General features: G+C 40.1%; 3 protein-coding genes and 1 long non-coding RNA gene across 10 annotated transcripts in view; 2 read left to right on the top strand and 2 right to left on the bottom strand.

The window, feature by feature from the left end:
- kdm2bb (lysine (K)-specific demethylase 2Bb) overlaps nt 1-4,750 on the top strand; it is a 24,742-nt gene extending 19,992 nt beyond the window's left edge. For 4 of the 5 annotated variants that reach the window (XM_027282008.1, XM_027282007.1, XM_027282006.1 and 1 more), the window contains 3 exons: nt 283-444; nt 1,313-1,531; nt 2,527-4,750. In XM_027282008.1, coding sequence (XP_027137809.1) covers nt 283-444; nt 1,313-1,531; nt 2,527-2,708 — 563 coding nt within the window. In that variant the 3' untranslated portion in view covers nt 2,709-4,750. Of the gene's footprint in view, nt 1-282; nt 445-1,312; nt 1,555-2,526 lie in introns of all 5 variants that reach the window. The other variant, XM_027282009.1, reaches the window with a different exon arrangement.
- Nucleotides 4,751-5,525: 775 nt separating this feature from the next.
- On the bottom strand, nt 5,526-25,074 carry rnf34b (ring finger protein 34b). Of its 3 annotated transcripts, XM_019278832.2 has the most exons (8): nt 24,821-25,074; nt 17,193-17,411; nt 13,605-14,105; nt 10,799-10,861; nt 10,460-10,661; nt 10,325-10,348; nt 9,370-9,411; nt 5,526-7,751 (listed from the first exon to the last, which is right to left on the bottom strand). In XM_019278832.2, the coding sequence occupies exons 1-8, from the start codon at nt 24,824-24,826 to the stop codon at nt 7,567-7,569; spliced, it is 1,242 nt and encodes a 413-aa protein (XP_019134377.2). In that variant the 5' UTR covers nt 24,827-25,074; the 3' UTR covers nt 5,526-7,566. The 3 variants fall into 3 exon arrangements, with proteins under 3 accessions (XP_019134377.2, XP_010744412.3, XP_019134378.2); XM_010746110.3 differs by lacking the exon at nt 9,370-9,411 and having other exon boundaries at nt 24,821-25,073; XM_019278833.2 differs by lacking the exons at nt 9,370-9,411; nt 10,325-10,348 and having other exon boundaries at nt 24,821-25,071.
- Nucleotides 25,075-34,213: 9,139 nt separating this feature from the next.
- On the top strand, nt 34,214-69,458 carry LOC113746423 (uncharacterized). Its single transcript, XR_003462849.1, has 4 exons — nt 34,214-34,443; nt 65,639-65,786; nt 68,451-68,552; nt 69,035-69,458. It is a non-coding gene; the product is annotated as an uncharacterized LOC113746423 (long non-coding RNA).
- lrrc75bb (leucine rich repeat containing 75Bb) lies at nt 34,716-66,240 on the bottom strand. The gene is made up of 4 exons (XM_019278791.2): nt 65,630-66,240; nt 60,017-60,145; nt 56,169-56,281; nt 34,716-37,189 (listed from the first exon to the last, which is right to left on the bottom strand). Exons 1-4 carry the CDS (start codon nt 65,909-65,911, stop codon nt 36,586-36,588), a joined length of 1,128 nt encoding a protein of 375 aa, XP_019134336.1. The 5' UTR covers nt 65,912-66,240; the 3' UTR covers nt 34,716-36,585.
- Nucleotides 69,459-72,089: the final 2,631 nt, after the last annotated feature.

Here is a 72,089-nt window from a genome sequence, read left to right as displayed (position 1 = left end):
TCTTCTTATAAATGTCTTTGCTGGATCATTCGGCTAATTAGATAAGAATACTGATTGCTTCTGTGTTGGTTTATTTTGTGACCTCAGATTAACTAAAACTCTGGAGACAGAACAACTGAAAAAATAGGGCACATTTCCTCAACAGACCGAATGTGAGTCTGCAGTATATTTAGCTCGCCGCGTTGCTGATCGTGGCGGCGCAGAGGAGATTTACAGAAGATGAATAGTTTTGTAGCTTCATTTAAAACACGAGGTTCTCGATGTCCTTGCTCTCTCCTGCAGGTCTGCGTGTGCTCCTGCTGTCAGGATGCTCCTGGGTGGCTGTCTCCGCTCTTTGCACCTCCAGCTGTCCTCTTCTGCGAACTCTGGACGTTCAGTGGGTTGAGGGACTAAAAGATGCACAGATGAGGGACCTGCTGTCGCCTCCTACAGATAACAGGCCAGGTACCAACCTGCCATTCACACATGCACACACACTGGGTGCGTGGGTACTCCATGCTCACAATAAGTGAGCATGGAGTAATAGGAAATGAATGAGTGGAGTATGCATTAATGCTTTGTGGTTCTTCACCTTAATTGTTTTCAAATCTTAAAGTTAATGGATTGTTCGACAGCGAAAAGATATCGATCCTCAGCTGTCGGTTTGTCAGCTGATGAGAACATAAACTTAAAGAATAAAGCTGGTGATATGTGATGTTCTTATTAGTAATAAATCCAATTCAAAGACCAAAACAGTTTCTGTGTAGTCAGACCCATGTGTAGCCAGGACTTCTCTCTAATAAGTATATACTCACACCTGGTTACGCATTAGTCTCTTAATACTTAACAACTCAGTCCCAAACCCAGTGCTTTCATAAAAGGACATGGGGTTAGGGTTAAAAATGGGTCTCAAATATAGTTTTATTTATTTAAACAGCTGGAAATTGTTATTTTTTTTTTAGCAAAAGTTACTTAAACAGGAGTACATTTGTCAGATTAAAGCACACAGTTTTTTTCTCAAGTAATTATTTTCAGCAGCAGAACAGTGTATGTGAGATTATAAACATAAACAACAGTGCTCATGTTTATCATAATAAACAGTGCAGCAGGTAATGTGTTTTTGAATAAGGAATAAGCTGTATCAGGCTTTAGATGCACAGAAAAACTTAATGCTCCTTAAAATTCACATGTAGTGAAATAAACTGCAAGACAACACCTTTACTATGATTTTCTCTCTGTATTCTTGCACAAGGCTAATTCACACATTTACTCTATATGTTCTCAAGGTTTTTCTCCATGCCTCTGTTAATCTCCTTCACCCTTTTTTTTATAGGTCAGTTAGACAACAGGAGTAAGCTGCGTAACGTGGAGGACCTGCGTCTGGCAGGCTTGGATATCACCGACACGTCTCTGCGCCTCATCATACGCTACATGCCTTCGCTGTCCAAGCTGGACCTCAGCTACTGCAACCACGTCACCGACCAGTCTGTCAACATCCTGACTGCTGCAGGGACGACCACCAGAGACTCGCTCACTGACATCAACCTGTCAGGTAGGAGCCTGTCTTTGTTGGCTGTAAGTCTGCCTGCATTTGACTTGCTCCCCCTAAAGGCTGAATTTATCAGATGTATCGAATTGTTATATCTGTCCACAGTGGGTTATACATCCAATGAGTTTATGTATGAATATAAATACGTGGTTAAAGACATGAAGTGAAGTGACTGGTTTAAGTTTACAGATGTGCAGCACAGTCTTGATTTTGAATCCAAAGTGTTGTTGTCTTGAAGGCAGTGTAAGAAATAAATCTAAACACCTGCAGTTTCTGTGGCATACTTATCCTCATCAGGGTCTCGGGCGGCTGGAGCCTATCCCAGCCTACTTAGGGCGACAGGCGGGGTACACCCTGGACAAGTTCATCACAAAGCTGACACACAGAGACAAACAATCATTCACACTCGCACCTACGGGCAATTTTAAAGTCTTGTTTGTTTGTGGGAGGAAGTCAGAGAGAACCACACAGACACGGGGAGAACATGCAAACTCTACACAGAAAAGCTCCAGCCGAGGTTCAAACTTTCTTGCTGTGAGTCGGTCCTAACCACTGAACGACCATGTAAAATTATTGCAGTCTAATACAACAATGTGCACTTTGGGTTAAAGAGGCTGAGAGAGGCTATTGGCTATTGTGATGCTATTTTCCTCTTCTATCAAGAGGCGTGAAATGATTTTAAAAATTGTAAAATCAATGTTTATAGAATTTCTATCATTCCATGCCATTTATTGCAAAGTGCACAAATGCTTATCCTATCGTAATCTTGTACTCGGTGTCTCTCTGGAATACCATTAAATGTTAGAAGCAGTGAATCAATGAGCCATTATGAGAAAACAGCTGAATGCATTTTGGCTCCCTGTTGGGAAAACTCTGCTCATCATAATGAGGCCTTTTAGAATCTCCTAAAGTGTTGATCAAACCATGTGTGGCACAATTTATGTCAGCACAGGTGACCTGTTAGGCATCATTTGTTCTAACCCCGTTTCTCCCTGCAGTCTGTAACAGGGTCACGGACCAGTCGCTGACCTATTTCAAGCGCTGTGGAAGCATATGTCACATCGACCTGCGATACTGCAAACAGGTGACCAAGGAAGGGTGCGACCAGTTCATTGCAGAGATGTCCGTCAGCGTACAGTTTGAACTGATAGAAGAGAAACTGCTGCAAAAGATCAGTTAGGCCAGAGGGGGGGTGGGGGAAAAAGAAAAGACTGTGTGACATGCACAAGTGGTGAAACTACTGTCCACACGGAGGCAGCAGACGACTGTGTGCAGACGACTAAACAGACACGAGGATGGCGTCTGTTTCTGTAAAGCTGATGTAAAGGGAAGCTGTGCTGCTAAGCCAGAATGTATAAAAAAAATGGAAATCTTGTCCTGTGAAGGCAATATTGCAAAAATGTTTTTGTTGTTGTTTGCACCTGTTTATAAGTTATTTATTTCTTTATATTGATTGTTTGTGTATTGTACCATGATTATCTTTTTGGTGTTTATAGATTATTTTTTGTTCCAATGCAAAGTTTATTGCATTATAGAGTAATATTTTTGTATCAGAAAGTGTTTCATACATTTATGTGCAGTATTGCACCACTGTACGGTATCATACCATATTGAAATTGATAATCAATCGAGCTCTTTATTGTTGAGAGGCAAAGGTCTGTTGATTTGTTGCCAAACTGTAGGATGGTAGCTTGTGTTTGTGTGGGTATTTCTTTTATATTTTATTATATGTGTCAGTGCCCTGTTTCTGATCAAAGGTACTGAACGTTTTGTTTTCCATATAATGATACCATGAGGAAATGTGTAGAGGAAAAGTTTAAAAAGTTATTTGCACTGATACAGTAAATACGAATACATGAATGTATTCACACATACACTATACAGTGTACAGTGTATAAAGCTTATTTTTTCAACACTAAAATGTTCTGCTAATTCTACTAACAGCTTCTAGTTAAGTGGGTTATATTAAGACACGTTTGTCTCTCATCACTCTTTAGTATTATTGGTGCTTTGTGAAAGGAAGCGTTTTAGCTCTGCATGCAGCAAAGAAATATGTTTACACCACAGTCAATTTAGTCGATTTAGTAACTGTTAAACAATATAACCATCTGTCATTAGCTGAACTCCATACGATTAAAAAACGAGATTCAGTGATGAATCACGCGAGAAATAAAGAACAAACAAAGTCCAGGAAATTTAAATTTGCATAAATATCTAAGGATAGAGGTGTCAAGAGACTTAATTAAAATGATTTTTCTGTAACCCTATCAGGGTCGATAGGTCCTATCCCAGCTGACTTAGGGCGAGAGGCAGGGTACACCATTGTACACAGTCGCCAATTCACAGGACACAGAGACAAATAACCAATCACGGGCAATTTAGAGTCACTAGTTAATCTATTAAGCATGTCTTTGGACTGTGGGAGAAAGTCGAAATACCCGGAGAGAACCCACACAGACACGTGGCGACAAAAAGGCCCCAGCTGAGGTTTGAACCAGGAACCTTAAGTACAGTACTGTACCGTAAATTTCAAAATTCCCATGAAGCCAGTGTCAGTAAATCTTCAGACATGAGCTTCGGACCACAAGATTGAGACTAAATACAGTACATACAGTGTTTTGTACGAGAGCATCAAAGCTCTATATGTACATGTCATTCAGCCTGTGCCTTTAGAAGAAGCTCAAACATGTTTCCAAAAAGATTTGTGCAAATGTTTGAAAATTGATTTTGTTTGTTCTTTCATTCTTTGTCAAAGATTCCACTGAAGCAGACACTCATTAACACTGGTTGTTTTCTTTTAATAATTTCCGTAATATTTTATTTTTCATGACTTTTTAGTTAAAAGTTTGCAACCTACGGCGTCCGTCAGTAGTATTTTCATAAGCATATACCTTTTTCACAGCAGCCATTTTGACATGAACTAGTAGGTAAACACAGGCGTTACCAATGATCCTAACTAATACCGACCCTACTGTGTCATGTCAAAATGTCTGCTGTGAAAAAGGTCTTTTGTTCTTATCTCGTAAAGTTATATAAAAAATTTTGCTATCAGAACTTGTCTTAAAACTTTCAGACTCGACAGGTTAACGGTTTGATAGGTTTCTGTTTTTCTCAAGAACTAAACTTTTTTAGAAAATAAAGTCTTTAAAAAGGATTTTGTGTAACTTTTGAATAGCACTTGACACGATTCAGTGGATGGGTTTACATTTAAATTTGTTTTTTTGTTCTGTTTTTTTATTATTAAACAACCATGTCTCCATGAAATATTTTAGTACATCACTGTAAATGTTCAAATCTGTACATAATGTACATGTAAAGTCTCTAGGAAAAGTTAAGTCAACCTTTGAGATATTAAATTCATTTTAAATACTGAGCTGTGTGCGTTTGATCCAATGGATTTTTGAAGCATAAATAAGAAACATGGTTATACGTTCATACCACTGACTGTATGAAGAATGGACATCCAATGAGTGATGTCATCCACAGGTTTCTGAAGAGCTGCCATGTTGGCTCTCCTGACTCTTCCACCTTCCGGCTAATCTAAAAATGAGCAAAGACGTGGATCATCAGTGGTCCTGAGGCAGGCTGAATGAAGGTCAGCTGCTCAAACAAGCCATCTGTAATAGCACCTACCTGTCAATCAAGTGAACAGGTGAGTTAGATAGAAATTTAGACTCAGTACAGTTATCATGAACAGGGAAATTAGCCATAGAGACCAAAACTGTTTTTTGTACCAGGCTGTAAACATGTTTATTTCTGCTGTGAAGTTGGACATTTTAACATGTGGGCTTATGGAGATTGACTTATTCTGTAGCCAGCCTCAAGTGGCCGTTTGAGGAACTGCAGTTGTTTGATACTTTTGCATTGGCTTCATTTCACAGCCAAGGAGGTTGCTGCTTGGTTCATGCTGAAATATTACTGTTGTTATCAGTGAAAATTCACCCCAAGTGAAGAAAACCAGGTTTACGGATTACAAAATAAAGAGCAGGGTTTAACGTTCTGGTTTGTAGTACTGCATTTTATTGAATCTAATAAATCATTTTTCTCTTGTTTACCAAAATAAAAAGGTTCAACATTCCAAAATATAAAGATCCAGGATTATGAGTGCTCATGATAACCTCCTACTCTGATAATACTGTAGCTGCCCATGAATGACATCTTTGAGAAACAGCAGCATCAACAAACAGACTTTTACAGAGTTACAGTGTTCGTTACAGTGCATGGTGTCAGTGTCGATTTTAGTTTTTTTTTTCTTTTTGGATCTGAAGCAGACGACGACAAAAAGTGCTAGAAAGCGAAAGACCATGACTGACGCAACTTTAATGGTGAGAGATGTGACACGATCAGAGGACCGAGGAACTCGTCTGACCAGCGAAACCAGCAGAAGAAATACATTCTGAAAAAACGGTAGATTTTTTTTATTTTTAAACCTCCAGAATAAGTAGAATTTTAAATCATGTCGTCTCCCAAGTAAATGGAAAAATATACATTTAATGACTTATCAGTAAACAACAATATAAGCTATGCGATTCACTTAACAGCAATTCTTTTTTTTTCTTTTTTTAAACATACCACAGGCATACTGTACACAGATATTTTAGTGACATCTGAGTTAAACTGGGTCTCATGACAAGAAAAACAAAGTTTGTTTTCATTTGCATAACAGGTTAAAGTAAACCAGGACTCCTCTACCTCTTGCTGTGTGATGGATATTTGGAAGGACGCCTCGATAACTTGACTCCCCAAAAAAAAGAAAAGAAAAAGTATGTTGATGTTACAGTCAAAATAGAGGAAGTAGCACCTGTTACCTACCTAAGATTCGACACATTAACGGACAACACAATCAAAGAAAGACACTTGGTAGACTTGGAAACTAAATGGTATTGCTTGGTGGAAGTCTTTAAAAAAACAAAAACAAAAAAAACACTCAAGGTCCACTTATTAGCTTTCTCTGAAGCTTTCAGCTGCATCTCGTGGTCTTCCTCAGGAGAAGGACGACACCATTCACATGATCTCCCCGTCATATACGACCACTCTAGGTCCTGTAATGTAAAGATGACCCACGACAAATTAATGAGCGTCTGCATGATGAAGCTTGTGAAATATGGTTGAAAGTCCAGGAAAAATCTAGCAAGTGGGCCTTGAGTTCTTTTATTTATTCATTTTGTGTGAAACTGCTGTTTCAAAAGTGACGATTTAACTTTTCAGATGTAACAGGAATGTAGTGCGACCACGCGGCCGTTTTACTCTTCGTGTCTTCAGCGGAAATCACTTAACTTTAGATGAGCAGATCTTTCACACTGCAAGTGTTTAACTTTATTTCTTAAAAGTTCATTTGAGAAAAAAAAATAAAAAGAGAGTAAACTATCACACCAAGCTTGCTGGTTATGAGATGCATATACTGTGAAATCTTAACCGATCAAAAGGCATGACGTTTGGCACCTTTGCACCTTCCTGTGTGTGACGAGATGACTCGGTGCATGTGGTGTTCGGATTAACGAATAGACCGTTTCTAAAAACACACGTAAGTCTCTTTTTTTTTTTCTGATATTGCACATCCTAAAGAAGACTGAGGGAGATAACACTATGTCATGTGGCATGACTGTGTAAACCATATTGACTCTAACCCTGGGATCTTATATTTTTTCATCTCTTCACCACACAGAACAACTCAATCCACTTCAAGTATCCACGGGGCCGCCTCCTCCCCTCTCCTGTGAGTAAAATCTAAACAGAGAATAGAGAGTAGAAAGTGATGGCAGGGGTTTCTGCTATGTGTTTAACAGACCAAAGAGAGAAAGAGTGAGTGTCCCAGTGCAGCTGATGACAGTCCACCAGGTAGGAGAAGTGGGACTGGAGTATGAGTTAGTAAAAGGAGGGGGAAGGAAACAAACCGTGGTAGGCAAGAGCAAACAGTCTGGTTTTCAAAGACCCGGGAAGTTGCTCGCGCCTGCTGCAGCATTAGGCCCTGCGAGACGTCATGCACAGCAGTTCATACTCGGTGATAAATTCAGGGCTTGGGGAGAACCACGCAAGTTTTAAGACTTGAAGACGTGCACGGCCCGCACCACGTACTGCCTGCAGATGGGGCACTCGCTCATCCTCTTTCCACATTTGGTGCAGGTTACCATGTGACCACATTCCAGCAGCACACAGTCGATGATGGCGTCCATGCAGATGCGACACAAGTTTTCATCAGCCGCCAGCTGAGTTTTGACACCATCTGCAGATGGAAATATGAACATTTTTTCAGTCACAGTGATTCTCCGCAGGCTCATTAAACTCTAGAGTTCAGTGATGTTGTACAGATGCACTCTGGGAATAACCAACATGTTAAGTCATGAGCAGTACATCCTCTCTTCTACATCCCTACAATCCATCAGGTTTTTACCAGTTATTTACACCTTTACAGTGAAATAAAAACTAAAATACTGTCTATATTTTCAGCTGGTGAACAGTTAGTGGAAACACCATTAATTAATCTGATTCCTACTGACAAGGTAAGTGCAGTTGTGGGACTGGAGGCTTAACACAAATAATCAATATTTTCAGATATGTTTTTTTCTGTGGAGCTTTTATGCCTTTATTGGGTAAGACAACTGTAGAGAGACAGGAAAGGACCACAGAGTGAAACTGAACCTGGCCACTGCGGTAACAATTCAGCGATTTGTATATGAGCTTAACAGGTGAGCTACCACGGCGCCCATCCAGATATGTTTTTAGATTTTTTTCCAACTCAAACATGGAGAAAGATTTAATGTTAAACTAACTGTAAACTTCATTGTACAAGTAGAAGACACGTGTGGCAAAGGGGTGGAGATAAACTGAACTAAAATAAATATCTAAAATAAATAACACCTATTTGAATTCTCTTTGGATAATATTGTTAACCACCACCTATGGATATCTGCCCCGCTGCCGGTTATTATTATCAATACTATTTTATTTATTTTATTTTTTACTTATTTATTTATTTTTATTTATTTACTTACTTTTTTTTATGTATATTTTCTTTTTTCTTTTAAATTCTTATTAATTAACTCTTTGAAGTTAATAAGTGACTATTGCTCGTCTTTTTGTCTTTATTATTGAAGCGTATTACATTTAAATTATTCAATTATTTATTATTCAGTCAATTATTTTTTAGGATTAGATCAAAAACAAACGATGACTGCAATAAAGACTAAAAATATGTCTTCCAAAAAGGTGCAAAAACATTTGCAGATACGTTAAATGTTCACAATAACCGACCTGTTACTTAGAAACAAAAAGCACACATAACACGATGATGTCAGTGCTTTTAAATGTCTGATTGCTGGCTGATAGCTCGCTGGCATAAATCTGACTCCTGCTGCTCACATCTTGTACAAAGGAGAAAAAGCCAATCCGTCTGCAGCCTGTCTGCCGTCGCTACACGTCTGACTATTAAGTGGGCTAATATGATCCTCAAGCCCTTTATGTCAACAAGAGAGCCTTTAGAAAGCTTGACAATGTAATTACACCTGATGGAGACATGCTGCCACTAAGGTAATGTGATGGCTCATCAAGAGGTAAAAGCTCTTAGAGAGTGCATTAATGACAGGATGAGAGGCTGTCCTTCAGAATAAAACAACGTGATGCACACTGTAAAAAGAAACCGGAGTGACAGAATGAGGAGGCACTGAATCAGGCGGAGGATAATGACTCGAGTGACCATAATATGATAAATATGAAGGATGATATGAAGAGTCAAGTGGGTAAAAATGCTGCAGCATGCCTTTACTGTTTACTGCTACCGGATGATCAGTGCGATGTACACGATGAAGAGATGGAAAGAGTGGCTTTTTATAAAAACATCTTACCTCCAACTCCACTGTTGCAGAGAGGTGGAGGATATGCAACCACTTGTATAGATAAGAATAGGCAGTAATAAAGATTAGTTTAGGAAAAAAATGTCGAAGCAAGCAAATTAAAACTAAAATAACATTACAGGAGAGAGATAACTGGATCTGTGTGTCGATTTTATATGTGAATGTTAGTGTTCACGTCAGTGTTGTAGTCAAGACCAGCTAAACCGAGACAGAGGACCAGAGTGTATCAAGACCAAGACAAGACCAAGACTTTGAGGGGTCAAGACGAGACGGATAAGATTTGCCTTATCTCTTTGGGTAAGACATGCACCTCGCAGCCTTCTCAGTAAGCGTATTGCAGAATTTACAGCTGTGTGTTTTCTTTTGGACGCTGTTTCACGGATGAACTTTGATGTTAAGGAAGTCACATTTTGTTACAGGAGGTTTGGCTGATGATCACTTTCTTGCAGTGCGTGTGAACTGCCCTCAACAGTGACAAAAATGTATTGGTGCCATTTGATGCAAAGGTTTACCTAGTTCATGTTCATTTCTTTCTTTTTTTTAATGACCTGCTTGATAAGATACCAAGGAACTTTGCAGCTGTTGGCTCGTGGTCGGTTAAACTTCAACCTGTCCCCTCTTTAGTTTTCTGTGCCACGCCGGTGTTTTCTCTATAACTACAGACTGTGGAACAACTTTTTAAAGTGTAAAAAGTATTTTAAGTTAATTATGAAACTGTGAATAATATGGAAACACTGGTGATATCCCCGCAGCTGTGGTCTTGACCAGTCTTGAAATAAATTCCCAAGTCCTCTTTGTCCGAGAGCGAGACAAGACAGTAAAAACGCAGTCGATTCTGAGACGTTGAAAAAGTGGTCTTGAAGGACTACTACAACACTGGTTCACATTAAGAGTCAATGTCATATTTTAAACCTGTGAAATATGATAATCAAAAAGAAATAATTACCTGCAGTTATGCTCACATTTTCCACTAAAAGAAAAGGAGATTTTTTTTCATATTTTATAATGCAGAATAAATGTAAAAAATATTAAAATGCAAACGATAAAGCATCAAATTAAAAGCGGATTGATCGAAGCTTACTAGACTTCCTGTTCTGCTGATTCTCTCTGTAGAGTCGATGCACTCGCTCCAGCAGCTCCCACTTCTCGCAGCAGCCGGAGTAATTGACAAAGTTCCTGGCGAGAATCTCTTTCAGCTGGCGGACGGAGAGGTTCTCTATCGCCTCTTCATTGTCCAGATCAGACAGCGAGGCCCTGATCCGCCTCTGCGTCGCCGGACTGACCTACAATCCACAAGGGGAGACGGAGCTGTGCTCACTAACACTGTCTGCATTATCTGAATGCCTCATCAGTCCACACAATCCTCCAGTATAAGACACATTTTTATCCTGTAAATGTGCATTAAAAATAAGTTTTGTACCTCCATCATATTTTCAGTGGGCTCCAGGTTCAGGAGAGACGCTGTTGGCGTGTCCTCATGCTCCTGTTTGAGTAAGAAAAACAACAAATCACTCCATGTGCAGCACACAGCACAAAAGTCAAATTATGTTTAAAAGATTTGACCTTGAATTTCAGACTTTAAAAAAGGACAACAAGCCTCCTAACTGCAGATTTAAACTAAACTGATCCGAGTTTGTTTTCTTTTACATTCCTCAACACGATCGTAAAGCAGTACAAGTACCTTGGCACCATCATTGATGACAAGCTGACCTTTGGGCCACAAGTTCAGATCTCATCAGCGCATGTTCTTTTACCAGAAGCTACGCAACTTTAATGTTGACATTCGCCTTTGTGAGCTGGTATGGCTCCCAGACTGCAGACTGAACGACTTACACAGTTTACACGAGACTAGGACGCTGAAGAAGAGGCAGTCAGTCCTGGCCCGACACAAACTCCTGTTTTACAATACTTCCGTCAGACTGCAGATTTGGCCTATCAACATGCAGGACAAATAGACATAAAAACTCCTTTGTTCCTGCTGCCATCTGCCTTTTTAACAGCGAAATGTGACTCATGTATTTATTGTATCATTTTCCGGTTGTTTGTTACTTGCATTTTGGGGATAACCTTGACTTGACTTGATCACAAGATGTACTGTGTCTGATTACAATTCATAAATTTCCTCCACCTCCATATGAGTATCGACATCAAATGACTTCACAGCTCTCTGTTTTCTAATTCTTTCTATTGCAGCTATTCGGATATCTAATCAAAGAACAGAGATGTAAAAAACACTGCTCTTAACACAGCGGTTAATTATTCTCTTTGAAGGTGGAGGTCAGGATTAAAAAGAGAATAAATGGAGATACAGACGGTGTTTTGTAGGAGTGTAAAGCTCCGTTTTATCTAATGCTTTGAAGAGAACACATCGTCTCTTTATTCTTTTATCTGCTTGACAAAAGACAGCACGCAAAATGCTGAAAAAAGCTCAAACTGTGTGATACCACGCTGCCTCTGTTTCTGCACTGTAAAAAGTAAAACCCTCTGCCTGTCTCTGCTTCATCACATTCCAGCAGACGATCATCTTCCCCACCCGAACGAAGATGTGTTAATAATCTATCAGTCAGTGTGGTGGTGCTAGATGCCTGCTCTCAATCCTCAGAGACAAAAACAGAAGCAGCAGCTCTGACAAAGTGCCAAACCTCTCTGGAAGTTACTTTGACTTTGTGTGTTTCATTCAAGCATTTCAAACACGTGGAAGTACTAGAAAGGACTCAGAGAGTGAGGACAAGGCTGCATGATAGCAGAAAATGTTTCTCTTCAATCGTGGGTTACATGCGGCAGATTTCAGTGGTAGTTCAGGAGAAATACTTTGAGACATCCTGACGACAAAAACAAGCAGGACCATGACCAGATATCTTATCTAATCATCGTTTGACCTGCTGAATGTCTGCATTAACATGTTTCCTGCACACTGCAAAAATAGCCCTTCAGTGAAGTAATAACGTCTTATTTCAGGAGGATTAGAGGTTATTTTTACTAGCGACTTGTTCAGGGTGTACCTAATGTCAGCTGGGATCGGCTTCAGCCCCCCCGTGACCCTGATAAAGACGAGCGGTTACTTTTCCTTACCCAGTAATCTTTTTAATCACCATTTGCATATTAAAAAGTTAAATATTAAACCTGTTAACTGATTTAAATCCAAGATCTCCAATACAAACCTTATTAGTTATGTATTAGTTTTCAGCTGGAGCTGACAAGAGACGAAAGGAAATGTGAATTGGGTGGCTGCCACACTGATAACATAATATAGACTGGCATCAGACTTCAAACAACTATGTCCAACAAAAACTATATGAAAATATATACTGTATATAAATAATCTTATATCTATTTATAGATTTCAGATATAAAAACTAGATTTGTGCCCTAATTTTGACAGATTTATCAGGTTTAATACTATAAAATCAATTGTCTCTTTTACATAATATTTTGCTTGTTTGTTAGGTGTTTCGCAGCGTGTATCCACAGATTCCCCTCACGTTGTAAACATAAATAACCTCCATGGCTCCATGAAGCTAAGTGCAAAAGAGAGAGGAAAAAGAGAGATAATCTCTGGTGGGGGGTGAGAGAGGAGGGATGTACTGTAGTGTTTCTGTTGTTCGGTTGCAGCTGTGACGCTGTGGAGGGTTCTCAACCTGTGTGCCTGTTACGTAACAGACTCAGTGTATGTAACCGGGGTTAAGCTGTATCCCTGGCTGGTCTGAGAGCTCTGTGCACACACACATACACACACACAGCCAACACAGCTGTTTTCAGCTGTCACGTGCACATCCAGCTGAACACTGGACCAGCGCTGCAAATCTGAGCGTTTTCAGTATCAATGGAGGGAAAACAATAGTAGATAGTAGATAATAATAGATTTTCAGGGAACAAACAAAGCACCACAGGGACGTCCAAACACAGAGGACAGCACAAAGGGAAGAATCAAGCATGAAACACACTGAATGGATAACTGACATCTAAATATATGCATGAGAGGGCGTTTGTTTGTCTGGAAGTTGAAAGACTTCCCCTGACTTAACGCGGACTCGCTGACACTTGTAAATAAGCTGATTTCACCTTTGAAATTAATTACCCTGGATAGATTGAGGACAGATGTGAAAGAAGTACGGCGTATGTAAATTAGAGAGCATATGTGTGGCTGCACAGTACACAGTGTTAGCTCTGCATGCAGACACGCACTCGACATCAGCTGTGTGTTTTTTTTATGTGTGCACACAAACCTGGCTGGTGGTCCCTGAGCTGTCACTTGGGCTGAGCACGTCTCCCTGAGAGGCGGAGAGGACCGACTGTTCAGAGGTGGAGCGCGTGGCGGAGGGAGGCGAGGCGGCGTGCGAGTGGGGGAGCGAGTGCAGACTGTCTGTGTCATCTCCCCCTTCATCTTCCTCCTCCTCCTCCTCCTCTTCTTCATGCGTGTCCTCTTCTTCCTCCTCTTCTTCTTCTTCCTCCTCCTCCTCGTCCTCTTCCATCACCGGTCTCGGGGTTTCTCTCGTCCCCTGATGACAGAGCACCAGGTCCACCAGGTCCTCTTTCTCCCTGCATGTGTCGGTGGGGATGTTGCGCAGCAGCAGGTACTGGCGAAGGTCCTTCACTCGGAGCTGCATGAGCCGAGGCCTCTGGAAGGCAGTGCCGCGTAGCAGGTGGCAGGTCATGCAGCAGCGCAGGTTCTCCTGCAGCACCGAGCACAGGGCGCAGAAACTCTTCTTACAATCACAGCAGATGTGCTGTCGGAGGGAGGAGAGATTCAAAGACAGACGTGATGTGATGAGCTACATTATAAACACATTTTATTTAAGAAAGTCCATTTTTCGTCAGGTCTAAATAGGCCCTGATGTCTGACTTTTGTTAGCATATAATCCTTCATATCACTTTTGACGAATAAATCAACCATCTACTGAAAAGATTTCACAGATTTGAGCTCTGAAAATGGGCCAATTGATGGAAATAATGCTGTTTGTACTCATTTAAGTCATTGAAAACCATTGAATAATTGAAAGTCATTGAATATTTTGGGTTTTTTGGAATGCCAGTTAAACAAAACAAACAGTCTGAAGATGCATCATGGGAGATTATGATTGGCATTTTTCATTATTTTCCAAAGTTTTATGTAGATTATTTGATTCACTGAAATAAATAGTCGATATCAGAAAAAAAAATCATATTGTGATGGAGATTTTAAACAGATCCCACACAACTACATATTTATTTACCATAATTATGGTAAATAAATGATTTTCCTCTCTTTGATTGTGACAAAGAGAAACCAGCAGCACAACCTAGCAGCCTTATGTCCCAGCTTAGATGAAGAGAAAGAAGTACATCTGAGACCGCTGATCGCTCATATCCTGTGTGCTCAGTCATTTCTTTAGGGAAAAAGTAAAGAGAAATAAACTGTCTGGTGCTGTTTGACATTTTACTCCTGATACACAGCAGCCGAGCAGATTGACACTTCAAATGGGCAGGAAAACCGGTCGGCAACGGCTGTAAACATTTTCTTATCACTTGTGCACAAATGTGCTCTGGTCCACCAGAAGCACATTTCAACTGCAACAGATACTTTTCTTCAATCATTTGTTGTTAATCCCACAGCGTCTATTTTTTTTCCCCACACTATAAAAATATCACGCTAACACACAATGTGTGTGTGTGTGCAGTGTGCGTGGATGACGATAGAGCGATCTGAAGCAGCGAGGAAGCAGCATTTTCATCAGTGTCTCAGTGCGTCTGACTGCCTGACACTCTGCCGCCATTAAACTCTGACACGTTCAGCTGTGCAGAGACCCTGGAAATGCCAGCATGAATACATATGGTGCATGCTCTTAAAGGTCCATGCCAGTGATTTTGCTTTTTTTCCTTTAAAAAAAAAGAAAAAAAGCTGCTGATAATTTTCCAAAACAAAACCACAAGTTTACTTAACAACCTTTAAGCAGCGGTAGTAAAAGTGCTTAGATGTTTTACTGAATGTAAAAAAATACTTCATTACAAGTATGTCCTTTATCCAAAATTACACCTAAATAAAAGGAACAGAAGTATTATCCACAAAATATACTTAGAAATTATTTATTATTATATATGACATTATTGGATTGTTAAAGCAACAATGTGTAACTTTTCTACCATAAATTGACAGATTTAAATTTAATATAAATTCAGATTTGACTTGTTATCAGGTGAAGTACGTAGCACTTTACGGCACTAAGTCACACACCACCAATTATTTTATTGATTTTGGTAAATCTGGATCATACTTTATGGAGAAAATGTTTTCTGATGTCCTCCAGCTGCTCTGACTCAACTCTCTGTGATTTACAGTTTCCTGATGGACAGTAAAGTACACTGCTGTGATCTATAGCTGCTGTTAGCTGCTGTTAGCTCAGTTTGTCAGCTGTGATGCCCGTACTGTGAGCTCAGAGCCACAGGGGAGTTCTAGTTTTTCTACCACACATATTTTGAAGCACCGGTAACAGAAGGGTGTCAGGTGAATGCTGATGGGGAGCAGAGCTGGTGTTGCGCCAGAACCAGAGCCAGGCAAGCGGACAATGTAACTGGGTTAGCAGCCTCTGTGGATATAGTGATAGAGGCAAATAGGACTTTGACAGAGGAGGCTAAGAAGAGAATAAGAGAGAATGACCAAGCAAGAGGCTGTTGGACAAGAGTAAATCTGGGACTGACTTTTAGTTGTTGGCGAGAGCTCGGTGAAATAAAAGGCTCAAACACAGACTGGGCTTCTTGCTGTTGGACTAGTTAGTAATATCAGCTGGCTGCTATGTTTTGTGTTGTTGACCTTGCTTGATGTTGACCTTGCCGAGTTGCTAGTTGTTGATCAGAAGTAATAAAATCATAACAAATACTCATTTACTGTGTAATACGGGGCACTAAAGCACAAAAATTCTAACAACTAATTTTACCACTCTAGGCTAGACAATAAATTCAGATTATTTATGTTTTTATGTGAAAACTACTACCTATCTGAAAGGTAGTAACTCTCAAATGTGGTGAAGTATAAAGTAGCATAAATGGTAAATAAGGTGCTCTGTCACCCCTGAGAGAAACCCCGAGACCAGAGAAAGAATAGAAGAGGAGGACGAGGAGGAGGAGGAAGATGACACAGCACTCTGAAGTAAAATACCTCAAAATTGTACTTCTGAGTAAAGTAAATTTACTTTCCATCACTGACCTTAAGACAGACGTCAGTTTCCTTTTATATATTGAAGCTATCTTTATATTTATTACATTATACAGACGTTATCATCCTCCATGTGCCCGTGGTGGCCTTAATTGAGCCTCCGCCTCGTTTGCTGGCTGTTATTCTGTTCTATTAATGCCTGTCTGTTCCTGTTATTTTATTTCTGTTAACGGTTGACAGGTCGTTGCTGTAAAATAGCGTAATGAATGTTCAGCCAATCATCTAAATAAATAAAGATGAAATAAATGAGCCGTACCTTGTCAGTGATACAACCCTGAAAGACAAGCTAAATGATGTGCTAACCAAATCAATATGTTTTCAGAGGTTTTTGTTCAGCGAGTGAATTATGGATGTCATTTTTTCTTGAATGCACCGTGGAGTCCCGGCTCACAACAGCACGCAATGATTACATAATTCAGACATTAAAAAAAAAAAGCTGGGTGAACGTTGACTGTGAAAGATTACTCAAGCAAGTCTCTGCAAGGTGATTTTCATATCGTACTGACACGGAGTGAAACCAGGCAGCTTCTCCTGTAACGCACAGTGAATAAGATTTGCATTTAAGAGGCTAAAAAATGCTTGTGTGCTCTTTTGATAGACCCTCCTCCATGAACCTTATGTTCACCTTGCGTCTGAAGACAGAGAAGGCCAGTCCGCAGGCCTTGCACAGCTGTCCGGCGCTCCCTGAGCTGGTGGGGGGGTAGGTGGAGTACCCAGCGCTGGGGGCAAAGCGGAAGGGCCCCGCCCCTGCTCCGAACCCCGGCTGCTGCGCCCGCACCGTGCCCGTGCCCATCACCTCGTTCAGCAGCCCACAGCATGACGCCCACATGGACGATGCCCCTGCCTACAGAGTACACACAGAAAAACACACACAGAAGTTAATTTAAAGATCTCAAATATCTTTATGAATATCAGGAGGATTGTTATCGCTGTACTGTTACTATCCTTGATGTCCAGTTCATAATTTTATACACATTTCCCCAAAATTCAGGGACTCCTTGTGTGGCGTGTGGAAGCATTTTATTCAAGTTTAATTGGTCCTCTGTCTGTATATCAACAAAACATTTGAAAAAACTATTCCTATTAATATCATATCATGTGATATTTGAACCATATCACACAGTCCGTTGCTCAGTAATACCAAAAACGACTTAAGGAGATAATCTCCTTTGAGAAAAAACAAGGATGAGAAGAGAGAGAGAGGACGGGGAGAGATACATTATTGAGTGTGCTCTGTCAGAGTCTGAGGTTAGAGATAATTAGACAGAAGTAGAGTCTAAAAGCTCCTATTAATGACAATCTCCAAAGAGAGCTGTGGGTTACATTTCACAGTCACTGCATTATTTTGTACAACTTGATAAACAAATGAGCCTCAGAGAAGCAGAGGGTGTGTTAAGAGCCTCAGCCACGCAACAAATATCTTGTGAGAGTCAAAAGGGAGGAAGGTGGTGGACGTTATGCAGCCTCTGCATGTCCTGAGGAAACTAGCTTTAAGAGTACTCAGCCTGTTAAAGTTAAAGAGAACGTCCTTCCGCAAAAGAGTCAGTCGGATGTGTTTTCCGACCACGAGATGGGCCGGAGACAGGGAGCAAAGATGGCGTGATGGGAGCCACGGCTCCTTGGAGCATACTGATGAGACGAGGAGGGAGGAGGGGAGGACAGCGAGGAGAGAATATGTCTTCTGTTGTTCCCCCAGCCTGCAGAATCAATAGCTGACATGAGCATAATGTAAGCCCTCTGTGGTTGTTGGCTCTATGTGGAAAACAATGGAATTCACAGGGTCCCGCCACATCTCTTCTTAAGGCGGCGCTCTGCTCCGACTTGTCACAAACACCGTGTGATCCGACCTCACCCATCTGCTTAGGGATTCGTTATGTAATCCGAGGAACGAGGCACTATATGTGGAGTCATGGCGAGGGGGAGGAAGGTCTGACCCTGCTGAACTGAGACAGTCAGAGTGGTATTATCATTAAAACTGGACATTTATGAATGGTTTGTTTGACTGTCACGCCCACAGCCAAAGATAACATCTTTAAATAGCTTGTTTTGTCTGAGCAATGGCTTAAAAGCTGATAAAAAGAATCAGCAAATGCTCAGATATGAGAAGCCAGAAGCAGTGGATGTTTGGTGTTATCGTTTCATAAATGACTTAAAGGTTTAATCAGTTCATTTCCTGCCATCGTGATGTGTTTCTGCACGAATATTTTGTGTATTTCTGGCGTTAAGTCTTCCACAAGCAGCTCACTTTATCTTTATTCTGATATAGTCCTCTAGCTTTATGTGCACAATAAAACCATGATGCAGAACAACTTGGAAGTATTTGCCTGTGGCATAAACTTGACCCGATGTTCAGCTGCTAAAAAGTCTCCCAGGTTAGATTCAGACTGCTACAAATGGTAGTGAAACCGCTAAAAGGAATATTTACTGCATTCTCCAGGATGAGGAGCCGCTGCAGTCTGGCCATGAAATCAGTCTCATCTGGATTTGAGCCAGAAGCACGAGTTCCCTCTGTCACTTCAATTAGCACACTGTAAGATCTGCGGGCAGGGAGTCCCAAACAAACAAGTGACAAGAGCAAACATCACATGAAGTCATTTAGTTTTTTACCTTATCTTTGAGATTTTCTCTATCACTTCACCTTAACATCCAGGGTCATGCATTCTCATAATTCCAGTCACCTTTCAGTCAAATATTTAAGATATTTCTCACACTGATGCTGCATATTCAAAATACCAAATAGGGTCAGCAAACAATCCAGCACCAGTGTGCACGCAAACAAACACAAACACTGAGGGAGGGCAAAGCTGCAAAAAGTAACTAAGATGCAGATTTAAATAGAAAAACCCCAAAAGGAGGGGAAAACAACCCAGCAACGCTCAGTGCCTCGTGCGGACTGACGGTGGTCTGACCTCATAAAACTCAGTTTTTTTAGGATCAAATCTCAAAACTTGCAACGACACAGACAAGTGTAACCATATGGGAGTCTAAATGGGTCATGTGAAGACTGGAGCGATTAACTAGAACTGAAATAACACCAAGTAAGAAGACTTCACTTCATCAAGTGACTTTTCATACAGTTCTGGGCCTCTACTGAATTATCTGCTGCTGTAAAGTTTACCATGAAGTTTACCAAGTGACAACAGTAAGGACGACTGTAAACACTGATGTGATTAATTCATTCATGTTGTTGTTATTTTAAATTTCAGTTTGATCGACATGAATGTTAGATTAGGTAGGACATTTATATGAAATATAGTATTTAGTTGCATTATGGGAAATGTAGTATCCAGTGTTCACAGTATCTACAACAGGACCTAAAATATTTCAGCCTCTGCTGCTTTGATTTTTATCGTTCTTTTAAAAAAGGTCCACTGTGTCGAATTTAGTTGCATCTAGTTGCAATCTCTTAGCCTTCCTAGTGTAAAGGAGAAATAACACTTGAAAGGACTTCAAAGTTTGTCTGTTCTGGGCTACTGTAGAAACAGTGTTTCAACATGGCCGTCTCTGTGAAAGAGGACCCGCTCCCAGTGTTTGTTTGTTTTTTTCTTATTTTCAGGTGATGAAAACAAAAAATATTCCATGTCTGCCTTATTCTAAAAATAAAGGCCCCAAATCTTACACACTGGACCTTTAACACTCTGTCTCTCTCTTGTTCTCCAGCTTAATCAAAGTTCAGTGCTACATTTCTGGAGTACTACCTTTAGTATTAGTCTATGATAGGTGTAGATGATATGGATATACAGTATAGGAGTCTTGAACCATCCCTTAGTGATGCTGCTATAGGCCTAGACTGTCTGGGGATTTCCCATGATGCACTGAGCTCTTCTTCTCTCCCTCTGTACACATTCATGTCCTATTAATGCATGTTACTAACTTAGCTTCTTCCCTGGAGTTTTTCTGCTTTCTCGTCTCACAGGTTCTCATGGATCGTAGCTACGACAACATCTCCAATTGGTCGAGTCTTCTGCTGTGATCCTGCTTGGCATTCACTACATATACCTGTCATACATATACATATACCCATCCCCCCTCTCCTTCTCTGGAGTCAACCAGTCGCGGCAGATGAGCTCAGTTCTGCTCGAGGTTTCTGCCTCTTAAAGGAAGTTTTTCCTCGCCGCCATTAGGAAGTGCTTGCACATGGTGGGAATCGTTGGTCTCTGTTTATGATTTTAGGAATCTGGTCTAGACCTGCTCTATATGGAAAGTGTCATAAGACAATTTTTGTTATGATTTGGCACTATATAAATAAAATTGGACTGGATTTTTTCTGGAATTTCAACTGAGAAACATGTTTTTGGTTAATTTACCACCTGAACTAATGGTAAATACTGTAAATACATAAAGCAGTCCTGCTCAGTGATTTGTAAAAATCTCCACTATAATCTATTAGAAATAAGATGATATCTACATCTGTATGAACAGTAACAAAACCTCTGATCATCTTCAGGTGTAGATCGTCCCTAGTCTATGCATGTGCAAGCATGCTATAGTCATCAATAATATAGAGAGTATTATGATGATTTTCAGTGTACACAGCTGTGCCCTATCTTATAGTCATCATTCACTATCTTTCCATCAGCCGCTGTCTCTCTCTCTCACACACATTTCATTTCCTCTTTCTCTCTCTGCTCAATCTTTCCCCTTTTTTTCCTGTGAATAAACTGGAAATGTCACTCACGCTGTGAGAAGTTAATTTGTGCCTCACTGTTGAGACAGCGGAGAAATGTTGCCACAGAAAATAAAACTAATTCATTGCTGCCTTTAATTTATTTGTCTAAAAAAAATATATATGATGAGAATAGATGTAATAGTGCATCTAAAATCAGGCATTTTAATCTCAGAGATGCTGTGACGTCTGCTGTGGAGCCTGCAGATGTCAAATCCAGTCAAGTCTGGAAAGATATATTCAAATAAAACTCAAGCTGCTACCAGCTAAGTTTGGATTTGTGTCTGCAAAATAACAGATTTAAACAGTTTACTCCAAAGGCGGAGGATGACTCGGGGAGGATTTATCCTGGAGAATACTTTTGATGCAGTAATACAAAGAGATATAGACTGCTGCAGAATTTGTCCTGCAATATGAAAACATGACTGGACTATTTTACAAGCACCACCACAAATCTGCTGTGCCCTCTGGACTCTCTTTATAGCTCCTTCGTCTGCTTAAAAAGTCAGCCCTAACTGAGTTTAACCTCATTTGGGATAATCACGATCCACTATGCAACATCATAATACATCTTATAATTTCATCAGAGAATTGGGAGTCCGTGATGTACAGTACGTGCCAGGATTGTAAGTGTATAAAAAAAAATCGAACTTGCATTTTAAAATGCAGAGTCACAGGTCTATCCCTGATTAAAAATAGCATCAATAACAAACCGTGCAGCAGTCTTCCCTGTTTTGTGACGTGTGCTTACACAATTCAGCTAACGGCGTCTGTTCCACAGGGGCAGAAAAGCTGCTTTTCAGTATAAACCCGATTATTCAATCACATCCATTTTGTATTCCTGGGACACCGTGAGTGATGATGTGCCTTAGGAAAATGAACTACGCTGTCCAACAAGAGTTAAGCACCTCTATACATTGTCCGCTTATCCTTATCAGGGTCTCGAAGGGCTGGAGCCAATCCCAGCTGACAGTGGATGAGAGGCAGGGTACACCCTGGACAGGTCGCCAGTTCATTACAAGCCTGACACAAAGACAAACAGCCATTCACACTCAGGCAATTTAGAGAATCCACAACAACACTGAAACATGCCAACTTCACACAGAAAGGCACAAGCCGGGGTTCGAGCAGAGACCTTCTTGCTGTGAGACAGTGTTAACCACTGCACCACCGTGTCGCCCTCCACAACATTTGAAAGACAGCGTTCAAATGCTTGACCTGCAGAAAATATACTTTCATATCAACTGTGAAGAATTATTGTTATTGTTATACTGTGTGTGATCAAAGCTATTTTCTGTTGAGCAGCAGAAAATCAACCACGTGATCGCGACCTACAAACCATTGTAGTGACTCTAAATAACTAGTACTCAAACTGTAGTACAGGTACCTTCCCTTTCCTTAAATAGAACGCAAAGGAATCCTTGAATATATATTTTAAATTAAATAAATTAATCTAGAAACATTTCACACCAACAACACTACAAGATTTAGAATGAAAACTATGAAAGCCTGTCCACAATCACATTACGTTCATGCAGGCAGCGGGTAAACGAAAGGTAAATGGTGAATGGACTGTACCTATAGAACGCCTTTCTGGTCTTCTGACCTCTTAAAGCGCTTTTACACTACGTGTCTCATTCACCCATTCAACCACATTCATACATTCAGTATGCTCATCAGTTTTTGGGGGCGAATCATTCATACACAGTCACACACCGATGGCTCTCAGGAGCAATTTGGGGTTCAGTATCTTGCACTACGACATGCAGACTGGAGGAGCCAAGAATCGAATCACCGATCATCTTAGATTAATGGACGACCCACTCTACCTCCTGTACCTCCTGTGAAGCAAGCATACGTCCATGATTAATTATGAGCTAAAATGTGATGGGGAGATAGTGAGTGAAGGTAAAACTAATGGGTCAAAAACAGTGTAATCGTGACTCCAAATGGGAGAGAGAGATGTGGATTAGGAGTACACCTTTTCCACCCAAGTAGCTCCGAGGCTTGAACTGGTTCAGGATTCAACAACAGGCAATAATAACCTTCCTCCTGCTGTCTATCGGTGAATAGGGTCGGCCTTATACTGAACCGAATATATTCTGAGGTGGTACGTTTGAGAGGTTTGAGAAACGCTGCTCTAAACGCTTCATATACTGTCGCCATGTTTATTCCACCACAACGCATCATGTCTCATGAGCTCCTTGTATGTTTTACGTCAATAAAATTAACCAGTAGCTGCATATTTGAATTTTATGGAGGGCAAATATTTTGAGTAGCCAGGCAGATGAGATGAAGTAATCAGCTCAGTGCTGAACATTATATAACAGGCTGAATGCTGAAATAAAACCTACACAGACGGGCGGCTTTACTCCAAAACATACAGTGTACATTTAAAAAACAGGATGTGGTGATCACTTTCATGTGTCTTCATAATCTTTCTCCTCTTTTACCTCCAGAGATGATATTTAGATATAAAACATACCTGAGCAGCCAGAGCTGTGCAGCCAGTCACCTATTTAGCTTGCAGCTCTTGCTTTGGGGAAACCCTTCGTCCTGGCACACAAATCACAGTATTTCACTGTGAAATATAGTCCAAAACGGTGCTAGGAAATCAATGTACTTAGTTAATTCGAGGTTTGACACTGGTGCATTCAAATAGGAAGAAGCATCAGCGTAACTGCAATAACAAGTCATTAACTGCCCCAAACATTCTTCATAATGTGTGTGCACAGTGCCAATGATGATGATGATGATGATGATGATGATGATGATGATGATGGTTGTAGTGGCAGCCCTGCCTGCCTCCACCCCCTCACCTTTCACCGTGACTCCTGCCGCCACCAGAGCACCAATGACATCATCGCCATCATCATCTTCATCATTATCAATCCTGAGCTGCCAGACAGCATCCTTCTCTGTGCTGCAGCACACACATACACAACAAACACACACACACACACACACACACACACACACACACACACACACACACACTCCACGGAGCGGAAGGAGACTCCTGGCACAGCTTGGACCTGAGAGGTGAATCTCTTTTTGTGTGTGTGTGTGTGTGTGTGTGTGTGTATGCACCGAGACGTCCCCCAAACATCCCCGCACTCACTCACTCGCTGACCGCAGTCTCTATCTCATTAAAGCGGATTAGAGCCTGACGATGAATGGACGTCGCTCCAGCGGCTTTAGTCTACTGAACTATCACACTGGGGTCAAAGCAGGCTCATTAAAAGGGCTACACATTGTACCCACTGTTTATTGGGACGACTGGAGATGCAGGAGAAGCATTTCCAAGCTTGCAACCTCGCCAGGGAGAAAAAAAAAAAAAAAAAAAAACCCAGACTGACAGAGCTGGAAGGGCAGCGGCGAGGAAATATGTGACGACAAGTTAAAAATCAAGCTGTGAATCCCGCATTTAAACGCAAGCCTGTTGATATAATTGCATCTAAGTGCACGCAAACACATTTAATTGCCATTAGGAAGGAGGTATTCCCTGCCTGTCGGTGCAGCATCGTGCGTAAATCACAAGAAATCTGCATCGTAACCACAAACCGACCTGCAACTCGATCACATACCTTCATTGCACCTCCCGTTTGAGGAATATGCCGAGTAATGTCAGGACGACGACCATTGCAAGTGCACAGGGAATCAAACCATTACGTCTTCCCTCTCTACAGCTGCCTGTGTGTGTGGAGTAAGCATAACGTAATGGCCAAAGAGTGCCGCAGCCAACCACAGAGCGCACACAGCCGCTGGTATCTTTAGCAGCCAATCCGCCTGAACACATCGCACGGAGTGGGCGTTCAGTGCCGTGCGTAAAGACGCATGTGTGAGCCTGTCCGACGGCGACGCATCGCATCATGCTATTTTCACCGCCCCACAATGAACTTATTTTGTCTTATAATAAGTGTGGCAGGTGTCTGATCAGCTTAACTGCATCACACCTGGGTTATTTGTTTCGGTTTATTTCACATCACTAAAATATTCTGCACCCTTGATTTAAGCTGAAAAGACAAATCAACTTGAAGAATCTTTTTTTCTTACACGCTCTTTCTTCAATCACAGGAGGTAAAACCAAGATTATCATCAGCTCCAACACATGCAGAGCTATTTCTGTACGCTTGGTACCAAAACTAAATGCGTCTACAATCTTATTTCCCGCCATATTTAGCCTGTGTGTGTGTGTGTGTGTGTGTGTGTGTGTGTGTGTGTGTGTGTGTGTGTGTGTGTGTGTGTGTGTGTGTGACTGTGCGGCTGCAGTAAAGAGATTAGAGAGGGGTTTTCTTACATTTACATCACCAGTACTGCTGTGGGCCCGCAGGGGGCAGCAAACAGCGCTGCAACAACTTTATTATCATTCAGACATAACTGAGCCGCAGGGAGGGAAGTTTGTTCATGCTGTTCATTATGCATAATGCAGCTGAAATCATACAGGACTCATAAGTTATGCAGCTGTTGCAGCAGAAGTGCATTTAAGTTTGTGACTGTACAGCGTCATGCTGTTCATACATCAAACTGTGACCCTGCTACATTGAATTTATTTCACACAACCACATTAAAAGATCTGCAGAGGCCTACAGGCCACCAGTGACACACTTTAAGAGCTCCAAGATTCGGCCTGAATATTTTTCCACAGTGTTCAAACGTCATGTTAGAGGATGGAAGTGTGCAAACAGTTTCTCACATTTGGGGCAGTGGGATTTGTTGATTGTTTTAAATAGTACCTGACAATGTGGTATAAGGGTTTCCTGAATGATGTTTGTGTGGGGCCTTCCTGTGTGGAGTTTGCATGTTCTCCCCTCTCCGGGTACGCTGGCTTCCTCCCACAGTCTAAAGACATGCAGGTGACTCTAAATTGGCCATAGGTGTGAATATGAATGTCAGTGGTTGCCTGTGATGAACTGGTGACTTGTCCAGGGTGTATCCTGGCTCTTGCTCAGTGCTAGCTGGGATAGACTCCAGCCCCAGCATCCCTGATGAGGATAAGTGGTTACAGAGAATGCATGGATGGATTTTGTTCTGCATGCTTATAAATTGTCTCAATAACTTAATTTCAATTGTATATTTTGATTTTAGGGTGAGTCCAGGGACTACAGATGACAAATAGCCTCTTAGATAACTCATTTATAGAAATGTTTTATTAATGTGCACTGTCCCTTAAAATAACCAACAAATTATTACATTAAAAATGTATTTAAGTTTACCCGTATTACAACATCCTCTGATCTTTAGTGAGGGGTCAAACATTGCTCATACTTTGGTGTTATTGACTTTAATCTAACATATCTGCCTCTGAGATTTCTGCCTTTACCCAAATACAATGATGGTAAATGAAGTTTTTGGTTCAAACAGCGTTTAAAAAAAGAATTAACGGAAACAATTGATTTTTTTTTTTTTTTAGAAACAGTGTCCCAATTTCTCTGGATAATCCATGCAGCTCACTGTCTTTGTCACAGTTTTTATAGGGACTGTCTCTTCAGCAGAAAGTAGATCCAATGAAAACTGTCAGCGGATTATCTGTAGCAATGTGGATATTTTGGATTTTTGATAGTTTGAGTGAATTGACCCTTTAATTTGACCCCTTTTCTTCCCCTTTATGTAAGCTCAGTGTTAGGCTTACATGACACTATATAAACTTTTTGCAAATATTATACCTATGTTGCTTATAATGCAAACTTACAGATAAACTTTATAGTCTGAATACTTGATGGAAATTATCAGGACAATCTTTTTATCTGTTGGTAGTTTGGTTGTGAGGATGTCGGTTAAGTGTGAGCCCATTGTCATACCTCTGAGAACAATGCCCATGCTGTTGTTGGCTCTTTGGAGGACACTGCATTGGCTCACATTTATTCTATGGGTGCTTAACCTAACCAAACGGTCCCTGTCAGTGATTTATGATGTTTTTGTACTCATATTCCTGCTGCATTAATGCTTACGTTGCATTTTACTGCTGCAGATGCACTAATTTTGTACCACTTTATATCCTGTCAGGTTTAATCTAAAGCAATGCATCTGTTTGTAGCGTTACTGTCCTGTTGAAGATGATACATCTGCATAACTTTATAACTTTATATCCAAAAGCTGAATAAAGTTGCAATACAATTCAGTAACATTCAAAGAGTTGAATTTTAATGCAAAATACAGCTCTGTTTTCGGCAAATCCAAGCTTTAGAAGTAGGAGAATTTTCTAAACACATGAAGGAACATTTCATGCTTCAATTTATTAGACAATTTTGAATTAAGAAACACCACATTTTGAGTTGTCACTGGTTGTAATCTGAAAAGTAACGAGTAACTAAAATTGTCAGACAAATATAGTTGAATAAAAGTGACAATATTTGGCTCTGAGGTGTAGTAGAGTGGAAGTATAAAGTCACATAAAATTGAAATACTCAAGTAAAGAAAAAAAATGTGTGTAAACAAATGTGTATTTAAGTACAGTACTTGAGTAAATGTACTTCCACAAGTACAGATCAATGTATTTATATGAATACACACACAGCCCACCGCTGAGCTCTGAAACATCTAATAAAGTCGGATCAGCGTGAGTCTGAAGTCAGAATGACGTGAGTGACTTTAAATGTGGTGTGACTGCTGGTTCCAGATCACGAGTTGACACGGAGCGCTGAAACAATCTTATCAGTGAGTTTGAAGAGAAGAAAACTGCCAGACCGGTGATGCAGAGACACAACATAGTGAGTAAGAAGGAAAAATGAGTCAGGAACAAGAGGCAGTAACGTCTCCCTCTGCTGTCTCGCGTTCTGTTCCGGCTGGTCTTGACCTACCACACAGGGGCCATTTTGCTTGTTCATTTGCTTGTTCTGTTCTTTTCTGCACATTTGTTTGTTTTTATTCAGCCATGCAGAGTTTCAGTTTCCTTTCAGGCTTCACAGAAAACTGAACCTTCCTCTTCATCATTGGCTTTTTAGCAATGCAGCTTTCATCACCAACCAACCCCTCGCTGTCCAAATGTAGTCCTGATCCTGATGGTGGTCAGCCTAGCCATGAAGCCCCCTATAGTGATCGTCCTCTGCTGCAAATTTGATGAAATTAAGTGTTTAGTTGTACTTTAAAGAACAATGCAGAGATGTTTTATGACATAAAAAGACCTGATACTTAATATGTTTTTTTTGCCCACAAAAAAGTCCATTTAACTTCTGTGACAATCCAAAATTAATTGTTCATTTCAAAAATTTACCACACTCAGTGTTTGTGACATGGAAGCTTCAAAAGTTTCTACATTGGTTTAGTTGTGATCAAAATTTGGAATGCACACTTGTCTTAAACTCAGATTTGAGGTGAACACAGGGACAATTTCTCACTTTTCCAAATATTATGAATATTTTCCAGAGATCGAGTCAGTCGGAAACCACAAAATGTTAAATTTACCGTGGTATCTGAGACTCAGAGTCACATTTTACGGAGGCTAAAGCGCCAGAGCAATAAAGATTTGATAGATTGTTTGATTCAACATAAACAAAAGACTGAAGTGGTTTGTAAAGTGGCTTTCCAGTAGCTGTTGATGCTGGACGTACACCACTTGCCCCTCTCACTAGCTGACCTGCTACTGACCTTTTTCTGTCCAAATAACTTTTCTTTTCTTCAAACATGAACTGGAATACAATGTCTGGTCAAGTATCAGCCATATTTCATATCATTGAACATGGATAGAAATGATAAACCATAACTTTATTCTTGAAATCACACATTCACATAAAAGTCTTGGCAACAGGGCGGTCGGTAGCGTAGTGGGTTAAGCGGCCGCCCCGTGTGTGGAGGCTATAGTCCTCACTGCAGCTGGCCCCGGTTCGAATCCCACATTGGACGGCCATTTACTGCATATCACTCTCCCTCTCTCTGCTTCCTGTCTATCTTCAGCTGTACTATTATAAAAGAATCTAAAAAAGTCTTGGCAACTTTCCACCACATTACAGTGACATAAAACATTGACCATGTGGTGAGAGACAAAGTTACTCCAATATTGTCTTTATTTATTCAACAGAGCTAGAATAAAATTAGGTTAAAAAGACAAAAGAAGAGAATTTTTAAGAAGAACCCTTAAACAAAGAGGACTGGATTCAAAGTATCAAAGTTTAAGTTGAATTTATTATTCTTGTACAAGAAGGAGCGTTTAACAGTGCAACACACAAGAGGGTTACAAAGAAAAGGCTCCCTGAGGAGCTCTGTCAATAGGTTCTTATACATTTTTTAAAAATGGGCTGTCTCTGACTCGCACACACAAAGTGATTCAGAGTCTGACAAAGAGTGACCAGGACTTCTTGTCCTGTTTAGTCACTTCTCAGAAGTCTTCTGATGAGGATTCAGACCTGAAGGTCATCAAGAAAAAACTTCACATCATCTCAGAAACCTTTTGAAGAAACTTATTAAACCAATATTTACACTGGACACCATTTATTACCCAAACAGATCACAGCTGCGAGATAAGACAAGTAATAAACTGTAGTGACTGTAGCAAATCTTTGATACTGAAACATTTAATTATCTAAAATTTTCAGATAAATCGACCATTGCAACATTTCTTTTTGCAACATTGAGAGAAAACAGTCTTCAACATTTAGTTCTCACCCTCACTCTCTTTATTATCTGTGCTTTGTTCCCATGCCTCATGTTCATCCAATTGCACAACTCGGCTGAATATATCACACACTCAATCTGCTTCTACTTATGCAATTTTATTTCCATGTCATGTAAGTGAATGAGTTATTTACCAGAAAACAACTTTTTCCTGGAAGAAAGTGAAATCAGTACCAGGACACAGCATGTTGTAGGGAATGTTTTTGGATACCCCGCATTTCTTGGGGGGTTACGTTATGGTCAGTTTACAAACTAACTTTGGATGTGAACCAGATGACAAGTATAAACTATGCAAGGATCATTGGGTTGTAAAGCTCTGGGAGAGAGTCCAACACCCCCATCTGTCTCCAGGATTGTGAAACACGAGTTATTAAAACACAGAAAAAAACTGAATGATCCTTCCCATTCACCTCACAGCCACCCTCTCCACACACGCACAAGATCAATCATCAAATACCCAACGCAACAACCTTCCTGGGAAGTCTCAGCTGTGTGTGTGTGTTGGCTTTACCGGTAAGACATTTAGCTGTTTCTTGTACTAACAAGCTTCGCTGGAGGCTGCCTTGTGCTGCCATCAAGTGCCAGTAGATGGTGCATGTATGCTTCCAAAAAGAGAACAGGTGCTGTCTGTACTGACTGAAGAAGTTAAACAGTTTGCCATTACTGGAAAATCTGTACACTGTTATAAAACATAGATATATAATATAAATGGTGGAAGAAGTACTCAGATATTTTACCTGAATATAAAAAGCATCAAGAGTGTAGAAATATTCAAATACTCAGCCCTGCATTCAAAAATATACTTGAATAAAGACTTAATATGCAGAATAATGTATAATTTATTGCTGGATCACCATTATGGATGATGCATTATTTAATGTGTGTATCACAAGTGGAGCTAAAACTGAATCCCCTCCAAGGATCAATAAAGTTTTTATTTTCACCTATAATAAAACATTGTAATTTATCTGTTGATTGTATTTTGTATCATTAATCTGAATTTGTAAAACAACTAAAGTTTTAAAAAAAAAGATCTAGCACAGTAAAAAGTCCAATATTTCTCTGAGAACTGTGCTCTAATAGAAGTGTAAAGTAACATAAAATGGAAATACTCAAGTACAAGTACTTTAAAGCTGTGCTTAAACACAACATAGTACTCAGTTACTTTCCACCACATAGGTCTGCCATTATTTTCTCTCACACAAAAATGTTACAGAAATTGAAATACTACTTCACACTTTATCATTAAATAATCACATTTTTCATAAAAAGATTAGAAAAAAATTCATGTAATAAATCAAGACCGATTTTTATAGAAGAACTTTACTTTTTTAGATTTATCTCGTGACCTTTTGGAGAGCCCCGACCCCCAGTTTGACAATTAAACTAACCATCTGTATATAAATTAATCAAAATTAGCTCCACCTCTACAAGCTACAACAATTAAATGCTGCTTACATATCGATGAATCTGTATTCATAATCTCATATTTATGAGTCAGTTACAGGGACCGCAAGAATTAGTACTTTTATCTTTGATATTTTAAGTACATTTAGTTAATAATACATATGTTCTTTCGGATTTTGAATGATTACTTGTAACAAAGTATTTTGTATTCTTCATTGTGTTATTTTTACCTAAAGGATCTCAGTATTTCTCCACTGTTACTACCAGGATACATAAAACCAGCACAGACTGAATTAAAGCCTTATGGGTTATTAACCGACTCCTGACCATAAAGGGAAGATGTTGTGAGAGAGTTTTTTATTGGGGTCCAACTACAGGAAGTAAGAAACAGAGAAGAAAGAAATGAAATCATTCTCTCTGCTTCCCAAATCACTGAGGCACAGAGTGTAATAACCTGTGGCCAGCAATGTCAAACAAGCAGGTCAGTGAAAAACAACTTGGCTGGACTGTTGAATTACTAAGAGAGGAGCATAATCCTTTAGAAAAAAAATACATTCATCATAATCTGTGAGTCTGTGTGGGAAGTACAACTCTTGAGCAACATCACAGTATCAAATAATAAGTAAGAGTTTTGAAAGCCCAGTTTCAACGCTTGGTGTTTAATTAAAGATGTATTAATGTAAGCAACATTTTATTGTTTTTAGTGGAGGTTCAGATGGAGCTTCTAAAATATCTTGTCTAGCTAAAACTATGTAGTTATAATTCATTCCTATTTGTATTCATTCCTTGTTTAGAGTTGTACACAAGCGGCAACCTCCATGACTGTGAAGTGCCACAGACTGCAGTTCCTCAAACGTCCACTTGAGGCTGGCTAGAGAATGAGTCAATCTCCATAAGCCCCCATGTTCAAATGTCCAACTTCTCAGCAGAAATAAACATGTTTACAGCCTGGTACAAAAAACAGTTTTGGTCTCTATAGCTTATTTCTTCGTTCATGACAACTGTACTGAGGGTGAATTTTATTTAACTCACCTGTTCAAATGATATTAAGGCTTAAAGTTATATATAATTAACACCATGGCTGCTTTGCAGGTGGGTGCCATTAAAGATGTCTTGTTTGAGCAATCAAGCATCTTTCAGTCCGTCTCAGGTACACTGATGATCCATGTCTTTGCCGATTTTTAGATTAGCTGAGAGGTGGATGAGGCAGGACAGTCAACATGGCGACAGCTTCAGAACAGCTTTTCGGAAACCCATGGATGACATCACACACACGCTGTCCATTCTTAATACCGTCTATGTCAACTATCATTGGTTGTACATGCACGGTACTGCACTGCTGATGAGCGTCACTTTAATCTCCGAAAGTCAACACACCAACACCACATTGAGAAAACACCAAACAATCACACAGGAGACAGGAGGAGGAAGTTAAAGTGCAGATTGCGATTGCATCTTGCAGTCGGAGCTGTTTTACTCTAGTCTGGTCATGCACGATCCAAGAGAGAGCTGTCGTGTATGTTGGCAAAGAAGAAGAAAAGATCATTAAGAGACGCTGAAACTGTGAAAGAATGCATGCTGGCTAAACCACAAAAAAATTAAACTGGTGTGAAAAAAAAAATGTACACCTGACACTTCAGGGTTGAAACTCTAGCTATGGGTGTTTCTAAAAAGCTAGAAAGACTAAAAAAGTTCATGTCCGCAGGTAAAATGGTGAGTGTACATACAAAGAATTATCATCAGTTACATATAAAAGTATATTTCTCTCCAAATGTTGCAAAATAAAAGTGTTATGTTTCCAAAGGTTAGTACCTCAGAGCTGTTCATACTACATTACTGTAGTAAATATGCTTCGTTACTCCCCACTGCTCAACAAGAGACACCGTTTATGTCTGATAAGCTGCACAGACATGAAGCGCTTGAACTGCAAAGTGTCTGCAGGGTGTTTCAGCGTCGGCTGCAAACCAAGACAGGATCTGTTATCTGACACTCACCCATTTTTTTTAGAGGGACAAATCAGGATCGAAGATAGATGGCCTCAGGCTCTCCCCCTTGTGAACATGAAAATGCCTCGCTAGCAGAGCAGCTACAAGTCAGCAGGATGTTGATATTATTCTATCCCTGACAGGTCCGTACAGGGCACTGTTCTTAGTTACACACAATATTAAGCGCTGACATGGAAACCAGCTGCAGAAAAACACCAGAGTCATCAGACTTCCTCTCATGTGTCCCTGAAGAATGAGAGAAAATATTAACTTTGAGGGATTTATAACCAAACTGTGTGATTTACAGCTGTACAGAACAAAGCAACTTTCTTTATGTAAAAAAGTACAACTAAAACCTTAAAAGTGTGTTGGAGAGAAGTTGCAAAATAAAACAAGCTCCATCCTGTACAGAATTAAAGACTATCAATATTTTTATATTGTCTCAAATGACTGCTTGTAATATCAAAGGCGTTGCTCTGTCATGCTGAACGATTTCAGACAAACACAAACCAGGAGACTGAATCAGTTCAAGACAGTTTATTGTGTAAACAAAGGGAGAATTGTCTAGGTGAGGGTGTCCGGGGTGGTGCAGGGTTGGTGCTTAAAGGTATCCAAAAAGTGCAGTTGTGGGAACAAACAGCGCTGGATGTGGTACAAGGATGGCAGACGGGGTTTTCCAAATCATGGATAGCTAAATGGTCAAAAATCACAAAGTTTCAAAAGAACAGAGTTTGCCGTAGCACTTGTGAGAAAGCTGGTCTTTTATACTGCAGCGGTCGATTGGTGAATGAGGAACAGGTGGAGAGGCAATCAAGCAGGTGAGAGGCGAATTTAGGGCCACACCCAGTGACACAGGCAAAGAGGCACACAGCATCCACATGACGCACACTCACATGGTCAACACAGGTGTTTCCAATGATACTAGTTAACTTCCCAGTGAGCAAAAAGCAACACCTGTTTGACCTGAATGGAATGGAACCTTAATTAGTATCACTAGTAAGGCCTGCCCTTAAACTGTGTTGGTTTAAAGCTCTAAAAACACACTGTTCACTCTCAGCCCGGGACCAAACATCAGGTAGAAATAATAACTGGTGAACACTGTGGAGCATTTAGAAGCTAAAGAGACAGATATTTCTCTCAGGAGTTGGTGGAGACCAAAAATTGGACTTTCATCAGGTATCTTCATTGTTGTATCTGCTGGATGTGAGGTAAGCAACTTTTGCCATATCACCTGATAATATATGATAATATGCCAACGTTGTGTTTGCCGCTTAGCTTGCCACAGATGGCTAACAACATCAGCTACTGCATGTTTAATAGCCTTATCAATAACTCAATTAACTTCAAGATAAAATATTTTTATTAATAAATCACAATGCAAGTGAACACTGCTTTTATTCACTCATACGTCCCATTGTTAAAGTTTTATCATATGAAAAAAAAATATGTGGAACTATTACACACATCACTATCCTCAGTTTACTTCCATGTATGTCACTGATATTATCTTACACTAACAGTGTTTTGAAATGTTGCACAAAATGATTCATCACCTTTAAAACTTACCGACTGCAAAATATCCACAAAACTCAAACGTTACTCAAATCATGTTTATTTTCGAAGCAACAGCAGGCAAACATCACTTTAACTTTAAAAGCCGACCATGGTTTAATGAGCTGAAAAACGAAGTAAATTTACAACTGATTTGTATGAATGTTGGTGATTAATCTATCAAATCAGGAAGCTGAGATAAAACATTTTTTTTCGGATGTGGGTGCCTCAGTGAGTTGTTTTTATGTCAACAACAACCCATAAAAACAAAGCTTGTGCATTCAGGGACGGAGTTGTCCTTAAAGTGCAAATGAGTAAACATTTCATTTCGACCATCAAAGGTAGTAATTTACTCGGCATGTCCACAACACACTCATGCATGCAGGCACACACTCTAATTATGCTCTCATAGACACACACACACACACACATACACACACACACACACAGACAAACCAAGCATCCTGTTCATTAATATCCCTGTAGACACAAATAAACAAATTTTCCTGAATAATAGCATGGTAAAAGAAGAGACCACATTAACATCTGTAGGCAGGATAAACTGTGGGCTTGTACAGTTGTGTTCACATGCTGCAATTTTTATGAAATACCCCCCCAAAAAACAATCTCAAATTAACTGGAATATTAATGTACATGTAAACATGCTCTCTGTCTGTGGGATCTGATGTTGCGCTACAGTAAACAGTCATGCCCATTTCTTAAAAACGATACAAAAAAGGATGAAAACTACACATCTGAAAAGAAAATAAAGTGTTGCAGTTTATTCATGCAACAACAAAGATTCATGTGCACGCTGCAGCACCACAGAAGAAAGGTTACAAGCTGAGCTGTTTGTAATTCATGTGGATTTCTTTTTTAAAATCAGAGTTGGCATCTTTCTTGATGGTCTGATTCCTAAATAGAATCAATCATAAACCACCAGTGGTCGAAATTTTCTGGGGCTAGTCCTATTTGCAGAGAAAAAAATAGATTCCCCCTGCTCACCATCTGTGCCTGAAGGGGTCTAACAAGGCCTGATAGAGGCGGTAATCAGTTCATCAGAAGCTCAAATACTGTGTGTGTGTGTGTGTGTGGTCTGCATCAAGCTGAGGCTTTTCTGCTTTGTATAGCTGCAGCATCAGTAGATCAACACACTGAAGCATCAGTGCTGGGAATTTAAATCAGAAAGGATTCAGTAAGCTTCATTTACTTACCTAAGTCACCATTTATTTTAAAATAATTCCCAAATAAATGCTTTGTCCCATCAGAAGAAAATGGAAGCATATTTTATGCGACTAAGAACATAAACGTCATAGCAAAAACCTAATTTCCTAAGTGGGATATTTAACCAGCGGGGTAAATGTACTCAGGGAATGTGAATAAGTATCGCTCCACCACTTTCCTCAACCTCTACTGTTGAGGTGCCCTTGTGCAAGGCACTTAACCCTCAGCTGCTCCAGTGTACAGTGGCAATTAATGGGTAAGTATCAAGGTGTGAGAAAACAACACCAGCAAACATGTTGAGTTCAACCTCTCCTGGATAAACGAAGGCTGAATCAATCCATAAATAAATTTGTGTCTGTACAACCACAGAGCTGCCTGCATCACATTGAGTTCCAGTAGTCAGAGCATCCAGAGGGACACAAAACACAGTTAGTTATGTCAATGTTATTTTCAGAAACATGTGGGTCACTGTAAGCATCTGCCACAATGGCATCTGCTAACACAGGAAACTTAGGGCGAGGTGAGACTGATGGATATATGGGGCAGCCAGTCTAAAAGAAAGCAGCTCTGGGCGATCACCTCCCACAGAAGTGCACTGGCACATTTTTTGACATGTTTTCTTCTCCAAAGCCCCAGGCTTGGAGCTCCAGCCTGTCCTCCTCCTCCTCTCTATCATCTTCCTCTCCATCTCCCTCCTCGTACAGACTGGGCTCCTCCACGGATGTCTCCATGTTTGGGTTGTAGCCACCGAATGTTTGCGCCTCTCTGTACTCATAAATGGTGGGGAGGCTGCTACGTAAACCGAAGCGGCGCCGCAGAGCCACAAGCAGCGGCTGCGGCACCGTGAAGATGTCCACATTGTTGCCCAGGTCGACCCAGGCCAGGCTGGGGAACTTCTTCGGATCCTTCACTGCGTCTGTCAGGTCTTTCAAGATGGCCAATGTCAGGCGATTGCCGTTGACGGCTAGTATGGTCAGTTTCGGCATGCAGCCGAGGTACGGCAGCAGCAGCCGTAAGGTCTCGTCCTGCAGCTCGGTGAAGCTCAGGTCCACGGCCGACACTGCATCACTGCTGCTCTGGAGGTAGAAAGCCACACGATGGACATCTCTGCCAGATAGTGGGATGCCTGACAGATTGACCACATCACCAGACAGCTTCTTCTTCAGAGTGGTCTTCAGACTGAAAGAGGACACAAAAACTTCTATCAATTTGTTTAATTTGTTGCAGACAGTATTAAAGCTGTGCTAATTATTCAGCACTGGCAGGTAGAGTTCCAAAAGAGTGTAAAGACAAACGATCTTTACTTAATGATACTGAGGATATTGATTTAAAGGCCTCTATAAAGGGGTTCTGCACTGTCCCACAAGTACAGGGGAACTGCAAAGTACGCAAAAAAAGAAACAGCACCCACCAGTAGAGTGTACAGAGTGTAGCAATCAATAATGTAAAGAAGTGAATTTGCATTTAAATGTGTCTCGGTCTGAGTCCCTCAAGTAACAAATTCAAAGTCTCCTGGGCTGAATGTCATCCACTGAAAGGCACCAGCTGCTTTCAGTTTCGGGTGTCACTTCTTTCCTATAAAGCCATTTCAAGGCCAGCACCTTAAGTAGAAAACAACCATCAACAATGATAATTAAATAAATAAATCGGTGATTAAAAAACTGTGTAAACAAGGCAAAAAAAAAGGGCTGATCTTGCCCTTCTATCCGAGCCAATTAGTAACATATGTCGTCTTGTTTTGAGCTGGGATATTTTGAACACATGGATTCAGGCTGAAATTTGGATTTGTTAAAAATCAGGCCACATGTGTCTGGAGTGACACATCGATAAACCCCTTTAGCTGATCAGCAAATCTGGAAAAACATGAGAACTCATGCTGCAAACAAACCAGTCAGTCTCAATTATAAACAGGCAGACAATCATGGTCAGTGAATGTAGAAAGGTTGGAGAAAACTACTTGGATCTAACAAGTACAATTTGGAAAATATTAAAATTAGGCAATCGCACAGAACCTTTTTTCTTAAAGGAATAGTGTAGCATTCTGGGAGGTATGTCTGTTCACTTTCTTTCTGAGATTTAACCCTAAACTCCAGCAGGCACGGCACTACAACATAGCGACCACAATGCTGTTTGATCCGTTCTTCATCTGTTCTCTATTGTGAACTTGTTTAGATTTGGTCATTTTAACTTGGTTTATGTGCTTCTAGCATGACTAAATAGACAACGTAGTTAAATAGTTTCCAGTTGGTCTGTTTTTACAATCAGTCTTTACAGGGTGTTTTATTTTGAAATGTTGCAGTTGTGCCTGGTGGAATTTAATGGTTATATGAAGAGATAGAGATAACTATGAGTCTATGATTCTTTCCCATATGTCTTATTGTATCACATGATGGGGATCAGGCTGGAGAAACAACCATAAGACCTCTTGAATCCATATACAACCAAACTTTAAAAACTCCAGAAAAAGCCAATGCATTTCCATCACTGTAGGGTACTGGAAAAATACATTTTACTGAGCTTTGAGAATTTTAGATTATTTTCAAATTTGTGCCTTGTTTATAAAATTTTAACAGGTTTGGCCCCTCCTCCACTACGTGACTTTGTGTATACTCGCTCAGTAAGCTCTATTAGATCCTCCAGAATATCCTCTGTACGCAGGGGCGCCATATAGGGGGGAAAAGTTAGGACAATTCCAAGGGCCCACGACTGAGAAAAAAAATAGTTAAACATCAATATAAAATTATTAAACCATCATCATTGAGTGTATATATATTTCAAATATAAGAATGAAATTAATTATTTTTATTTTTATGTGTTTTAGGCAGTAAAAGTTAAATCAAAATGGCCTTTAGCACATTTTTATACATTTGAACCAGATTTTCATTTTTTAATAATTCTTTTTTTGTTGTCAAAACCTGGTGCCTACATTACCCACAATGCAACTCGATCACCGACAGTTCTGTGGGAGATTTGGCGGTGTTTCACTAGTAGCCCTCAATTAACTTTGCCAGGTCACGTCACTTCACAATTCATCAGACTGTGTGGCTCCCTCTGGAGCCACAAAAGGCCGAAAGACCTTCAAACTGACTTTGATGAAGTTAACGGTGGATTAAACATGAAGCTACAGCCAGCAGCTGGCTGACTTAGCTTAGCATAAATACTGGGAGCAGGGGAAAAAAGCTACACTGGCTCTGTCTAAAAGTAACAAACCAGCACTTCTAACGCTTACTAAATAACACAATGAATCCAGGGGCCGATAACCTCCTGGAGTGTCTGTTTGTTGCCTGGCAACTGGTCCTGGCCAGGAAATATTTCTGCACTATAAATGTGTTATTTTTGTTTGCTAGCTGCTGGTGCTAGCTTTATATGTATCATGCAAACAGTTGTATCTTTGCCAAAATGTCAAACTTTTCCTTTAGGTTTTGTCACGGTTTGATATTCGTCTATGCAGAACAGCCAGGGGGATAAAAGCATAGTCGGTGGATGGACAAACGCAGTATAAAGGGACAAAAATGGAAGAGATACAAGGGTGATAAAGGCGAGTGCTAATCTATTTCAGTCCAAATGACTTCAGACAACAGGTGTGAAGTGATTTCATCTTAAGGAAAATGCCACTATAACTATCACACCTGTCAGGTCGGATCATTGTATCCCTCACCGCCTCTGATAGCACCGGGCAATCTGAAACGAAATGTTCTCTGTATACCAGAATGTGGTTAAATATGCATAGGAGAGCAATAAGGGAGCTGCATGTCATGCACTGGATAGTAAGACAGCGCCTGCTGCAGCTTTAAACTCCTTTCTGTTTTTACTGGCGTGCACACTTGGAAGAAGTCAGGGGGGAAGGGCATCTGTCAAACAAATGATAATGAGGTGGAAGCGTGGGAGACTTTGTTTAAAAACTCTGGCAAATGGGAGAAAAATGTTCAGTTTAACTGGGTTAAAGTTTATCCTCGCTTTGTCTTAGTCCCGTTTGCCTTTACTCGTCCCTCTGATTCCTCAGGCACAGCGAGGATTATACCCACATCTCTCTCTCTCTCTGCTCTCTGGTCTGTCTGGGAGCCTTATAAATCTTCAGGCTGTACTCTTTACATCTGTCACCCTTTCTGCTCGGTAAAGGGAAAGAAAAAGATCTGTAGCACAACGGGGCTGTGATTTGCAAGATTATTGATTCCAGGAGTAGGCTATAATTCATTTCTCCCTCCTTCATTTCCTCACTCTTGTTCACTGCGTCTCCCTTCCTTGGCCTCTTTTTCGTTGAATTTTTCTCATATAATCTCACTGCCTTTCATGTTCTGAATTTGATCTGCCGAAGCACCTGTATCTTCATTTTTCTTTTTGTAATGACTTACTGTATTATGAAATTCTCACCTAGCAACCTGAGCCTCTGCTGATTCTTTACAGGTTAAAATGTCTATCATTTTTCATGGGTCTATGTGCTCTCCTCATCTATTTATTAAACATCATAATAATGCAAATAACAATTGTTTTCATTAATAATTTGGAGGCTTTTATTGCAGGGACATGCAGCAAAGGACCATGAGCTAGAATAGTACCTGTGCCACTGCAGCAGTCCAATGAATTCATCTTTTATTCAAATGGTTCCCAACCCAGGGAGCTCTAAGGTGTTGCATCTGAGGGGTTATGAGATGCTTAACAGGATAGAAAAGCACAAAAGATTTATTTCACTTACTTTTTTTCTGTTACATTTTCTAGTCCTGTTTTTTTTTTTTTGCCTTCAGGCTAAAAAAATTACAGTCTGAGACAAAAAAAAAAAAATCACTGAACTGCAACCTGTTACAAGACAAACAAAGCAAGAGTCTACAGCCATGCTAGTGGCTTTGTGAAGCAGCTGTGCTTTATAGTAAATGTTTTAGCAGTTATAATGTTTACAGTCTTTGTTTAGCATGTTAGAATGCTGAGATTTGCTAATTGGCAATAATAAGTACAGCTGAGGGATGATGGTGATAACATTAGTTTTGCAGGTATTTAGTCATAAACCAAAGTAATGGATAAATTATCATTTTGACATGATGGTGCTAAATGAAAAGTTAAGCGATCTCCAAAGTTGTTAGAACGTATCCTGAGGAGAATATGAATTGCTTGATCGATTTCCATGGCAATCCACTGAATGCATTATCATGGGATTAAGTGAAAACTTTGACCTGCTGGTGGCGCTGAAGTCATTGGGATTCAAATATCTGCACAACCTTTGAGTTTTGAGATATTTTAGTCAGGACCAAAGTGGTGGACTAACAGACGGCACTGCCATCCCTAGAGGCACTGGTAAAAAAAGACTGGGAACTGGATTTGATCCTTAAAATGTTCATTACATCAGCCAAAGGTGACGTCTTCAAATTACTTTGTAATTTGTAACTGTTTTCCGACCAACAGTTAAAAACACAGATACAGAATTCACAATGACACAAGCAGCAAATCCTCATAATTAGAATAAATCAAACCAGTAAATGATTCATCTTTGCTGCTTGACAACTTCTAAAACTATTAAAGTATTAGAATCTTATTCATTGACTTTGACTGTAGCTTCTAAAAAATGCCAAGAAACAGCATCTGCAGCTTCTTGGCACACTCAAACACTCCTGTGACTTCAGGAGGTTTAGTGTACCACTTTACTGTAATGAATCTGATTATGAGCATCGACTTTTGTTCTCTGCGACTTATTTACAGGAGGGTTTTCCAACTTCACCTGTGTGCCTATGATTGTGTAGGAAGAGTCAAAGTCAGGCAGGGTTGGTACTGTAGCTGAGTAGGTTGTGCAGGGAGAGGGTGGGCTCTAATGTGCTTTTAATGAGACGGAGTAAAGACAACTTCATACTTCCTTCCAAATCCGCTGCCTCCCGGCTCCGTGGGTACATCTCCACCCACCTGCTGCTCTGCTGGCTGTGGGCCCAGGGGCACAGCTACCATTTCTAAAGTCCATCACTATGTAATGATAACAGCATAAACAACAAAACGCCTTATCTCGCTCCCTATGATGTGGCTACAATGCTCGTACTGTAGGCAGTGGTGCATATCCTCTTGGACCAGCTAAGACACAAACGACTTCAAAGGAGAGTCTAGCCACGTAAACATGATGCGAAACAAGTGCGTCCCCTGCACTGGGACTCATTTATAAGCAAACAACTGAGGGAAATCCATTTATTGACATCCTTAGGATCAACAGATACAACAGTGCAGGAATCTAATAAGAGCTGACTCTCATGTGTCAAACTATTGGCTGCTTAAATGTGGGTTCAGGCAGACTTTCTAATTGCTTTTCATAGCATGTTTTTCCTCAGGGATGTTGTTAACTTTTACACACAGAACAAGGGCCCTTGCCTTTTTATGTCTAAACCTTAGAGGTAGGCATTAAAACATTTGGGGTTTGTGATGTTGAAATGCAGTGCAGGCAAAGAGCTTAGAGAAAAGGTCTGAACAAAACAAGAGAATGTGTCTTTTAATTATTCGTTTTTTAAGAATGTGTTTGGAGTGATTCAATCTGTATTTAAACTGCAATTGACACAGTTCATACTAACAAACTTGCAGTGGCCTGAACTAACTCACAGACTGCCAGTGTTGATACAGAGATTTACCCAGACAGCCTCAGCTGCCCAGTGATTACTGTAATGACTGCACACAAAACACATCTGCTACAGCAGTCTCTTTCCAGTCAGAGCAAATATGTGTTTGAAAAGTAGCCTACAATGTACACCTCTAATTATTATTATTATTTTTAATTTATTTAAAAGGGACAGTGGATATTAATAAACATTTACATGTAAATATGCCGGTTTATAGCCACAGACTAATTTTCAACCGTAGTCCCTTGGCAGGTTGATGTTAAAAAAGAGGAAAAGAAGGACAGAAACAACTCAGCAAAAGAAAACACAAACAAGAGGGGAAAAAAAGGCTTACAACAGAGACACATTACTACATACAGGGACATTGCACATAACACGGAATTGTATAAAGAAATTTAAGTAATAAAAGTTTCACCATGATGTGATCACATACTGATTAGATCGAAGCCACACCTTCAAATGTCCCTTGAATGTTATTTGAACTGTGCATTGTTATTTCCCCCCAGTGTTTACCATATGAAATTTACAGCATATATAATTTAGGAAATGTTGTATAGACCTATTCCCAAACTTCCACATCTATCAAAGATCTCAGAAAAGATTGTCAACAATTAATTGCTTACATGTCAATGTGATATCTGAATAAAATGTGGCTCCTGAACAAAGCATAACACTGAAACTGCTCTACTTAAGATAACCAAGTGTCTGCACTGGTTTTACTTGACTTAAGCTCTGCATTTGTTACAGTAGATCCTAATATCGTCATTTCTCATCTTGGAGACATTGAAAAACATGCAGACAATCCTCCCAAGTTTAATATCTTACTTCTCAAAAACAGTTTACAGTTACTCTTGGAAATTTCACCTCATCTACTGCCCCTCTTAACTGTGGCATACCTCAGGGTTTAGTACTGGATCCCTTTCTGTTTTGTCGTTCCACTTGCGAGAATAATATGTAATCGTAACACTTCTGTTCATTGCTATGCTGATGACATACAACTCCATGTTTCAACAGTTTCAACTGCATGACTGACATCCTCCAACGAAATAAAGAAACATCTAACCCTAACAGTAGCATCCAAAATTTATGAGTTGTCTTTAATTCAAATCTTACGTTTGCTTATTATGTTACATTTTATATAATCTACATTTCCGCCTGTTTTCATTAAGTTTGTGTTTCAAAAAAATCTATTTTATCATCCCCTGACATGTTTTCATCTTTTCCAGAATTGATTATTGTAACTGTCTGTTTTCCTGCCTGCTCACACCTTCAATACAAAATGCTGCAGACTCTGAACAGGAACAAACAAAAAGAGATCGCATTACCCCTATTTTTATTTGCATCGGTTGCCAAATAAAATGCTAAAATTCATGTTAAGGTTTCATTTATTACTTTTAAAGCAGTCTGGCTCCATATATTGAGCTTTTGAGCCTGTACTCAACCTCAGATCCTGTAACAAAACTTTAACAGTCCCTTGAATCTACAACTAAAGGAAATTGTGTTTTTTGCTGTCAGGGTCTCCAAACTCTGGAACAGACTTTCTGTTGAAATGTGATACCTCAGTAATTTAATTAAAATATCATTTTTAGCATTTTTTCCCCCTATATTAATCCTTTTTGTTTTCATCTGTTAAGCTCTTAATAATTGTTTTGAAAAATGCTATATGAACAAAGGTTATACTACTATTATTATTATTATTATTATTATTATTATTATTATTATTGTTCCTATTATTGTTCCACCTTTATCCTTTTGTGCTATACATCCCAAGATGAAAGCTTTTCCATTAAAGGTCACAGCAGGTCCATTGATTTCTGTATTCAGTCATTTTCTAACCAGACTCATTGTCAGGTTAGTCTCCACTCAGTCCAGTTGTCTCTTCTGATGTTATAAAAGTTAAGTGCTCATCATCAGAGTTGGTCTGCAGCTTCCCTACTTCACTGGTCTGCTAATCAATTTCCACTTGAATGCAACCAAACACTCCTTCTACACTTAACCTGAAAGAGATGGAGGACCGGTGAGGTGAGCATTCAAAAAAGGGCTGAAAAGTGTAGAGCCAACATGTGCATTCTTCCAGATTAATACACGGTGACATTTTTACAAGGAGAATTGTATAACCCTTCAATAGTCTGCCACAAGGGTGAGAGTTAAAAGCAAATGGCATGAGAAACTTGTAATCTGTTCGCCCACATAGAATACATGTTCCCCTTCATTTACTCTCATGAATCAGTAATACATCAAGAGACGGGGGAGTGTTAGAGGTTGTATTTTTTTTTTCTCCTCGTGTTCATTTACGGTGGGATTTAACATGCAGTAACAATGAGTGTTAGGAGACTGAGACTGAGCGTTCACGATCTTTTTCAGCACTGCTGTATAATCAAAGAAACTTCACTGACGCTGGGGATGCAGTTAGATGATTTGTTTCACGTTTTTAATGAGACACAGTTCATAGTATTTTATAACAATTATAAATCACATGTTTATGCTTTATAGATGAGTAACAAGCCAACTAGCACACAATTCAAACCGAGTTAAAGGAATAATTCCACATATTGCTCTTATTTGCTTTCTTGGCAAGAATTAATGTGAAGATTAATCTCATATAAAATCTTGTAATCTTGGGTGAGAAAATATTTATATATATTAATATATTATTATATTTTTCATGGTTGCTGGGTCTGGTTACAAAATCTACGGCCCATACGTTAAAACCTGCATATGAGATATATCCAGCAGTATCTCAGCAGCAAGGACAAACTCTGTACTACAAATATACTTCCTGCTGAGCCTGCAGAGAGACATTTGACTCATTTCAGGGGAATGAAATAAAAGCACTTGAGAAACATTGGATGTGGATGCCGTTCCACAGACCCCGGGGATTGGTCAGATCAATGTCTGCTTCATCAACGCTTTGGTCTCGACCTGTTTATTCCTCGGATCGATCTAAGCTGTTTTGCCTCCAGGCATCTGTATAATACATGCTCGGCCGTCTAGCTCAGCCGTGGGAGAGCCTACGAGGGTCGAATGTACAAACTCATCCTTGAAAAGTCAGCAGCTGGTAACAGACTGCTCCTTTATTTCTGTTTTGTTGTCTTTTATTTGAATGGATGTGCATTCAGGCCCGTGACTGTGTGCTGAGTGTTGAACATTTCCTGAACCAGTTTGTTAAAGTCATGTCAGTTTTAGCATCAAATATGTGACTCTTATGCTGTGGGACAGTTAATGAGAATCTTTTACAGCAAAAAAAAATAAATAAAAAATGTAGTTAATTTTGCCTCAATGCAACTGTCACACTGATACTACGCTTCTGCAGTAAATGTACTTGGGAAACATGAAAGCGGTGACTGCATGCACCATCCAGTGTCCTCCATGAGGATAATGGCACATTTTCTGGGGAGGAAAAAATAGCCCCGAAGCTCATTTGGATTTGGATTAAATTTCAGTGAAACATTTAGCGAATGGGCTGATTAAGGCTTACTCTATTGTGCGTCGTCAATGGAGCAGCTCTAGGCTGTGCAGTGTTTTGACATCTCAGATCAGTCACTCTTGGAAACTTTGAATTCAGAGTTTGGGGGGTGTGGGGGAGTAGTAATGTTGATGTCAACACGGAGTGAACTGAGCAACAGTAAGAGCTGCACATGTAAGTGCAGGGAAGTAATGGGACTCTGTCAGAAGAAGACACAAATTATTTAAAAGATGGGCAAAATTCCCATTAGCACGGCCACGATCAGCTCCGCCAGCTGCAGCACAGACTGAACCGAGCGCAGCCATGCCTGGTGAGAGTTAAAGGGGTATTCCCTGTGTACCTGTGTACAGGTGTGAAGGAGTTTTAATTAGCACAGAAAAAGATTTTAAAAAAAGAAAAAAAAGACAGAGCTGGGCTGGTGAATGCAGTAAATCTTATCACAAACAGGAGTGACATTTACTCTCGTGGCAAAACACAACCATACTAAAAAGTGAGAAGGAGGGCAAAGCAAGAGGGAGCACAAGATGTACTGTACACTGCAAAAAGAATATACAAGAAAGAAGACGTCCTTATTTCTTTTGTAAGTCACAGTTTCCATAAAAAAAACTAACAGCCCGACATGGATTCGTTGGATTACTTCAAATTATATGTGACCTTCGACCATCAATAAAAGCATATTTGTGCTGTGCCAATGATCATAAAACCTCTTGGTACAGAATGTACCATAATGCAACTGTGCAGCATGTAAAATAGAAAATGTACTCCGCGGGTGAGCTATAAATTCACACATGATTTGATTCGATGTGACAAACTAGACGCTTAGGAGAAAAGAATACAGCGACAGAACACATAGAAAAACAGTTTGCATTACATAACTGTATATCATGGAGGAGTACGCCTGTGTCTGCCGTACTATGTCGAGGCACAGTTATGAAATCGGCATTAAAATGCAGGGCTCCAAACACAGACCGAGGGGCTTGATCGTGGGGAGTGATCTGGATCAGCCTTAAAGGAACGAGACCCACACAACATCAGAGGAACAGAAATCCTTGTTTCTGTTATTCTCAAGCAGCAGCCGCCTTATCTCAGATTTACAGTTAAAATCCAATCAATGAGAGGTTAACAGAGGTTCAATCCCTGGAAAAAAAGCCAAGAGATCCTTGCAATATTGTTATTTAAAGCAGCCTGGCTCAAGTTTTTTAATTTCTGTTAGATTAAAAACACCTCCAACCTCATGTTTACCGATCAACACATTTATTCTTGCTAATTATTTCATTATGGCCCTGTGGCCTGAAGATTGGAACGATGGATACTGAGTGTCTCTTCCTCCTCCCCCTCATCCTCCAGCATCTCAGTCTGTGCTGCGGGAAGCCCTCAATTATTCATGCACGAGGATGGTGGCTGGATCTTTAAGTCTCTATTAAAAGTCGAGGTCAAATATAAACCAGATTGAGCAGACTGAGTGCAGCGTGCAGTCAAGTGAGATATTCCATCTCTGAATGGAAATATGAGCAGAGAAAGCATACAAATCCAGACATTTGCAATTGTGTATTCAAAAACACTTTTATATATTTCACTTATTCTTTCTTCGTGTTGTCAGATTTTTGCCTGCACCGTAGGAGTCGACCTTGTAGGTTAGTCGGAGGTCAGGCCCGCTGAGTCAGAGCCTGTCCAGCCTGGCAGTGCACACCTCAGTGGGGTGACTTGGCTCCATAAATAGGTCATATACTTGTTAAAGGCAGATGACACATGACTCAGTGTACAGATGCCACGCATTAAAGAAGAATTATCTAGCTCATTTTTCCAGACACATCGCAGCAGCAGTGCAACAGAGAGCAGGCATAATCAGATTATTGGTGACAGCTTATTATTATTATGGGGGCGTCACCTGAAGGTAAGAATATACTGGGCTGGAGGAAATACCTTGTGACCATGCTACACAGTATAAACTGATCCAGTATGATGTATTACTGAGTAAAAAAACGACCTAGCACAAGGGATTGTTTTGATCCTGTACTAAAAAAGAGATATATATAAAAAAAAGAACCCTCAACCCTGTGATTTTAGGTGTTAATAGTTCAAAACAGGTCAGAGTCATGGTAGTTTTAACTGTAAACAGATCTAACAACATGCAGAATTTAACTCTATTTGTGCTAGATGCATATATATCCTTCTTTTTTTTAACATTTGCATGCTAAAACTTGGAAACATAACATAAGAGACACATCATAAATGTTCATAGCTATGCTGATGACACACTGCTTTACATTGCTGTGTCTCTTGATGACTTAGGTCCATTAGATGCCTTTTTTTAAACTGCATTTTATACATCAAGTTATGGATGGCAGAGAATTTTCTACATTTTCTACAGCTCAGTCAGGACAAGAAGTCTTGGTTGTTGGTATTGACTCTCAGAGAGAGAGAGGGGGAAACTGAATACAAAACTAGAAGCACTGACATTAAACTCCTCTCAACAAACTTGTAAAAAAAAACCTGGGATGTGAACACATGTCTTCAGTTTTAAACACAGCAGTGTTCTGAGCTAAATGCTGTTTTGTTTAGCAGATGTAATGTTTACTATGTTTGGCATTTTAGCTAATTTGCTAATTGGCAGTAAATCCTTTCCTCATAGGGTCTTAATTTTTGAAAGTGAAATCAAACAATAGACTACATTAAATCAGTCCTTCATTCTAAAAGGATGCAGTCGTTAGCTTGCACCTCAGAAGGCTCCAGTCCACGTCTGTGGCTTCCTCCCATAGTTAATAGGTTAATTAGTGTGAATGTGTTTGTCAGCCCAATCCCAGCTGACAGGCTCCAGTCCCCTGTGACCATGATAAGGACGAGGGGTTAGAAGATGTATATGTATTCCTGTTGATTGATCCCCTGGTATTTATAACAGTATATATTTAACCATACTGCTTGTTAATAAAATGTTTAAATAAATAAATAAATCAATAAATAATAATAAATAAATAAATGCATAGATAGTACTACTTTGCCCTGTGTGTTCATACTGTGTTTTTCCCTGAAGGCTATATAAACATGGCCAACCTTCTTAATTACCAAGGCTGGACTTTAAATAAAAAGAAGGAATATAGACTACAAGTCATAATCATGAAACAAAACAGTTGTCACATTGAGAATGGATACTTTTACCCGCATTCAATCCCAATTACTATAAATATATGTGTTAGGCTGACAAATGAAGTACAGTATATGATACCACTCTTCTTTTTTTTCAAACGTGTTGAATTACAAACATCTGGCTAAAATTTATAGACTTAATATTGAAAAACTATTAATATGCTGATTATGAAAACTGAATATTGCTGCCAAAAGGAATTGTGGGATGTCTCCTTTCCTTTTGTAAAGGATGGTCCAGTGTATCTTATATATTAAAGGAGATAAGAAAGGAAGGGATGAAGCACCTTTCCATTTAGAGAATCCGACCAGCTGCCACATAGATACCTCCAGGTCATTTCACTCAAGTATAAAAATATTCGACTATATGGTTTGGGAACCATTAAAGTCTGTACACAACTTCATGAAAGCTTCCCTTCCCTGAGTGTACTGGATCTTGGCAAAGAAGAAAAAGACATTCACAGACTCTGTTGTCATGGGTGAGGTAAAGGGTGACAAAATTAAGACTAGCATGACATGTGGTATTAAAAATGTACCCATGTCTGACACTTTAATATGCTGGGCTGAAATTCTTGCTGAAGATGTTTTTGAAATGCACGACTTGTTCGATTTTTTTGACGGCGGATGCTTTAAAACTTAAAGAAAATGCTGAAAATGTCTGGTCTATCACATTTCTTTCAAAACCTAGCACAATTAACAAGCTGGGCTGAATAAGGCAGTTTGTCTGGATGGAACGAATAAAAATAGTCTTTCAGATAGATTTAAATTACCTCATTGTAGACATGTCCTTGAATGATGGGCCGGAAGAATAAACTTAAGGTGTCACTAACGCATACAATAATGAAGACTGCAAAGGTGGAAGGAGTAGTACTTTAACAATATTGCTGTGGCCCTGGAAGGATCATGTAAGGGAGATGGGCTCAAAATAACAGCGAGGAAGAGAGGTAGAGGGGATTTCTTTAAAGATTAGAGCAAATTAGTCTGAGCGGAGCAGAGAGAAACCGGAGAGAGAATCCCAGCGAGCACTTTTCTGGTGATTAGCCGGTGAAAAGCCTTTCGAGGAAGCTGAACCAGAAATGTAGTCATTGAAAATGCAGTTGAAAAAATGGTCATAAGCATCCAGACCGTTACACAGATGTCTAAAAAACTTTCACTTCTCAACCAAATATAGTTATAGCCAAGACGGCTTTTCACTGGCTAATGCTTCCCGGGGTATGACTCAGAAGTGAGAGGGAAGACTTGAGGTGCCACTTGAGGAAATTAGGTTTTTAGCCTCTGAGCAAAAGGGATTATCTTGTTGAAATGGAAAAGTGCATTCCAACACTGGGTTATAAAAAAAAAAAGAGGCAAATCTGATGACATGACGGCAGGTCACAGGTTGGCGTGTAGGACGGGCAATGGCCTGTAGGTGTTGATTTGTGGCAACTTTAGCAGCCTCATACTTCTTGTCAGCGTCAACGAGTTTGAAAATCTGAGCAGCCACAGGAAATTTTTGGGAGGCTGATGACAAGTCAGACAGCAAAGGTTTGGACGAGCCTTTGGGGCTGAAGTGAATATTTCGAGAGGCGAGCAAGGAGTGTGTTTCAATAGTTGAGACAGGAGTTGATTTAAAGAGTGACCCCACACCCCTGTATTTTAGATAGAGGAATGTGAAAATGTTTCATCTTATGGGAAAAATTCATGCATATTTGTATGTTTTTTTAAGAATCTGCTTCATAACCGTGTGAAGATTGAAGAAAAAACTGTGAGCAACCGTGGGGAATACCCCTTTAACTCTCACCAGGCATGGCTGCGCTCGGTTCAGTCTGTGCTGCAGCTGGCGGAGCTGATCGTGGCCGTGCTAAACAATGATTGTGATGCCACCAGAAGCGTCTCTCCGCTCCACGGAGAATATGCAATTGTTTTATATTTGACGGATGCCGCGACAAGCCGTGTCAAGCAGCATAGAGCTGATCGAGCTGGCTGTAAGTCAGACACGGAGAAGCGGAGAGAATGCAAAGAATTTTCAAAATAAAACACATAAAAACAGACGAAAGGGAAACTATTTAACTATGTAGCCTAGTTAATTGTAGGAGAAACACAAAAACCAAAGAAAAAATGATCAAATCTGAGCATGTTAACAAAATCTGGCAAGCAAATCGTTCCACAAAACAGTGTGCCATCACAGAGCCGTGCCCGGTAGAACCCAGGGGTTACAGAAATAGGTTGAGCTCAATGAAAACACACAGGCATGCTCTGAAACACGATCGATTGTTAGATAGCTCACAGCTAATGTCCAAACAGTCTGTACATAAGCTATCTGGAGCACAAAAGTTAACAACAACAACACAACGAGTAATAGGAAGCAAGAAATTTGCTTCCCTTTCTGTTAAACTACACCCAACATCACGGCTGTGATGATGTATTTGATGTATGCTGCATGGGGTGTCATCAGTTCCAAAAAAACAAACCAGATTATTAAACTGTGTGAAGTTACTTTAAACTTGAAGAAGAGCTGAATCTCTGGTGAAGAACGTTGCAGTCCTGCAGGTTTTTAGGCTGCAGCTGCAACATTGAGCATGAGCGCCTTCATCTAGTGTCACATCTGGATTCTTGAAGCGTCAGTGTGCGTCAGTCAAACTATTTGTACATCATTTTAGCTTACAGCAAATGCAAAACATCCTGCTGTCAATGAGGGGGACTGGACGTTCATGGTGTTGAGAGAGTTCAAACTCTGACTTACTTTGTCCATCAGACTGTAAGTTTGGGAAAGTGACAAAAATTGTTGGAGGCAGTCCCCTTCACAATTCAATCGTCAGGAAAGCGGTGGTGGGTGTTTCTTCAACTTCAAGCTAAATTTCTCCATACATTTCTATGTAATGTCCTTTGTTGAGGAGTAGATTGCTTGCCAGCAGCTAGGTGGTGGATGTTTCAGATGATGTCTGGCAATGGCACGTTTGAAGTGTATGGATGCCTTTAGCAGTGTTAAGAAGGGTCAAGGTGGCACTGTCACTGCTGACAGAAAAGAAAAGTAGATGGCAGCGGCATCTTTGTCATGTTGAGAAATCAAGCAGGAGTTTTAAACAAAATTTAGAGAACAGCTACTATAGACTGGAGACCAGTCTGTGGCACCTTTACAGAACTCTTTTTGACTTGATCTTTCTCGTAACAGTTTTGTTGATCAATGTTTTTTTAATAATAAAGATGATAAAGAGAGGCCATGTGCAACAGCTTGTTTAAGATTATTGTTGTTGTATGTCCTTTCAAACATTTTTATAACCTTAAATGGTGCCAGATGTTGTTTTTGACGCTGTGATGAGCAGAGCGATTGGCTTCAGACTGTAATCTGGAGGGAGTGTTTATTATTTTAATGTACTCTTCTCTCGCAAACACTCAGATACAGATATGCTTGCAGGCAGTTGATCATGACTCACGCTAAAGAAATAAGCTGGAAGCTGTTTGTTACTACCTCAGTAACCCTGCATTCATTAACTATCAAGCTTTATATGAAGATAAATAAAATAAAAAAGCAGTGAAATGAGTTTTGGACAACCTTCGCAGTGTGAACTGTGGGAGGAAAAGGCACTTTAGTCTGAACAGTGTGAGGTCTGGGTCAAATATCAGGACTGATACAGCTCACCCACAACTGATTACACCTGCCCAAACAGCTGTCACAACCATGACTCCTTTCACTCTTATCATCAGTTGGTGCACATCTGAATATTAGCACTGAAATAAATCATTTTAGTTACTCTTCTGAACAGTGTCTTCTATGCTGAGTCAAATAAAGCAAAAAAAAAAAAAAAAAAAAAAAAATTTCCTTCCGTACTTAACTGAATACAAGAATTCAGCCGTCTTCTTGAGCCACACTCTTTTCTTTAAATGTATTGAAGATGTCTGTAAAAGCTGTTTTATGAGCCTCGGATCAATTACTGCCTCACGGTACAGACAAGCAATGAAAGAGCATTTGCAATCAGAGTCCAATCTCTTCAAAATGTGCTGGAAGGGCAATTTTAGTGTAATAAAAAAATATGAGCTTGATTAATCTGAAATTCAATACCAATTAGAATAACATTAAACATTCCTCCAGGGACTCTGCAACACTGAACTTCTCAGAAACCTGGCATGTGCAGCTGCAGAGAAAAAAAAACCCCTTGATGATGTGTTAAGTGTGACACACATGTTTTGCAGTGACTGTGTTATAAAATCAAAGCGCTGTGGAGTAATAAAGCGTGAATCATGACTTATGAGTTATCTCTGTGAGATCTGCAACCAATTGCATATATTTATATATATTTTTTCATTTTCCAACAATTCAATTTGAGCCACAGCTGGAGAGCAGGCTGCAGCACATCTCTAGATTTGATCAAATAGACTTTTCAGTATCACTTGAAGAAAATAAGAATGTACGAATGCAATATAATAGCTAATGCTTTTTTTCAGCCCCCTAAATATGAAGAGATCAAATTCGCGATCGATTCAAAGCGAGGCAGGAAGAAAGAGGGAAATGCACGACTTCTAATCGGCAACCTTGCAGTGATTCCGCCTCCCCCTTTTTTCCTCTCCGTCTGACAGAGCGTTTCCCCAGAGCCTCAGCTCAAACTGCAGAACCGTTCTGTGTGGCAACTGTTGAACAAAATGGACTCTCACAAGGAGGAGAGAAAAAAAAATCCCCACAGGAAAACAGGAGAGGAAGAAAATCAATGCAAGGAAGGGGATTTTAAAATAGGAAAGAAATCAAGGGACTGGGAAGAAACGACAACAAAAAAGAAAATGGAAACGGGAGAGGAGGTGAAGGAGGAGGAGACACACTGAGGGACAGAAAGGAAGAGAGGATCAAGCTAATGAGATGATCAATAAAAGCATTTGAAACCATGCAAACCATGCTTCATCTGATCCAGAGACATTAATGTCTGCTGGTGAACGTCGTATTCACACAGTCTGCTTTCAGTCTCACACTAAGCTGCTGCTGTCTGGATGGTTGCAGTGGAAGGCTGTGTGAGAGACAGAGCTTGCTAATGAGCACATTGGGAGGAGCTGCCTTGTTGTTCTGTTGAATGTTATTTCGAAAATATTGCAACCAAGAGACTGGGGCGGGAAGTTAACTCAAGCTGTCAAAAAAATCTTTCAATCTGGGTTAATTGCTCAGGGAGTCGGAGCCTCATGACCATCATTAGAGATGTGTTTTTTTTAACATCCTCTCAAATGTACCTGTTATTTAATTTGAGTTGGAGAGAATTGTTTTAATTAGTCGCTTCTACAGTTGCTGACATCAGTCTTTCTGTTGCCCTTTCCTTTATTTCACTCAATCAGTTTGGTAGCAGTTGATCCACGTTCAAATCTGGGTCATAGGCTCTTGTTTCAAGCCTCTAAATCATTCTCGGGAGTACACCTGGGAGTTAACATACAGCGGTAAAATCTCTCATGCAATCTGTTATGAGCAGTGTTCAAGCTGGTTTTAATCACAATGTTGGTGGGACACTGTGTTTACTGTCGAGAGACTGGTGTGAAAATGGATCACTGTCACAGTTTGTTGATTCAATGCACCACAGTTTGGTTCTAGAGAAAAAAAAAACCTTGATGTGTTAAGAAACAAATAAATAAAAAGAGAAGAAAAAATAAAAGACTGAATTAAAGAAAAGTTAGTTTAGACATTTATTTGACCAAAAGATCAAATAATGTCACAGTTTATTTAGTTTTTCATGTTTTATTTTGTAATTCTCCTCCGTCTTCCTGTCTATGGTTTTACTTCCTGCCTTTGTTTTTTAAATATTTGTTCCACCCTGATTAGTTTTTATCTGTGTCTCATCATCTTGCCTTCACTTTTGTATTTAGTCTCTGTGTTTCTTAGCTTCAGTTTGTATGTGTTCTGTTCTCTCTCTCGTAACTTTCATAGTTTCCCCTTTTTTGTAAGTCGCTTTGAACAAAAGCATCAACTAAACGTAAATATAAATGAAATGTGTCAGTTCTCCAGTCCACTGTTCTGTCTCTGTCTTCCTGCTCTGCATTTGTCTTTGTTTGGACCTCTTATTGGAATAATCTTGTTTTCCATCTTTGGATTGTAAGTTACCTCCATGTCTGCATTTTGGTCATCTTCTTGAACAAATCTGTAGGAAATGTGTGTACGAATACTGAAGAATATTGTATGTACTGAAACAAAGATATCCTCTCCAAACCTCAATATTAAAGCTTCTGTAACTGGATCAACTTTTCTGCAGTTGTTCCTCCAATTACTTTTTAAGCTACATAAAATAGCAGCTCAGCTTTGTAGCAAAACGTGTATTCAAGATTCAATCAACAAAGTTGAGTGAAAAAACTGTAAATTAAACTATGAGTGACTTAATTAGATATGCAGACGTCCAACCCTAATCAGAGCTGCAGGGCTGATTGCAGAGTGGTGCTGAACAGGTGAAACATTGAGTGCCAAAGATCGTTCTAACCATGAACAATGCTCTTGTTCCTTCACTGAAATAGCACACCGAAATGTCTGAGTGTAATGGATATTCCACCTCTCTATGCCACTGCAGCAGTAATAACCTCAGTTCAGCGCTGTAAAGATGGTCAGACTCTCCATTATAACCACTCAGAAATAAAAAATTATGATATGCTGTAAAACAGAAGATCAAATATTCTGTATGGTTGACATCGTGTTATTTTCCATTTCAAAGATTCTGTAGATTTGGAATGAATTGTTAAAAAATATTACAATGTTTTATGTTTTTAATATCAGTTTTCATTCTCTGCAATCCTGCAAAAATAGTGATATATTCCCAGGAGGTAATAATTTTAACCCTCAAACCTAACTTGAACTCTTGGAGGAAAATCTGCTCAGAAACTGGTAGAGGACATCTGCCAAACTCCCCTGACGTCAGACTGGTATTTTAGAGCGGCTCCAGGAGCTTTCTGGTAAGGATGTGTTTGCTGTGGCAGCGACTGTCCATCTTCAGACTGATGGCACAGTATCAGGCAGCAGCAGAGAGGACACACTCACCAGGCCTGAGACTTCCTCCTGGGCACACTCTGTCTTGTCCACTTGGAGTGAGGGGTCAGGTGGTAAATCAGCTGACGGCAGATCTTGTTGGTGGACTTGATCGAGTCGGTCTCCTGCAACACGGAAAAAGGACAATAAAGAAGAACAAATAGAAATCTAGTTAATGCGGCAAATCAAAAACAAACAGTAGTGTTCATGAATAAATGCATTTGAGCCTGAGCACGTTTGAGGAAACAGAACAAGCCAATAAACTGTATATTTGTCTGGTTTCAAAAGGTTAGATATCTACAAGGTGAAAGTCATTTATAAGTGTTGGATGCTTGCTCTCCCTTTCTTTCTTCTTTCTTTCTTCCTGCAAACTACAGATGTACTGATTTTCACATAGCCACAAAGTGTTTCTTTCTTTTCCTTTGAATACAGCTGCTTCAAACATTTTCCACATCGAAACAATTTATTTTGCCTGCCTCCTCCTCCGTGTCTCTCCTCCCCCTCCTCTTTGCCTTGTCTTTTCTTTCTCCCGCCTCCGTCAAAGACTTTAAATGCAATGGGATGTGCTGAGCAGGGTAAATCTAATTAATGGTACAACACGACAACAAGAGAGAGGCAATGTGACGACGGAGAGAAAAAAAAAGATGGGGGCAATTTACCTTAAGGCGATTAACCATTTCCGCTGCCACTTCTTTTCTTGGGTGACAAACAAACATGCCTCATACTTTAAACTTAAATTCAGCGCTGCTGTTTCAGCCACATGGATGACCGAGCATGACGTTAAAGCAGTGCGTACTGATTTGCAATATGAAAGCAGTCTTAGAAAATTGGAATCTGTGGTCCAGAAGAATTAACAAAGTCAATAAATTAATGGAGGCATTAATCTCTATCCTGTAAATTTGGGTGCATCAAAACAAAACATTAACTGTCTGAAATGGATGTCCATAAACATCAAAACATTCACAAATTCAGCCTTCAATATGTCCTTGAATATATGATGTAAATAAATATCAGTGTGGTAGTATATCCCGGCCATAGACAGCAGCTGCCAGGCCTTAAATCCAGCACATTGCCTCTAAATCCTCGTCACGTCTGACACAGAATCCCGCCACGGGTCGCCAGCCAGTCAGGAAAACATTGCTGCTGGCTACCTCACTTTCCCTCCCTTCCCCCTGGGCTTTCCTCCCCAAAGCAAACAGCGATAAGATTAGAGTTTCTTACAGGCGATTATCATCTGGACTCGGTAAGTAAAAACTAGACCACAGCGACTTTATCTCAAGGCAAACCATCTCTTCCTAAAAGAGATAACTGCAGACTTTAGATAACCGTAATGGCTGCTGGCTTTGTGTTTTACAGCCACTCTGAGCTGCTTCTGTAGGTGTCTTCACCCTCATACCTGAGTCTGAAATGTAATTTGAATTTTAATATTTCTGATTTGCATGCTACAAGTGGATATGCTGACACGCAGTCTGGATAAATCAGGATCTCAATCTTAACAGAACAGTCCTTTATTTTATTGATCACATAAATCTGAACATAATTCATTAGCATAATTGAGTAGGTTGCCTTAACGATGAAAAAAAAAATTATGTTGTTCTAACCCTTTGTATTTGGACTATATCTTTAGGGACTGCACCAAAATTACCTGAGTGGTGAGCAGAGCTGAACCTAATGTTTCCCTTGTAACAAAGCAAACCTCTTCAGGGTTATTAATGTTTCCTTTGAAGCCTCCTCTTGACTCAGTCTTCCCCAAAATATGTCAAACCAACAGGTCAAATTTAACAAAATGTGTTGTTTACCCATGATGTCTGCGGCGATGACAAATAAGAATGACAAATAAACCAGTTTTATGATGATGAAGTACAGATATTATGTGGTTAGGTTTAGGAAAACATGATTTGTCTGTCTACCATGTTAAAGTGTGACGTTTTGATGTCGCCTGAATTATTACTACAGCCACCAGAAGGCTAAGTCATTTGAACATGAATATACATTGTTTTAAGGACATTTGCTGAAAAACCTGATGCTGTCAGATGCTACAACTTTGTAATGTAACTATTTATTCAATGTGGGAGCGGCATGGTGGTGCAGTGGTTAGCACTGTAACTTGAATACGACAGCCGGCTGTGGCCTTTCTGCGTGGAGTCTGCATGTTCTCCACGTGTCTGTGTGGCTTCCTCACACAGTAAAAGACATGCAAATTGATTGGTGACTCTAAATTGCCCATTGAGGGCATGAATGGTTGTTTGTCTCTATGTGTCGGCCCTGTGATGAACTGCCGACTTGTCCAGGCTGTACCCCGCCTCCCGCCCAATATGAGCTTGGATCGCCTCCAGCCCCTCATATGTCCCTGATGAGGATAAAAAAAGATGGATAGATTTCTGTAACAAGCCTTAATTTCTAATAAAGTTAGCAAAGAAAGCTGAAATAGGATATAAATCTAGGATGAGGAAAAAAATACACCCACACTAATTTCCTACGTACCTGACCTTCAGCCAAAAGAAAAATGACCATTATAGCACCATTCACCTTTTCTGACCCCCATCCCCCCTCATAATTTCCCTTGCAAACAGCAAGCGGTGTCTGTAGTCTCACAACAAACTTCACAGTGGACTCCAGGAGCAGCAGCTTCCCCAGTTTGATCCCACCTGCCACCTGTCAGAGCCCTCAAAATGCTCTCATTGTTAGTGTCAAAGCCACATTGCCCAAAACGCCTCGGCCCTGTTGACCTCAGCATGACAACCGCTGGACACCTGCCCACACTTTTCCATATGATGCAACCGAGATAGATAATGTTGCACACCTGCAGGTCCTGGAGCACAGCTGCAGACTATCTGCCTCTGTGCCCAAAGAGCACAGTAGCAGCGGGGAAGACAGACCACGCGGTGCCACTGCAGACCCAGCGCCTCTCGTAGGCCCTTCCATTCATGCCTGACCCTCTGTATCCAGGCCATAGCATGCAGGTGTCCCCCTTTGTAGCTAAGCCTGAGGTTTAGCTGTCATTTAATCTTCCAGTTTCGGGTCATCATGAAATCATTTTTTTTTTAGTTTAGAGGCTTGTTTATCACATTGTTTTGCTACTGATGACATAAATAAGCAGATCCAGTTTCCTGGATACAATTTATTAATTGCAGTTGTAGTAGAAGCAGTTCATGCAAGAAATTGATTGCCTGATAAAACCACAACTTGTGTTTTTTATATTTCAGCCTTCGTATGAATTGAACAAGAAATAACTTGCTAATTAGTGAGCTTTGAAGATGCTAGGAGGTAGAATTTGTTATGTTTGGACAGAAACAGACTAGCTGTTTCCTCCCTGTTTCCAGTCTTTGTGGTAAGCCAAGCGAACTGGTTGTTGGCAGTAGCTTTATATCTACCGTAGTGGTGATAAATCTTCTCGTCCAGCTCAGCAACAAAATGTATTTCTAAAGGAATCAACCTATTCCTTTAATTAGTCCCCAATGACTCCTGTAGCTGTAAAATTATTTTCCAGAAGGACAAAATTAAAATGTGCTTTCTCCTGCTCAATCTGTGTGGAGGATTCCAACATAATAAAACTTAATATGTTACCTAATATTGAATATATTAGAGACACCAAGATGTGCACAGTGATCCATTATGCTCACGGGGAAACACCTACACCGCAATATGATTTCACATGCTTCTGTATTTGCCATAACAAAAACTGACAATTCACTGTTGTCCCAACAGCATGACAAGAAATATGACGCACGCACTTAGGCATGGCTAATAAATGCGGACATGCTGCCTCTCCAGTTCTTGTCCTGTTAATTAATTTGAATGTTTTGAACACACCGTTTCATAATTCATGAACATAACAAGCTATATTTAGGACACCATACCCGTTTTGGACACTGCAGGTCCCGAGCGAGACTGAGCAGCAGCTCATGTGAAATGGGGTCCACGAGGTTGAGGAAAGCGGCGTTCTTGTACAAAATGTCATTGAGCGACGTTCCCTGGAGTCCCAAATCCTGCAAGAAAAGAAAAAAAAAGGAGAGGAAAGTTAACTTTGTAACAGGTAGTAGTAGATTAAGGGTAGCCATGTATGAGCTACAATTAATTTAATATTCAAGTGACATTTCATGGATACTTTAATGAAAATAGATTGTCAATGTTTAGAAGCCTCATCTCCTTTCATCTTGTCCTCTTATCACGCTGCGGGCTGATAACATTTTGCCACCGGAGTTGTATGTTAAAACCCAGTGCATTTGATTAAAGCTGAGGATGGTGACTGTGTGCATATATGTGTGTGTGTGTTGGGAGTAAAGTTTAAGTACAGTTATACTCTCCAGTGAAGAGACTTGTTCTTGTTCCTCCTCTCATTTGCAGGTTTCAGTTGCAGGTTTTCCAGTTGGAAAACAACTAAACCATCTGAGGGAATTATCTTTTGATTCCCATTAAATGTACTTCTTCATACAAGTAAAATATTGTGTTTATGAGCAGAACAGTACAATAAAACCAGCGCACATCCCCAGCGATTGATGTTATTCGTATCATCTTCTTTCTATTTGCGGTAATGTAAATATGTTAAAGCTGCATCTTCGGGTAATGCTGACACGTCATTAGCAGGCTGGCCTTTGAGATGTAATGTTTTTAAGACACATCAAATAGTCTCTCCAGCATGCCACATCCACCACCTTTTCAGGGAAGATATCACACACACACACACACACACACACACACACACACACACACACAAGCAGAAACCAAACAACAAACAGCAGGGAAGACATGAAACTAAGCAGATGAAAGAAAATGATGAAAGGTTGGGTGGAAAGAAAGTCAAAGCAAATATCCTCTTTTTATGCATTTCTCTCCTAATCCACAACAACTTTTAAAAGATGTCTTCCTCTGCTCATACATACTGTTATATCGCCGACATATGCATGAAAAAGAACACGATTTACTGGACCAGCATCTTCTTGTTCACACTGATGAGTGTTTTCTGTCATGTAAGAAGAGTACAAAAGCTTTTAAAACAGGACGCTGGCGGTTGACGCTGTAAAACATGTTCTATACGCTCTGACAGACCTAACACTTAGAGGCACAGTGGAAGCAAAGAGGAAAACTCCCATCAGCATTTTCTCCTCCTCCAGCTTTTGGGTTGATTTATTACAGCGGAGCTCTGTGGGATTCCCTGACGCTGGACTATCCTGCAGGCCAGCTCCCCCCTTCAATAAACCTCATTTAGTGCAGACTGAGGGTACCACGTGTGTCCATAAATGGAAACACGGAGGAATTAGAGGATTATTTTATGATGATGATGAAGTGTTAAGCAGCTGCAGCATCAGATATGCGGCTTTGTGAGGGATTCACGTCTGGAAACGAAGGCACATTTTTTAAAAATACACACAGAGATCTGAGCCCGTGGATTAATCTGATGGAGTCACTAATCATAGAAGCAGGAAATGTTGTGCTGTTTGTCGCTGACAGGATGCCTGCGTACGTGCCTGCGGATCCCACTGCAAATGTCCTTGTGATAGCTGCATATCTAATCTGACGTCTCCCTCGTCACACAAAAAGTCTGAATAAAGCGATGAACTCAGCATTGCAGAACATCATCCCACACATGCAGTTCATTAGAATCCAATTAAATATACTGCACACTGTGACAAATCCAGTGCCACTGTTTTTCTGCTTCTTTTGTTTACTCACTTTGATTTTCTTGGACTGAAGGATTACTGGATTAATAAAATGTTGCGACCTTTTAAGCAAAATCCAAGATGTGAAGTCAAAACTAAAAAAAGTACTGGAAAGCTGCAGCTGGCAGCAACAATAAATTGGCAAGTAGGACAGTCAGTCAATATGTCAGCTTAGTCATACAGTATGTTATGTGGCAGTAGGTAGATTCCTTTAAGGCTTCTTCTGGAGCACTCTTAATATGTACATGAACAGGACACATCTCTATCTGCTACACTGGTGCAACCTTTTCCTCAAAAAAGGGGGACTTTCTGTACAAAGTGTACTTTAAACAAGTTTTTCAATCTAAATAAATATAATTCACTAATAAAATGAGTCAAGCAAGCACACATAAACCAAGTGCCACCAACCATGTTGTCCCATTTTCAAATGATCTCCCTGAAGCTCATCACATTTTGGGAAATATGGTTATTTGCTTTCCTGTTGAGAGTTAGATGAGAAGATCTCTACACTCTCGTGTCTGTACAGTAACTTTAAAGCTATCGTCCATCCCTTCAGCCACGCTCTCTCATTCTCAGCCCTCTCGATTGTTGATGAATCCAAATGTTCGGACTTCATCGCTCTTGCAGTTACGCAGAGTTTGTAAATGCATTTGAAAATCTGCAAGTCTGCTAAACCCGTCCAAGCCTACAATTCAAGCATGTCCACAGGGGGCCTCACTTTCTGCAGACTTCCAGAGCTCAGCCTGAGGTGCAGACTTCCCCAGACGTCACTGGTTTAATTAAAGATGATTCATTGTAATGTGGATGTGACGTGGTAGTTTTTTTAATTGAAACAATCAGAACATTTCCTTCATTAAAACCTTGAATCGTGTAGACCAGAAGTGATGTTCAACCAGATCATGACAAAGAAGTATGACTGTTCAAAAGTTTCCACAGCAATGAATGAAACAGATGTGAGGCTTGTTTATCAGCGGCTTGTAACCTTTCAGTCGCCCCCGCAGACTTGACATGATGATGAAGTACACAAGGACTCAGTCTAAGTCCATAGGGTGGATTTTTAGATCCAATCTTTTTGTCCCTGCCTACATCCCCTGCTCTCTTCTTGCAGGTTGTATACCTTCCCCTAACTCAACACTAACTCCATCCTTGACTTGTCCACAGTCATCCCCTTTAGACTTTCTCACTCCCACTTCCAGCCACTCCTTACTGCTCTGCAGTCATCCGACACCTCGCCCACCTCCTCACCTGCATCTTATGTCCTCATCAGCCTTGCAGATACTTAACCAGCCCATCCTGCCTTGTGTTTTTTGTTTTCGAACTTCTGCAACCTAAACCTGGACCTGTTCCTGCCTATAAGCCTTCCTAACTAATAAATCCTGTTTGCCTCGAATGTCTGCACTTGGGTCCTTTCCCCTGTTTCCACGCTTCTGCAACCCCTCGACACTTAGCTTAGCATAAAGACTGGAACCAGCACCTCTAAATGACACATTGTATCTTGTTTGTTCGATCTGTCCAAAAACATCTTGACATTCTGGTGGATTTTAATATTTTAAACAGAGCCAGGCAAGCTGGTTCCCCCTGTTTCCAGTCTTAATGTGGGGAAATAGAAAGAGGGTGAAGACATGCAACAACAAAATATACATATTTTGATCCTAATCATATTACTGGATGTTTAGAAAGACACTGCATCAGTTTATGCTGAAGTATTAAAGTTGAATAAAATGAACAAATTAGTGTGTTGTGACAGCTAACCTTAGTCTTTATACACTACAGAAAACACCTTTAATTAGTGTCTTCTCCATCGCCGCACATTGGTTTATCAGGGTGTACGTTGGAGGGTGTAATTGATATGAGTATTTGCTGATTCTTTGTTTACTAATGAATATCTAGGAGATCCCAAACTAATTAACTTAATGGCCCAGAAGGCAGATCTGTGATGGAGATACAGCGTAGGGCCTGGTGTTATTGGTTCTTCTTTTTTAATGACATCCCCGATGTGAGACAAACATGTTCCAGCATCCATCGTCTCAAGGTGATTATCTCCAAATCCGTCCGTCTCTGAGAGGAAAAGCTGGAGAACAACAGGAGATCCACTGCCAGTATTTTATAATTTTTTTTTAAAAGTGTTGAAGAATTGTTAGTTAGACACTTGGCTTCAACCCCAACGACATACAACAGTAGCAGCGATTTGGCTTCACCTCAGTGAGAGATAGAGAGAGTAATTCGTGCTTCGTGAGCAGTTTTAATGCCGAGCTACGGGGAATGCTGCCCCTGCTCACGACCGACAAATGTACATGTTGATCTTCAAAATCCTTTTTCTCATAAGATATGACTGACTGCCTTAATAAACAGGGGCATTAAAGGAAGCTATGCATTAGTCATATCCCTCCAGCTTCACGCAAATATGACGTTTAAATTCATGCCACACCTTTTTTATATCCTCAGTTAATGGTTTCTATGCAGAGCAGAAGAGCTACCTACAAATCTGCCTTCAGTTCAGACACCCATAACTTCTCCTCAGCGTTGTTTCCAGCTTTAATCTGCACACATCTGTATAATTTATTCTATGGCAGTGTACAGATGGGCAGGGAGTTTTCATGACAGGGGGGCCCCTCTTGATCAGAAGTGCTTTTGTCTGAACTGATCTCCTTTGATCAATCCACAGCTACCAGAAGGCGTTGGAAAACTCAAGCTGAGCTCTTAAAAACTTTTTTTCCCCCTTCTCTCTAGTGTGGATGAATCAGAAAGTGAGGATTGAACCAGGGATGGTGTTTATATGGGATAAGTATAACAGATAAGAAACCTACCATACCAATAGACTGGAGCTCTGAAGCTAACGACAAAGAAGTGTTTGCACAATGCTGTGCAGCGGGGAGCGGATTAGAGCTTTTCAACAATCCCGCAGTCGAGCGTCAACCGAGTTTGTATAAACTGCTTTATGTGGATTTGTATATTTCTCTCTCATGCATATGTCTAACCTTCTTCACACAGGAGAGGGCAGAAATGGAGAGCAGACACAGCTTGCCATTCAGTTATTAACTTCCTGAGAATAGGCTATATGTCATAGGTCTTTCATTTAAGATCACAAAGTTTGTCACAATATTCATTAATTTGACTTCCTTGATTAGTTTTGGTATATTTCAAAGGGGTAACACATAATACACTCAGTGCTCTGTGTTATTGGGAGCTGATTGAATATTCAGAACATGAACTAGCTGGCTTCCTAGCCATTCCTTTTCAGACAAAACAGGTGGTTGATTCAGACCAGCGTCTCACCCAATGAGGCATAAGCTTCATTATAAGTGCTGCCTTACCCCCAAGCAGTAATAAAAGAAAGCAACAAAGTGCAAGGGCATGTCCTTTATGTCAGCCAGACATCTAAACTGTAAAACATTTATGACAAGTTGCAAAAAGTAGATGATTAAAGGACTTTTACAAAATAATCAACACACTGACACCTGCTGATACACATGCTCCGTGAAAAGTGTGATTCCCTCTAACGAAGCCATCATAAATCAATTAATGTTATGATTATGTTACAGGAGGCATGGCTAAGACCTCAGGGCATAACAGCTGTCATAACCAAGAGCAAAACAACTGGATAAACTGCTGTTTTATTATTCATATTAAGCATCTTAACTTGTAGTTTCCCAGTGAATATTATAATCTACATAAGCATTTGCAGATACAAAAAATAAAACACCTTTCAACTTGTGAATAAAAACAAACTTTTTACCCACGTGCTCATAAACAAAACCCACTTACAGCATCAATTAAACCCATCCATGACCCAGAATAATGTCAGTCTCTTACCTTTCTCAGCAGTTTGAGCACTTCAGCTGCTTGCTCCATCTTCTGCTCCCGGAGAAGCCTCTGGATCTCCCGGATCCACGCCACCCGTCTGACATACGGGCTGTGGTTGGTTTTCCGCAGCATCCCTGGGAGCTTGTCGGACTTGAGCATCAAGGAGGTAAACAAGAAGTCTCTGCCTCCACTTCTCTCGCTTTCTCCCGGGGTGTCATCCCGCTGGCGTCTCCTCTTGGACAATTTGCTTTCAAAATCGAGACTTCTCTGTCTGGTCAACTTAGAACCCATCACTCCTGAGAGGATGTGTCGATGGTAATGAGATGGTTTTTTACAACATGCAGCCAAAACATCACACTTAATCTGCAGCCGAGATGTGCAGAATGACGAAACGAGTGTTTTAAAGTTTCAAGGCTACTCTAAACTATAAAAGCATCATCATAACAATGTGTGCCCGGGATCGCCGTCGTCCCCCCGCTTGCATCCGTCCATGCACTGCCTGAGCACACTGGCATCCTTTGCTTTACTCAGAGCTGGTGCGCTCCTCAGCCAATCAGATCGTGATGCTCAACACAACCCGAGAGCGAGAGTGGTGTAGCTTCCAGCTTTGATTTTTTTTAACCCCACATCCTAACGCACAGTGACTGTGAGTCACTCAGAGGGAGAGAGAGTAGACCTGTTTAATCCAGTGTTATTATTGTTTAATTTCTAGGTTAACAATTTCATAATCTAAAGGTCTGAAATAAAGAAAAATAGATTAATAAATAAAAAAAACTCTGTTCTTTGCCTAAATGGGCAATTAATATAAGCACCTTAATACCTCTCTGACACGCCTTGAATTGTATTTTAAAGGCAAGAAATATCTCAGGTTTTCAGGCCTTATATAAACAGTTTATGATTCCTTAGAAGTTGGCTTGGTTTGGAACATGCACGATTAAGATATTTAAAGAGTTGGAAATGCTGGCAAGCTAACTTATGCACACTTATTCTTAAAACTGGACTCTTGCTTCTCACTCATTTCAACAAAAAAATCACTCTCACACCTCCAACTTTTCTGGAACGCAGCAGCTAGGCTTTTAACTGGTTTAAAAAATTTTGGCTTCCTGTGTGTTTTAGCATTGATTTTAAGATTTTACTGATTTCTCTTAAAGCCTGTTGGGGTCTGGCCCTGAAATATATCGCCAGCATGCTAACCCCATACGAGCCAGCCTTAGATCCTCCTTTAAATCATTTCTTAAAACAAATTTTTAGGCTTGACTTTCTGTGATGTCCTCTATTTTGATCTTCTATTTATTTTCTATTTTTATCTTCATCTTTTGATTGTTTATCTTTTCATTTCTTAATCTTCTATTTCTATTGATTGTCCTTTTATCATCTTTGAATCTGTTACGTTTTTATGTTTTTACTTTTCTGGATCTTATCCTGTGTGGCCTTCTGTTGGGTCTACTGCTCTGTAAAGCACTTTGTTTAAAGGGTGCTAAATAAATAAAGTTATTATTATTATGTTCGGAGGTTTTGGGGGACACTGGACAGGACTGTACTACAGTGATGACAGGTAAGAACCTGTAGGATGGGCAGTACTGAAGCTGAGTAATAACACTAAACTACCCCTGCTTAAATTGCAAAATAGCCTTGAGCTAAAGTACATTCATCAGCTATGCAGGCTGCCTGAGCTCAAGTCTGGCTGTCCATTAAATCAGGAACGGTATTGATCAAGGCCAGACAAATAAGCTGGTAGACAGATTTAATCAGATACTGAAAAACATGACCTGTAAGTTCGAGTCGAAGAGAGGCTTTAACAATTAAAGGCAAATGGCATCTTACCTCATGTGGTTTAACTGCTCTGCCTTACTGCACTGTAGAGGTGGGCTTCAAGGAGTGTCAGTACATGGTGATACCACGGTTGGTTTTCTTTTTAAAAATACGTATTTATTGAATACAAGTTGATAATACATGTACCACACACAACATGATGACACAAAATATATAAAATTGAGCACAAAGCTCACAGGATCCCTTCAGAAATTCAAATAATTAGACAAATGGCACCAGCACAGTGAGAAACTAACAAATATACATATGATAGGTAGATCATATTTAGAGCTTTATGTAGTCCCACTCTTCACTAAAGCAAAAGATATTGGCTTCACAATGTATTTTTTAAAAAATAAAATCAAATTATTTCTATATTGAACTTCTGTAAGAACAACTGAACAATAACAATGAACGTTTTACCTCATATCACTCTGCCAATCTTAACTTACATTACAGGTAAGTGTACCATAATATATAGTTCCTTTTTTGAATGAAGCGACACAATACAAATAGTTATCATAAATGAAATTATGCCAATTCTCTCACTAGAATCTACAAAATAAATGTCATCTTACAATGTTTAAACAGAATAATTGTATTAATTATCTAAAAGACACTGCTTTTCAGCTTAGTGTTAAGTTAAGTAAAATCACATTTCTTTTCTTTTAATGTATTTGTCCTTAATAGTTTTTTATTTAAAAAAAAAAAGAAAAGAAAGTCTTTGGTCAGTAGTTGGAGCAGCCTGTTAGTGTCTGCATTTGACTATCATGAAACCAAAATATGAATTTCAAACACATGACATGTGACTTAAAGATCAGATAATGTTCTAGTAGACAAATATTTTCTGACTGCCTGTAATTAACTCTGCAGTGATGTCACGGTGTACTCCACACAGCATCTTGACACACTGGAAAGTAAGGTGGATGTTCGTGGGCAATGTTACCAGACACAAAAATCCTGACTGGAATAACAAGTTAGTATAGTCTGATCCACTTTGTGTGTTTCCCATTTACAGAGCCAGCACTGTATACAACCACTGGATTTTTTCCCAGTGCGCATACAGAGCAGAAAACTAGTGGACCAGGAAGAGATATCCTACTTCTATAATTGGAGAGAGGTCTGTGTGTTCATGTATTTGTTAGTGTGTCCCGCTATTCCTCCAATCCCCTCCAAACAGGGGGCCCTGTCTTTGTTATCTGTGTTATTTAACTTTTAAATACTCATCTACTAACCACTTACTACTACTGCTAAGAAGACAAACAACAACAAGAGTTTGTTTGCCGTTGGCATGCTCATAAAATAGCTAACTGTCTAGCTGATTCATCCCACAATAACAACATCTTCAATTATCATTTTACATACACAATCTTATATTCTCACATTCATTCATATTCGAGTGCATACATTTAAATACATTTCAAGTAAATGCTTAAAAACCACATAGGAAGATATTACTTTCCAGCTCACTGGAGCCGCCTGACACTACAGGTAAATTACTCATGTTCTTCTATTAACTACAGTCATAGAATATAATTTAATATATGGATAATTCACTGCCTTGCCTGCCATCTCATTTTGAACAACTTCCTCACTTTTCAGCTGAACTCTGCGAGGACAATCATCAGAGAATGACCACAAAAATGCACTTCCTGTTGAACTAAACTCACTGACACCCTCTGGAAAGCCCGACAATCAGATGAAACAGAAGTAGGAGCTCCAGTGACGTTGCTTAAGCAGGTCCTGATTGAACTTTCAAAAAGGGGCACCGGGATGGTGGTGCAAATCATGGAAAAGCGGGTTGGAAAAAGGTGGTTGAGTGTGAGATTGCTGCAGACAAACAGAGGTCATACCGTCTTCCTACCATGGATTCCTCACCATGACAGAAATGAGCTTCCCTTCACTTAGGTCAGGTAACAGCTCCCTGTCAGGCTGACCACCACTCTCAAGCCCTGAAGTTTTTATATAGAGAGTTTTCCTTTTTGTTTCTTATTCTGTCCTCTTGGGTGAGTTGGGCAAATATACAAATACAATATTTTTTATTACTGCACTATATTAGGAAGGTTGTGTGTATATCTGTGTGGTTTTCATATATTTATCACATGCATCTTTCATCATACCCCTTCTAAATTCACTATTAATGCTGCTTTGAGGTCTGCCCTTTGCAGAGGATATTTTTAAGGGGTGGTGCCAAACGTCAAGGGGGATCACAGGAGGGTACGGCGGAAAAGTCTCAGGGGTTAGAGGAGGGCCAAAAGAATTGCATTCCTTAAAGTCGCTTAGCTGCTGCCTTTGACATACTACAAACAGATATCCCATGATCTGTGTATCTAAAACTTGATGTGCACTTTCATTCAGTAACTCTGACATGAGTAAAGTGAGAAGATTCACAAAGTTAGACGACACGCTTGTATTTACTTCAAGCTCTTAACCTGCATCATTACAATAAACACATGGAGTGAATTTGTGTCTTTGGTCGGTGAGGATGTGAGATGAGTCATGAAAACCCTCTATAATATAACAAACCTCTTATATCACAGTGTGATTAAGTGTAATAAGTTGTATCACCTTCCAGACTAAATGCAAAGCCATGGAAACAGTGGTGAACTGTTAGAGAGTAGAGTAATATAGTGGTTCCCTGGTGCCTGGTGCATCCCCATCATGTTGGTACTAAAGTCTAATGGCTCTCACCGGCCCTGTCTGGATTTCAGGATTTCACTGCCAACATAAGGGTCGATGCTGTCCTGGATTCTTGTTTTTTCTTGACTCTGTCAAGCACCTTATAGGCAAGTTTTTGAATGGCCACTCGGCAGCAGACACTGTCCTCAACAACAGTACTTGCTTCAGTGAATTCCCCAAAACAATATAATATTATTGTTCAAGTGATAAAAAGCCTTTTACTGCCTGAAGGGCAATCTGCCTGCTTGTGTTTTTTTTTTGTTTTTTTTTTTTAAGTTTTTTGGCCTTTTTGAGCTTTATTCGACAGAGAAAGCTTGAAGAGTGACAGGAATGTGGGGAGAGAGAGAGATGGGGAATGACATGCAGGAAAGAGCCATAGGTCGGATTGGAAAACTGGACGGAGCCTTTGTACAGGGGACAGATGCTCTACCAACTGAGCTAAAGGACACCCCGGACTCTTGTTGATAGAGCAAAGGAGAAAATTATGTGACTTTGTTTTAAAAAGTTGGGTTAGTCAGATTGGTCAACAAAATGACTGTTTGCTTTCCATTTCAAGACTGTGATCGCTCCCCAACCATGACTAAGTATTTATCATGATCTATCCAAACCTCAAAGACAGCGGTGTCAGATCTGAAAACTATATTTCCAACTGTGATTTGTAATAGAACGAAATGTTGTCCTGCTGATAGGGGGGTTGTTTAATTTAAGGGTTGAAAGAAACACAGCCAAGCAAGAGTTATGTGTCAGAGAGAGGATTTTATAGCAGATAAAACTCAGCCATTACTGCCTGCCCAAGAACTAATGTGATGTGGCACCTGCTGCTTTTGATGGCTGACTTATTGTACTGTAGCAGCTTTGCACAGTCCTGACTGATCTTACTCAGAGGGATGGCTTAAAGTCCAACAGAAAGAGAAACACGAGGACATTTAAAGAGATTTTAGACATTACATTTAGAGATTAACGCTCTCTATAAACTCTCTTTGAGCTGTTTACTGTACGCCTGACTTTATCACTAGACAGATGCTGTGCATGTTTTTGGTGTCAGGGTTGACATGCTCATTCCGACTACAACCTTTCTAAATGTAATGTGAATCATGGACCCTGTGTGAGAATAACTGTAACCCAACTTGTCTCTTACTCTTCATGGTAGATTTGGGGTAAGGTGGTCCTCCATTGTGTCAAGCCAAAAGATTCAGGTCTTCCAGTAGTCTGGTTTACATGCATCCAGCGTCGGAATTGATGTACAGACCTCACAGCAGATTGTTAGGATGGCCATGTAGCGGCTTGATATGCAAGGCAGGAGGTTTGTGCAAACCAACCAGGTGTTTATTGCACCGACATTGACACATTAAACATACAGACTTAAAACACAGACTGTGGACCGGGCGCACAAGTGGTCCTACCAGCAGCCGCATGTGGTGGAAGTGGCAGCCTAAACCCTGACACAGTCTGGCAGATTCTGCCTCTCCCATCACATCTCAACATAACAAACATTAGACAAAAACCACACTCTACTATATTACAAGTTAAACTGTGTGTTCTACCCGTGCTGAACATTACCAAAGAATCTATTAAACTCCCAAGAACTAATTACGGTGCACTCCCCCCTACACCAATCAGCTCAAATATCGCTTAGTTAAACTGGGGACTCTTTCCACCTTAACACACTGGAGAGAAGACACAGGTGAGTGCCTTGCACATATATACACACACACACATTTCATTTATAATACTGCACATAAGGTTTTATCAAATACCTTTAGCTGCACATTACCACAAAGAGCGTCTATGTTCAGGCTGCCAGACTAACTGAATGTTTCTTTTGCAGGCCTGGTCTCCCCTCATTCCCTGCTGAGGGCAATACAGAACCTGCACACAAGCACACACATGAACACAAATTCAATAAAACATTTGCTACTTGGTTTGTCGGTCTGCCGATGATCCACGTCTTTACCAATTTTGATTTTAGGGCTGGTAG

The sequence above is a fragment of the Larimichthys crocea genome, chromosome IX (assembly GCF_000972845.2).
Source record: "Larimichthys crocea isolate SSNF chromosome IX, L_crocea_2.0, whole genome shotgun sequence".
Lineage (NCBI taxonomy): Eukaryota > Metazoa > Chordata > Actinopteri > Sciaenidae > Larimichthys > Larimichthys crocea.
This window is presented reverse-complemented; position numbering and strand designations above follow the sequence as displayed.

What these genes read in the sequence shown, in the direction of transcription:
- rnf34b (XM_019278832.2), bottom strand. An exon ending in TCTCTGTCTTCAGACGCAAG is followed by an intron (nt 14,106 to 17,192) that starts GTGAACATAAGG and finishes TCCCTCCGACAG; the next exon opens with CACATCTGCTGTGATTGTAA. An exon ending in TCAGCAGAACAGGAAGTCTA is followed by an intron (nt 10,349 to 10,459) that starts GTAAGCTTCGAT and finishes CTTTTCTTTTAG; the next exon opens with TGGAAAATGTGAGCATAACT.
- lrrc75bb (XM_019278791.2), bottom strand. Translation starts at nt 65,911, where the DNA reads ATGGGTTCTAAGTTGACCAGACAGAGAAGTCTCGATTTTGAAAGCAAA. An exon ending in ACCTGCAGTGTCCAAAACGG is followed by an intron (nt 56,282 to 60,016) that starts GTATGGTGTCCT and finishes TCCGTGTTGCAG; the next exon opens with GAGACCGACTCGATCAAGTC. An exon ending in AGGAGGAAGTCTCAGGCCTG is followed by an intron (nt 37,190 to 56,168) that starts GTGAGTGTGTCC and finishes GTCCTCTTTCAG; the next exon opens with TCTGAAGACCACTCTGAAGA.